This window comes from Pleurodeles waltl, chromosome 9, assembly GCF_031143425.1.
Source record: "Pleurodeles waltl isolate 20211129_DDA chromosome 9, aPleWal1.hap1.20221129, whole genome shotgun sequence".
Taxonomy (NCBI): domain Eukaryota; kingdom Metazoa; phylum Chordata; class Amphibia; order Caudata; family Salamandridae; genus Pleurodeles; species Pleurodeles waltl.
This window is the reverse complement of record NC_090448.1, coordinates 859119590-859191678: the sequence shown is the minus strand read 5'-3', so window position 1 is coordinate 859191678 and position 72089 is coordinate 859119590.

Below are 72089 nucleotides of genomic sequence, written 5' to 3'. Positions count from 1 at the left end.
CAGAACTGGCTCTCTGATATACTGATGCTGCCTTTTAGGGTGTTTAAGGTGATTTCTGAAAGGTCAGACACTAAGGGGGTCATTCTGACTTCGGCGGGTGGCAGAGGCCGCCCGCCAAAGTTCCCCGACAGAATACCGCAGCGCGGTCAAAAGATCGCCGCGGTAATTCTGAGTTTCCCGCTGGGCCGGCGGGCGACCGCCAGAAGGCCGCCCGCCCGCCCAGCGGGAAACCCCCTTCCACGAGGATGCCGGCTCCGAATGGAGCCCGCGGAGTGGAAAGGGTGCGACGGGTGCAGTTGCACTCGTCGCGATTTTCAGTGTCTGCTATGCAGACACTGAAAATCTTTGTGGGGCCCTGTTAGCGGGCCCCTGCAGTGCCCATGCCATTGGCATGGGCACTGCAGGGGCCCCCAGGGGCCCCAATACACCTGTTCCCGCCAGCAAGGTTCTGGCGATCAAAACCGCCAGAACCAGGCTGGCGGGAAGGGTGTCGGAATCCCCATGGTGGCGCTGCCTGCAGCGCCGCCATAGAGGATTCCTCAGGCCAGGGGAAAACCGGCGGGAAACTGCTGGTTTCCCTTTTCTGACCGCGGCTTTACCGCCGCGGTCAGAATTGGCCTGGATGCACCGCCAGCCTGTTGGCGGTGCATCCGCAGTCCCCGGACCTGGCGGTCTTTGACCGCCAAGGTCGGAATGACCCCCATAGTCTTCCAAAGCCGAACACAGGGTGGACTTTCTTTGTTGGGGGCCAGCGGTCATTAGTATTTTAAGAATCACTAAATTACGGTATACACGTGCAGACATGGTCAACACCTTATATTATAAGGTTTAGAAAGTAAATGTTACAAAAGTCTTGTTAACAATTTTTTTATAGGCTTGGGGGCTAGTTTCAGGTGTGAAAGCTATGGGGAGATCTGGTGGGAAAATATCAGCACGTAGTCTGTTGTCTTCTAAAGTCTTGGGTTTTAAGTTTTCCAGCAGGTACCCGTGAGGTTTAGTGGTAGTGTCCTTAAAGGCTTCTAATAAAAACTGAGGGGCATATTTATTCTCTGTTTACGCTGCATGTGCGTCAAAAATTGTGATGCACAATCAGCGCAAACCGTGCACCATATTTAACCTTTGACGCCCGAGCCCACGAATGCCAAAATCCAGCGGTGTGCGTCATTGTCATTGTCTGGATGCGGGAAACCGTCTTGCGTTAATGACATGCAAGGTAGGCGTTCCCGTCCAAAAAAAACCTTAAACACCCGTGCGCCCTATTTATGGTACTGCACAAAAATAACGCACGGCCGGGCGGTGGAGTTGGAAAATGACACACAACCCGATTTGCATCAAAAAATTACGCCTGGGTCAGGGCAGGCATTAAAATGGGGCAAACACACCACTACTTAAGGGAAACACACAGAAGCAACAGCAGAGCTCCAAAAGGAAGACATGGAGGTGCTTTTCATCCAGCATGCACGCAGACGCAGAGCACAGGACCAACAACAACAGCTTCCACAACACCAGAAGGGACCCCAAAGGCAACGCAGAAGGGAGGAGAGGATATTCCGCACCAGGACAATCCTTCTGGGACTCCGCCAACAAGACGTCATTCAGAGGTACAGGCTTAACTGGCAAGCCATTCAGCAGCTGCTGCGCAACATTGAGACACAGTTCGCACCCAGCTTGCAGACACCCCATTCCATTCCACCAGAAACCAAGATGCTAGCTGTACTACACATGTTGGCAAGCGGCTCCTTTCAAACCACTGGTGCCCTGGTTGCTGGTATCTCACAGCCATCATACTCTGCCTTCCTCCCCAAGGTACTGGATGCCATCATCTCCCTCACACCCCGCCACATCAGCTTCACCAACACACAGCAGAAGCAGCAGAAGACAAAACAGGGGTTTTATCAAATTAATGGCTTCCCGCACGTCCTTGGTGCCATTGACTGCACACATGTACGCATTGTGCCACCTGCTGCAAACGAACATCTATACTGCAACAGGAAACACACACACTCCATCAATGTGCAGGCCATTGTCGATCACTGGGGTTTGATCACCAACATTGTGCCAAAGTATCCTGGGAGTGTACATGATTCATTCGCCACTGCACCATCAATCAACACTTCCAGGATGGACGATATGGAAATGGCCTACTCGTTGGTAAGTACAGAAACCCAGTTATATACACACTGCACAGCAACCCTCTAGGACACACAACACATACACCACGACATCGACACGTGGACAGGAACACAGGTTGTGACACTGCTAGGCATGTTTGATATCCTCACCCAATGGGAGACACACCTAGGGACCAATGTCATTTCCAAATAACAACTGATGCCACTCCACAGACACAAGGGAAACATTTAAAACAACACAATGACAAACACATTGCCCCAACTGGCTGTACATCTGGGAAGATTAAACTTTCAATATCACATCAATAACACTCAATCCAACACCCTTCAAACCAATACGTATTGTGTAAGGGGTGTGTAATGTTTTTTGTCAAGGTCAAACACCATGACACAGATGACTACAATGAAGGTCACGTGCAATCATTGAGGATGTACCATTATCTCACATCACTCCTGCTCTCACATTGCCCACTACCAAGAAGCAAGTGGACTGTGCGAAGAACACATCTTGAAGGGACAATATTGAAAGTGCACATTCCTACACATATGCATTGCGACAAATTAACACAAACACAACAGATGTACTGCCATACGGACCTTCTGAAACTCTGAATGACAACCTCACAACCAAGTTAGCCATCGGAACTTGAACATGTTCAGTAATATACTGTAGGTACATGTTACTAACTGAGTCGACTTGGCAAGGGCAGAGAAATAGGTCTGCAGTGAACTTGTCACACATGTGAAAATAGTGCATAGTCAATTGTTAACACGTCAGTGCTCACAACATACTGAGATGGTTTGCACATTGTCACCTTGCAAAATATAAGGGTCTCACTGATGCTTAAATTAATCTATTGCATATCTCAAATTGTATGGGATGTCCAGGGTACATAGATGCAACTGTGTTGCCACCACTGTCGAATTGATTCTGTGTATGGAAGTATCATCTCACCCCCAGTTAAGACACAGGGACACCTGTTTCACATGTCACAATGCAAGGGAGTACACACTGTATTGCAACTCTACAAAAATACTGCTGATATTCTGTCTACAGCCAAACACCCGTTCAGATAAGGAAACAAACCAATGCTGATGGTACTTCCTAGAAGCCTAGGAATCCACAATATAGTAACACAAACACCAATGAGTCACAGAGAACACAAGAGAACTACTGCCATGCAAAGTGATATTTATGGGGCAAGCTACAGCAACATGTTCTCACTCATTTTCTCTTTCAGCTGATCAGGGGTATGGGATCCAGCCATGGATTATGACCCCATTTGCAAACCCACGCACTGCAGCAGAGCTTGCCTATAATGAGGCACATAGGAGGAGACACACCATATTCAAGAGGACCTTTGGCATCCTGAAGTCAAGATTCGGGTGCCTCAACATCACCGGAGGCAGCCTCCTATACTCGCCTGAAATGGTGTGCAAAATAATTTTGACCTGTGCGATCCTGCACAACGTATGTGTAAGAAGGAACATTCCCCTATGTGAACCCGACCCACAAATGCCTGAAGAGGAGGAAGAGGAGGATGCTGTCCATCAACATGAGGGGGCCATCCAAACACAGCTGCAGGATTGCGTCGGAGACAACATATTGCCCAAAATTTCTTTTAACTGTACTCACCCATCACCACTGTATTACCATATGTAAATAAACACCTATGCTAATCACCATATCATGGTCTGGATAATCATTTTTGCATAACATTATCTCTAACTATCAGAATCAGAGTGGAGCCTCATGGAGCATTGCTGAAATACCGATTAGGACACAGAACATTCCTAAACTAGTTAGATGCGTATGAATGTACAGCCACATTCACTTACACTGTAAATGACATATATCCTGTACATGTCACATTTGAAGGGCAATAGCAGAGGACCACACCTATTTCACACATACATGTTGGCAACATGGTTCATCGCAGCATATGGTTTACAACTAAGACACTATCAGTCAATAATGGAAAAAAATGCCTCCTACATGAGGCAGTGGATGTGCTATTGCATTAGTAACAGGAATGTATGACCAGACCCTTGACAACAGTAAGTGTTACATTACCTATCTTTGCAAGGACTATGTGTGACTAGATTTCCATATAAGCAGCAATGTCAAAGCACAAGTGCCCCAGGTATGACTAGCATTGCTCACATGACATCCCCTGCACATGGCAGCCCATGTCCTAAGTCCTCACACACACATGTTCCCGGTCTCACCCCACCCTTTGTCAGAGGTTCCTGGAATGGTAATATGTGTCTCCAGATAATCCCTCCTCTACACACTCACAGACTCACAATGTAAATCCAGTGTGCTACCCTCATTAGTATGGTATGCCATAGTCATTGTACTTCTGTTTGCATGGACGTCAGGTTAAATAATGCACTGGCTTGTAGTCTCTAAGCCCTGTTATCACCTGTACATTGCTTCCCACGTGAAAGGTACTGTTGGCCATTTGAACTTCAATCTCACCTACAGGACTTGTGAGAGACTGATGCCGCACACACCTGTGAGCACCTCCATGGACACCAGCCATTTGAACATGCACTGCCCTTGCAGCTGCTTGGAACAGCAATGAAGCTGCCATTTCATCCATATCACTTATGCCTTCCAGTATAAATCAACTGTGTAACACAGCCCTTGGGTTAATGTGTTCCTTTCCAAAAACACAGGACAAACACACTTTTCTGTTTCCACTGTGTTGTTCCTCATTTGACCACTCTCAGTCTGACCACTGTGTATTTACCTTGTGAAATGGTTGGAACCTGATTCACCCTGCATCCTGTGAGCCTGACTGGCTCCTGTCTTAGCGTTACCCAAAGGTTCCTTGGGCCTACATTTGTATCATAGTTGCTTTCCCAACCCTCATATTCCTCTTGGGGTATTGTTTCAGGTGGGTCTACAATGCATACTCAAATACATTGTATGGCATAATCAGTTTATTTATTGCAGCATGGGGGGAATTTGTCTCCAAATAGCCGAATCATGGCCTTTCCCTTGTCTGGGTCTCATGTATGCATGAGTGACAATTTGTGACTGTGTACCATGGCTGTATGCATGGATTGGGTATGGTACCTCCAGCACAACAAACAACGTCAGATAATGTGCATGAAATGTCTACACATGTTAGGACCCTGACAGTCCACACGCTGATTCACATTGCTCCCAACATATTGATGGGGCTTTTGTGGTCAATAGCTGTGAGCGTAATCAGCACAAAGGCACTGATGTTACCAGATGCTGTAGGAATTTTAAAGGCCAACCTGTGTACAAATGTTGTCAGGAAACCTGCCAGTATAAGATTCCTGAGACATTAACTTTGTCATCACACCAAGGTTGCCCTGTTGACAGTCTCATAACACGTCTGCAGTGACAGGGTTGGACCATCCCCATATGTGTTCTCAAATCAGCATTGGCTTTCCTTCTGTTGATCTGCGAAGGATACTTTGTAGATGCAGGATATAGCTCCACAGACTCATGACTAGACCTGCACATAACTGTGACAACATAGACCCCAATAAATATATAGGCTAAACATTGGCCCACACACATGAACCAGACACCTCTATGCATTTTACCACTGGAAATATGAGAACACGTGCTGCTTGGTCTGCTGGTCCTCCACTGCCACAGGAGAGACATGGCTCATTTATGTGACTCCAACTGTGGCGTAACATTACAATTGTGTATTATATTAGGGACTCTGTGTCACAAACACGGTACCCACATAGTATGATCCCATGCCTAACTCATGGTGGGTTAACAAACAAGTGCCTAGGAAGTAGTATCCAACATTCCAGGACATGTGATGGCTAAGTTTTGCAACATTGACATGAACAACCGTCTGCTATCTATCCAGTGCATGCTTTGTCATTGGTGGTGTTTATGTTCCAAAAAACCTAGGAAGTGCACACAACAGTTCTTGCTATGTGTATGACTTCCACATGTCCTCTCTCATTTCCACACAGACTTGCATCTGAGGGTTGGACACATTGACTCCACATGCATACCAGCAGATTAGCAAAAATGCATCTTGTGATGTTCACACATTGGGTCAACAACAATAGTAGTAGCCAAATCACACACATTGACCCATAGGCTTTGAGTTATTGTAGTGAGTTGTGTCGCCTTGCTATCCTCTCTTGACGCAAAACATGCCCAAGCTGGCTAATACATAATTGTATTCCACACGTTTGGCCATCTATTGCGTCAGTGATGCGCAAAAATCCGGTATACCAAGTAGAGGATCACGGCCTGCAGTAGTATTATCTGTCACATGTACCCATACACCGTAGTACCCAATGTGGGTGCAATCAGCCTATCTCTGTATTTCCACAACTGTCATGTCCCATTCAAAATGAGAAATTACCCAAACCCTGTTAATGACAGACAATTTGATGCACATGCGTCAAAAAAGATGCACATGTGTCTAAAAATGACGCATATGCGTCAAAATGTGACGCACAATTCCCTGAAACATCCATTGGCCCTGAGCGGTAATTCCCACACTGTCCCCCCGGAAATCTGTTAAGTATAACACATATTTAACAATATGGATGCGGGGTTATTTCTTATCATGTGTGTCAAAAATAAAATGACGCACAGACTGTAAGCGTCATTATATTTTGAGGCGTAACAAGAAAAACACACTGCATTTGAGGCAGGAAGTGATGTAATTGTATATCCTGTTTACAGAATTGGTACAGTGGGTGTACTTTCACTTTCACTTTCACTTTGCAGTCTGTGATATTTCCTGACTCTGTGGCTGTGTATAGACTTGTCTCTTTGTGCATTTTGTGATTTTGTCTCCAGTGTGGTCTTTAAATTGTCTTTTTGTGTATAATTACTGTCTGTGGTATTCTGTCTGAGTGTTTTTGTGGTCAGCTGTGTTGTCAACATTTGTCTTTGTTGTGTTGGGAGTCTGTTGTGGGTAGTGGTAGTTTGGTTATAGTTGGGCTGTGTTTGTAGTTTTTTTGCATTTTCCTGTCCTACTTTCCCTCTATTCTCCTTTGTTCCCCTTTAACCCCTCTTTATTTTTGGTACAATAATGTTGGGTAGGCCTCGTCTTGGCAGGATGGGTGAGGAGGAGCTGGGTGGGTGAATTTGGCTGGTGTGCTACTTCCTACCCTTGATGATAGAGGCAGGTGGTCGTTTGATCCAAGGCTATCACACAGAGACAAGGAGGCTCCGGTGGGCAAAGGTGTTGTACCATCTGCAGAGAATATAGAACACACCGCAAAATAACCACCAGCTGAAGCACCGCTGAGCTGACCTTGTTGCCAGGGAGCAAGATCTGCTGGACCACCTGGGGATTGTAATTGGTGGCCCTGTTGGTGAGTACAAATCAGAGTAATGTGCACGTTTAAATGCTCTGTAGTGACAGTAGCTGATTTGTTCATATTCTGCCAGCAATGTTTTTGAACATGTGGAATGCTAGTGAAACATAAAGGGCCATATTTCGACTTTGTTAGCACCGCAATTGCGACCTGTTTTGAAGCAAGAGCGGCGCAAACTTACAAAATACAATTGTATTTTGGAAGTTAGCGCCACCTTTGTGTCAAACAGCAACACAAATGCAGTGCAAAATATGTATAGAAATGAGCCACAGTTGCCTGTGAAGTATACAACTTTCCTACACATTACCGTCATTTGTTGACGCAACAGATAGACTAACTTTCTAAACACAACAGGAGCATGAAAATTTGTGCTGGCTTCACGTCAATTGATGATGGCAATGTGGCTCAAATATATGTTTCATGTGTGGTTGTTGAGTGTATCAGGAAACGTATTTTTGAAATCCAGAAATTTGTCTGAAATATTGTGTCCCTCAATTGTTTTCAGATACATGTCTGAACTGGATTCTGACACATACGTAACAAGTAATAACTTACCTCAGGTAACATCTTAGACTGATATTTTGAGTTTGTAGTGCCACATTTCAATTAGGGATGGCTGACAAAAGGTATGCACACGGGTTCATATCTCTATGGTTGGTGCAACTCACCATAGCTGTGGCACATCAAATGAAGAAAATGATACAAATTGAGGGCTAACGACTGTCCCTGGCCCTCTGTACATTGTACCTGTGTGTCTAAAATTGGTCTGAGTCACACTGTTTGGGTGATTGGTATGGCAGTCCTCATGGAAAGTGGCTTTGGATGTCTCTCATGGACACACATGATGAGAGGAATACACTCCATGATTTTGTCTGCTCACTAATGAAGGAGCATGTTTGCCACCACATGATAGTTAGGGCCTCTGCATGTGTGCGGATATGTGGGTATCACTCACTGGAGTCCCCGGGTCTGTACATGTTTGCAGTGGTATGTAGGATGCAGTATCATCATGTCTGAGAGGCTTTACTTTCGGAGTTAATATTACACATAGTATTTGTATTTTGAAGTGTTGTACGGTGCACAGACATTGAGCACATTTCTCCCTTCCATGCCTTACAGGTGGACCTGCACCCTACACTATTGGAGAGGTGGCTCGATTTGCGGACCCAGACATCTCCAGTAAGTGTTGATATTTCTGTTCTGTGTTGTGTTTGCTGATGATGTGTGATTGACTCCTGTGTGTTGGACACATAGCAAGGTGTGATGCGCTGTTCAATCATCTGTTTTGTTCCTTGAGTGGAGTATCATTTTATCACCATCTTTGAGTTGGCCAATCCTTTCCTATTGGCATTTTTTGGGATTCTAGGTCAGTCCTGTAGGCACGGCAATGTGAATAGGGATGAGTTATCTGGATAAAACTTGAAATCAGAAAATGTAGCAGTGGACCATATTAGTTAATTAGTCAGCAAGTCAGACCCTGATTTTCACAGAATAGAGATGCCAAAGTCTTACCCACAGACTTCAGCTTCCATATTCACTAATGAACATGTTGGACTGTATGTTTAACTTCCTAGCAGCATGTAGCTCCACATGTTGTGCTACAAGTATGAGGCACTTGAGTACAATGGCCTAGGTGTGCATGCAGCTCATGGCCAGAAGTGTGATTGCATCTATCTGTTTATTGTAAGTCATGGCTTACTGGTAGGAAATGATGTAGACAATGGTCTGCATTTCCAAAGATAAGTGTTGATGGGATTGTCCAAGGTTTGGGTGTATCCTATTTGGAGTTCCTCCTTACCTGTGGTGCGTTGGCCAAACACATGTACAGCTTTCCAAAGCTTCCTGGTTGTCCATGTTCTTAGAAATGATTAGTTACTTGTCCCCCCCCCCCAGACACAGGCTTAGGGTTGTGAATAGTGTACCTAGGACTGATGATCCAAGTTTGGTACACAGACATGTAAATCAGTAAATCACTTGTCCAAAGCTAGGATACCCACTCATGATTAGCACTTGCATTCTATACTGGGAAGTCCATTTAAAACTCCCAGATCTTGTGGCCCTAGATTGCCATCCAGAACATAGAAATGTGTTGGCCTGTCAGTGGTGGAGGATATGCAGCATGATTTTTACCTGACAACTGGCAGAACTATGATGCCAACGTCATTCCAGTTGTTACCCATCTTGTAGGGTTTGGATGTGCTATTTGATGATAGGACATTTGTAGGCTGGCTTGCCATGTACTTGCTCAGGGACTATCAGTAATCTGCATGATGATATGGGGTGTTACATGTACATTAGATGTATTGTATGATTTACTTCTTGAGCTATTTCACACAATTCAGTACCTAATGTTTGGTTTTCCATTTGTCTTAACAGCAGCCAATATGACTCCCATCCAGCTTCGAGAGTTTCAACGCAGGGCAATGCGTTACCGCCACATTCTGGATGTGGAGTCTGGGTACCACAACATGGCAAGACGATATCGCCATGAGAGAGCCTCCAGAGTGTGGAGGGCATTTGCACAAGGGGTCCCTTCCATGTCCACCACAGCCACCACCACCACCACCACCACCACTACCACCCAGGTGGCACCAACAGCAGCTGGGACCTTTGCTGAACCATCTATAGCAACAGCTCCAGGACCAGTCACAGCATCACCTGCACCTCAGCCTACAGACATGGCACCGACAAGGGCCCATACTTTATCGACTGGCACCCAGACCACCCCTGCTGCAGCCATAGACCCTGCAGCTTTTGCACAGATGCAAAGGAACTTGGACCGTGTCCTACGGAAAATGACCAGACTTCAGCAGGAGGTGGCACAAGTTAACCGGAGGGTGCGTGCCGTTAAAAAGACCCTGAAGAGGGCCAACTTGTAGGCTTCTACTCCGACATGATTTCCCTCGCCTCCCTCCTATTTCCTGGTTCTTTAACTTAGGGGGTTTAGGGGGCTTAGTATTAGGTTAGTATAGGCTGTTAGTTTAGTTAGTATTAGTTTTCGTATTTTTTTCAACTGTTTTTTATTATGTGTTTGGGCAATGTTGGGGTTTTGGGGCCAGATGTAGCAAATAAAATATTTGCGAGTTGCAAAGTGCGAGTCTATGCGACTCGCAATTTGCAACTCGCAAATTGGTATGCAGTACGGTGTCTCAGACACCGACTGCAACTCGCTATGGGGTCGCAATGACCCACCTCATCAATATTCATGAGGTGGGTCGTAAATTGCGGCCCCATAGCGAGTATAGGCACTCGCAAACATGGAGGCCTGCTGTCGTCAGCAGACCTCCATGTTCGTGACTGCTTTCAATAAAGCAGTTTTTTTTTTTTAAGTGTAGCCCGTTTTCCTTAAAGGAAAACCAGCTGCACTTAAAAAAAAAAATGAAACCTTTAGTTTCGGTTATTTTTCAGGGCAGGTAGTGGTCCCTTGGACCACTACCTACCCTGAAAAAATATTTTTGGGTCCATTCACAAAGTGGAAGGGGTCCCATGGGGACCCCTTCCAATTTGCGAGCGGGTTACCATCCACTTGAAGTGGATGGTAAGTGCGACACCATTTGCGACCGCGTACGCGGTCGCAAATGGTATTGCATACCACTCAGACTCGCAAATAGGAAGGGAACACCCCTTCCTATTTGCGATTCCGAAATGCATATTGCGAGTCGGTACCGACTCGCAATATGCATTTCTGCATTGGGAAACGCGTTTAGCGACTCGCAAGCGGCAATTTTTGCCGTTTGCGAGTCGCTAAACGTTCCCTACATCTGGCCCCCGGTGTTTTCAAAAATGAAAAAATATATATATTTTTAAAAATATACAAAAAAAAATGTCTTTGTTTAGTATAAGATAGTTTGTGTTTAGGTTAGTATCTGTTGTTCTCCATGTGTCCCGTCTTATGAGGGGGTTGATGTTTAGTTTGTTTAGTTAAGTGTGATAAGTAAGTTTAGCTTAGGTTAGTTAGGGACAGTTGTGGGTAATGTGTAGTTAGAGTAGAATAGGTTAGGTTAGGTGTTTCCCCTGGTTTTAGCTTCTGTTTTCACTGTTTAATAAATATCTAAGTAACCCTTTACAGTATGTGTCACATGCTTGTAGATCAGGTCCTTGCCATGAGTGAACAGTGTCTCTTTGGTAGTTGAGTTTGTGTCCAATGCTGCAACCATATCCCAACTGAGCTGTTACATTGGCAGCTACACCAAAGCTACTTAGCTAAGATTCTGCCATCCATTGCACCCACCACTCACAGTTACTATGGATCCCAAAGTGTGGTTATTTTGTGCTGTATGTTTTCAATGTCGCATACTTTGCTACCACATTTGGTATTGGGGACACTGTGTAAAGTCTGCCTGCAGCCTGATGTCCCAGCAAATCCTCACAAGGTGAGTGGTAGTATGCTCTCATGTAGTATGGTATACATAACTCACACCTATCATTTGTTACAATGTTCAGCCTGGTGAATTATTTGTATGGAAACTCATGCACATCCCTTCATGCTGGTTGGTGTGTGTTAGGTTAAATTTGGCAAATATGTCACATACGTAAGTTTTGACTTTCAGTAACATTAGAAGGGACTTTTTTCTGGCTTAGACATCCCTTGAGGAGGCGTTATTCTGTACAACACAGCATTTTGGTGCATAGTTTATATTTTGCTCTGAAATAACCCTCAGGGAGGGCAGATGATGGTACAATCCATGCCACTGTGCATAGTTATCAGCCAAGAATCGTTCAGGTCAGGTGTCTAGGCAATCAATGCTCATTCACCTCAGGTTAACATTACTGATGGACATCACGGTTGATGTGTCACATTACACAGAGACAAAGTTGTTGTGTAAGTGCTATTTATTTAAAAGTGCTGTAGTGCTATATGTACATTGTCCATGATTGTGAGTCCATTAGTGTGACATCTTTCATTGTGATGCTACACAAGTGCAAAAGGACATGTCATTGGACATGCTGGGGTGAAGTGTCAGACAGTGCAGCGGGACAGGATTTGCCAATCAGTTGGTGAGAGACATTCACAGGGCAGGCTGACAAGATAAACAGTGGGTTGAAGAACAGTGCTTGAGTACAGTTGTTGCAAGACTGGCATGTTACAAAGCACAGGACCTTGGTAATAGGTGGCCATGTGGCAGGAACTAGTGCTACCGGGTACTCTTATGGGTGAAGGTGGTCTGCTCCACGTCTTCATCTTCTGATGAGTGTGTTGTTTCCTCTGCCCTTGGTGGTGGTGTTTGTGAAGGGGCAACACACACCTCAGTGTTTGAAGACGTGGAGTCAGACATCCTGGTAGCTGCGAATTGTGGGGGTCTTAAGGGCAGTACTGCAGCAAGGAGGAGCTGCTGGTTCTTAAGAATAGCAGCCACATCACGGTGGTAGGCAGCCAGGTCGGCCCTGAGGGGTTCAATATTGCATTTGTGCACGCGTTGACAGGATTGTTGTTGTAGGTGTTGGGTCAACTCTATTACAGCTGTGCTGATTTCCTTCAACCATTTTTCAACTTCCTGCATGATTGTTGTTCGCCCTTACATAGCTGCTGCCTGTTCTTCAGTTGACATCATGCACAAACGCACCCCCTCTAGGCTGGCTACCATAGTTTGCATCCCCACCCGCACCTCCTTGGCCAGCTCCCGCTGTACTCCAACTACAGCTGCTCAAAGCTGGTGCCAGGGTCGTCAGAGTCCTCAGCTGTGTAGGAGCTGGCTGGTCGTACAATTGGGGTGGTGGGTGGGTCTTCTGTGATGGCTGCTGTATCTGTGCTCCTCCTTGTGACTGAAGGTGGGCTCTGGAGGGTTTCAAGGACATCTTGGAGGGTCTGCTGGCTGATGTTTGTCAGCTCGTCATCCATGTCATCAGGGAAGTCCAGGACAGGCATCTCTGCAGGTGAGCCATCGTCCTCTGCAATGAGGTACGGTAAAATTAGTGTGTCTGTGTTGTGGGCTTTGTAGTGTGACATGCCTGCCTTCTGATTATTTTAACATTGTGTTCTTGGTTCCTTTTCATTGTTCCTGTCTTTCATATTAGCATTCTCCCAGGCTTATGCCCCACCTGCATGTCACATGTATTGTGGTCAGTTTGTGGACTTGTCTGCATCACATCCTATAGGTGTTGGTTCTGGCCAGATTGTGAATTGCCACCTTCTTGTCCTACTCAACCCTTCGTCTACTTCCATTCTCTTGGTGAGGCCTTTCACTGGCTGTGGGTGCTCTGATGGCATAAGCACCACACTTATCAATCTGGACCTGCCCCAGTCTCTGATCATTCACATCCACCTATATGTTGTTGAGATGTAGCATATACTATGTCTAGCTTTGTTATGGCACAATATGGATGTCAGCATTGGTAAAGTGTACTGCTGATGTTGGGGAATGTGTGGTACATTGGATTGCACTGATAGTCGTAGCAGTGTTCTATTTCTGCCTCTGACTGTGCAGGTATATTTCTGTAACCAGTTACATGTGTCCTCCCCCTCAATGCTGTTGTCTGAGCAGTATGACATTTGGGATGTTGCATGGTGTCATTGGAACTATTGTGACCCAGGCACAGGGTGGACCATGATATATGCAGCATGGGTATAATATGAGTGCTGTGTACCTCCTAATGTTAATGACAATGGCTGATGTTTGTAGCAACTTTGGGCAATCACATTTGACAGGATTGGAATATTTGTCTAGATTTCAGTGGATTGATAAAGTTGTCATCCTGAACCCTCTAATTTGGGTGGGTTTGATCCCTGGGGACGTTACTGCCATTAGCTACTTGACCTGCACACACAGCAGAGGTGGTAGTGGCAACTGTTGTCAATGTTACATTCCACTTGCAGCTATGGCCAGAGGTTGTTAATTGGGCCCTAGTTACTGTAGGGAGAATACTGGCTGACGTGTGACGGGCTGCCAGTTTTACGTTGTACCCTGTCCTCCTGGCCTGGCTTTACCTTTGCAACATCCTTGGCATGGCAGCATACCCCCATGCAAAGGTTGTTGGTGTTGTGTAGTAGTGTGCCCCAGGTTTCCTCAGAATGGGTCATGCCCGGTGCTGTGCCCCTTTACCCATTCCACTCCCTGACTATCATGACTTACATGCATTTTTTAGTAGGTATGTTCACCCCCCCGCTTACAGCTAACATTTGTGCATTTTAATTCCCCATGCGACTTACCCTGCATGTGCGATGTCTCCTGGTAGTCTGCGCTGCCCTGTCCTTGAATCCCTGTGATGATCTCCCCAGGGATGAAGGCTGCGACCATCTCCTCCATGTGGTCCAGGGCCTCCTGGTGTGCTAGAATCCCACCTCCAGTCTGCAGTGCTGCCTTCCTGTTCCTGGCCATCTTTTCCTTGGTCCTGCACTTGCAGTCATGCCAGCGTTTCTTGCACTCGATGACTGTTCTGCGTAGTTCTACCACACTGTTGATCTTGTCAACAATTTGTTGCCATATTGCCTCTCTCCTACTGATTGGCAACTTTGAGGTGACAAACAGATGGTGCTGGTGTTCCGTCACCTCTTTAACCAGAATTTCCTGCTCCTCTGCACTGAAGCGACACTTTATTTTCTTCTTCTCCCTGTCCTGGGTCTTGTGGGGATCCTCCTGGCTGGTTCCTGGTCTGTTGTCATCTTCATGGGGTCTGTGCAAGCATCTGGGATCCATTTTGGCTCTCCTATGCACATTTTGCAGTGTTTGCGGCGATTTTTGATGCAATTGCATCAAAAAAGGGTGCGTATCCAGTTTGCGACATCGTAAACCGGCTCACAGTCATTTTCGCAGTCTTAACGTCGTTTTCCTTTATGACGTGACACAGTGGTTTGAGTTAAAAAAAATGACTCACACCTGTGGTTTGCGCCGCCGTGCGCAAAGTATAAATTTTACGCCCACATGGCGCAAATAAATGCCATTAGCTGGCGGTAATATGTTTGACGCAAAACTGCGTCGGCGCAGTCTTGCGTCAAAAAGTATAAATATGGGCCTGAGTGTTTCTGGGGTACATCTCCTTAGCAATTAAAGATATTTGTTGTTGGTCCCAGGGGGTTTTAAATAAAACAAGGTATGAGGTGTTCAGAGTTACAGAGCGACTGCTCTTACCCTTGTAAAACAAGTTCTGCACAATGTGGCATAGCTTAGATTACGGTGGTGTGAATATTGAGTAAAAGCTTTTTCTATCTGGGGATGATCCATGCCCGCGCGCATGAGATCATCTACACTCACCATGTTTAAAGGTGTGTAGGTAACAGTTCATCGTCATTGAGATTACTAGGTATGCCTTCTATAAATTTTATGGTTTTGCATAAAGATCTTGCCAGCATGAATAAAGCCATACAATTTTGTTTCGGGATAAAACATTGGGAGCATTTTTCAACAACTTCTTTATAAAATAATTTTTACCACAATTTGAGGGACCTGCTAGAATGAGGGAGAATGGATGTTGCAAGCAGGTGTCCATAGTCTTGGGGATTTGAGAGTCTAATGCACCTTTAATAACCATATGGTAGAGTTTTGTAGTCCTCAGTTAGGACCCTTTTATCAAACACTACACGTAAGGTTTTATGTGAAGGTTGGGTTGTGATTTCCCACCTCTTTTTGAACCGCACTATGCTAGGTTGCTGTACAACAAATGTTTTATTATTTTCATGTGTGTCAGACATAGCTTATACTTTTACCAGATTCTTAAGACTGTCAAAATTGATTTTGACTGTATTGTTCACATTTAAGGTGATACCTTTTAGTTTCATGCACACTGTATTGTTTGAGGTTTTTTACGAATAGGTTTTGGATCCGGATGAGGTGAACTCCACTATGTGCTCGCCCTTTTGAAGTTCCCTGGTCAAATCACCTAGATAATCACCCAATGGTGGGTCTTTATCACCTACTTTACTCACAAATATAACAGAGCATGTATTATGATATAGACACTGGTCCTGCAGTTTATCCAGCACTCTTTAAAGCTCTAAACGGGCGTGAGCGGTTGTGAAACCTGCTCTGAAAATGTTTATACTTTTGTACTCTTTAGTGTACTTCCAACACAGAGCTGTGGTCTCATCATCAATGAACTCAAAACTGAACACCTCATAACACGGGGCAAAAAGGTACTTAAACAACTAATCAGGATCTGTTATTATGGCCAATTTGACAAGTTTGTATGCTGTGCGAAAGTTCCCCATAAGGAGTTTAGACAGTTTGGCTAACTATGGACGGGCAGGGTTGACCTTGATGAATTCAGGTCTCAAGCGTATACCCTCGGGAGTGTAGTAGTCATCTATGTACTTTTGCTTAGAGGCCTCATTAACACACCACTTTGTAAACCCTGAAGCCTCCTGTTTGTCTCTAAGAAACAGGTTGATTTGTTAGAAAAGAGTTGTGTTGTCGTCCTTTCAAAGTGCCATATTTCCACTATTTTATCAAGGAGGTATCTTTTCTCTATGACCTTTTGTACCTCAATGCTACACCACGTACTTATCAGCATCCTTTGCTCTTCACTGTGTCTACACACGCTAGTCTCTTTACTTTCAGCGCACATACGCATGTCCACCGCATAGAACATTAGCTTACCGTTGATGGGAAGTAAATATGGCGAGGTGGGTAGATTTAGCACTTAATGAGCCCAAAGAATTCGCCAATTGGTTTAAAGTCACAGTAAATGATGGTGGGATGGCCTACAGGGTATAACTTTTGTTTCTTCACAAATGGATACAGACTTGTGAAATCATAAGATTGCATTTTCTCACCCTCACCCACAGCTATGTACAGCTGTATAGCGTTTGTACACCTCCAAAATAAGGTGTTGTGGGGCTTCATAGGCTTGGTTAACTGGAGACTCTTAATTAAAGACACAAGCTCAGCATTAGTTGTTAGCTTATCTAACCATTCATGCTCCTAAAGGGTTCTCATAACAAAGCTGCAGTTTTTATCATATTGTACCTTCATCAGAGTACAACGGTGTAAGTGCTCAAACTTGGTGCCCAGTAGCCTGTGAAACCTATGGGGTGTGTAACAGAGAGGACAACTGTGTTAAAAACACCCACGGTATTCAAAGGCCATTGGCACACCATTAATTATGGCATAACAGTCAAGATAATAAGGCCCCATGCGGTATTCGCAAAAACAACAAGTGATGGACGGAATGCTGAACATTGTCAAACATTCACCCCCAGTCACAGATCTGGGTTTAATCCATCGTTTTTTTGCTGCCCATGCCATTCCAGTTTGGACCCAGCCATATGCAAATCAGTCTTGACCCTGTTCCCCATGGGAACAGTCCAGCCCGAACTGATAGGCCAGGTCTTCCCTGGACTGGAAACAAGCATCCTGGGACCGGTTTCGGGGTTTCACCCCTCATCAGCCAGGCTAGCTTGAATCCAGTGGCATGGGAAGCACGGGACCCACGTCTGGGCATACCCTTCCCACTTAGGGCGACAAATGCAAAAACAACAAGTGATGGACGGAATGCTGAACATTGTCAAACATTCACCCCCAGTCACAGATCTGGGTTTAATCCATCGTTTTTTTGCTGCCCATGCCATTCCAGTTTGGACCCAGCCATATGCAAATCAGTCTTGACCCTGTTCCCCATGGGAACAGTCCAGCCCGAACTGCTAGGCCAGGTCTTCCCTGGACTGGAAACAAGCATCCTGGGACCGGTTTCGGGGTTTCACCCCTCATCAGCCAGGCTAGCTTGAATCCAGTGGCATGGGAAGCACGGTATTCACCACCCTGGATAGAGGGGGTTGAATAACGCTTCTGTTTACCATTACAGAGGTCTGGCGGTACTAGGGCGATGCTATACGGTTTCAAAAACATGTGCTTGTAGATAGACAAACACATTGAAGCCAGCATGATATTTTGTAAAGGGTCTATGTATTCTACAGTCTTTGTCATATGGAGTGTGTTGCACCTCAAAACCTTCACCTGTTTGGTCATTTCCACCACTACATCTTTGAAAAGGTTGTAGGCTTTTTGTAAGATCAGTATATCGGTCTGACATTACGCTTTCAAATCGGTTTGAAAATGAAAGTTATTTTCATGGTTGTCACTGTATAATTGTAGAAAGCTCTCTTTCTCAGCAGGCATCATATATTCGACACCATAGCTGGCGGGCGGAGGCATGGGAACCTCATAATTCTGGTTGGCCAAGGTGTTGAAAAAGTGGGGGCAATAACCTTTACAACCTAGGAAACTGAAGGCTTTGGAAATTTACTCAATTTCATGGGTAGAAGATTTAGGGTATCAATGAACCTTATTTGAAAAGGCTCCACCTTCTACAGCTTCAGTTTGGAGCCCTGGGTTATGAGTTCTACACCCATCTTTTCACCAAAAGTGGTGAGAAAGTCGTTCACAGTTGTCATCAGCAGTTAGATGATGAGCATAAATATAATTATGAAGCAGAAAACAATTGGCCCCAAGGGGGAAGTGTATGCCTTGACTCCTATGGCATTAATTCAAGCACTTATTGAAAAAAACCTTTTTGACTAAATGTGGTTTTCTTAAATTAATTCATATCATTTTTTATTCAGTAGTTTCGAAATAACCTGTCAATTAAAAACAGATTTAGGTACTCCTATAGTGACAGAAAAGTGAAAACGAGTAATGTGATATATATAGTGCTGAAGGTTTACATACAATATGTAAAAAAATGTGGTTAAAACAATCAGTGATCTTCCAGAAGACCCCTTCAATCCAGGTGTCTCAAAGTCACCATTTAGCTCCCCATTAATCCACATCAAACCATATCTGTCGACGTTTCAACCCAGCATATGAACACAAATCAAAGACCGGTCCTCATCAGGACTGCTATTCTTTATGACGGTGGCACCTAAAGTAAATAAAAAATCCTTCCTTTAATCGTTTTGTGGGAATGACTAACTGAGATTTAAAGATCCCATCTCACTTAATGACTGTTTACTTACCCACTAGCCAGTTAATTTTGAATGACCATTTCTTTAAACTGTTTCTTATTAGCAGCTATTCATGATCAAATACTGTTGTTACTCTTATTAAAAGAAACAAGCAACCATTATATAACTTCTGTTATCTGGGTATCAAATCCCTTCTTCCCTTATTCCTTAATAATGCCAACAGGTTTTTAATCTAACTATGGAATCCATACTGTGCAATCTGCATCTCTGCAATGTATTTTTACTATTTAATACTGCTCATTAACTTACCAATATTAATGTTTGTTCCTGAACAAGGTCAAATGAAACAATTCCTCTGTTCCTATATAGTCACTTCTTATTCAGTGCTGCTTCAAAATATCCTGAAAAATGGGGTAAACATTGTAAAACCCCTAATACATATATTACATTTACAAGGAGGATTCTGATGTATAACTAAAAGCCCCAGTACACAACTTAATTGTTTCAGTGAGACGGAGGATGCCAACTTGCATCTCTCCGATTCTGCCGAAACTGCCTCCCTAAGTAGATTCAGGCCGTACGTAACGTGCACGCCATGCCCTTGGAGTGCCCTTCAGTGTTCCAAAGAAGATTAAAAGGAACCTAATTCTCGAATGAAATCCACTCAGAGGACATGGAGCCCTCTCAGCATGGACAGCATGAATTGCTTGACTGAAAAGGTTTCCATGTTGAAAAACATTAATGAAATTGATTGAGTGTTAATAAACATAACAATCATATGGAAAAAAGTAAATAATAAATACAGTTATTTGGGAAAAGTAACAATTGTATGGATAAAAATAAATCATAATCGCAGTTATGTGGGAAAAATGTGAATACATCCATGTTGTAGTAGAACATGGTACATAATTTTGACACAAAAGTTTTTTCAAAAGCAATAGCATTTGGCCATACAGTATTAAAACTGTTGGATGAATGATGATCTTAATTGTTTCAGGAGAAATGCATTATCTCAGATAATTCCATGTTGAGCGAAAAGGTGGTGCATAGTTTCTTCATGTGAGTTATTTGAAAAAGCAATAGCAATGAGCCCACTTCCGACTGTTGAAGCCTGTCTCCAATCTTCCAATGTATGGAGTCCATTAGTTATTATTCTGCATTTCTCCATCCAGTAGGGTTCTCGTTTGGTGAGGAGATTATTCTTATCTCCTCCTCTCGGTCCAACTGTACATTGTCCAATAACTTGCCTATTCATATCTTCACTATTATGTTGATGTTCCTGAAAGTACTCTACCAAGGGTGCTCCCACAGTTTTGCATTTAATTCTCCTCTTATGATGTAGGATTCTGCACTTTATTTTCTGTGTGGTCTTGCCTATGTTCATTAAGTTACATAGACACCAAATTGCATGGATAACATCTTGTGTATTTCAATTACTGAAAGTAGTGAGATTAAACAAATTTATTGTAACGGAACACATTTGTGTTAAGACTAGATTTGCATGCTGAACATTGCCCGCATTTGTAATAGCCCACTACCACTGGGAGGCCCCATAGTGTGTTACTAGGTGTTTACTATGATTGGGGTAGAGCCTCCCTCACTAATGCCCCCTTCTCATTTTTTCCTTTTTTGAAAGAGAATAGAGGGATTTGCTTCTCAGTGAGATGTTCCTTAACAAGTTCCCATTGAAGTTTGATGACCTTTTTAATATCGTTGCTAGCCAGACTAAGGCCCTCATCATGACATTGGCAGTAAAAACTGCTATCCCCCACGCTGACCGGCACCATCATACCGCCGTGGTGGCAAATATCTGTTCAGCATATTACGACACACATACCAAACCGACAGAATACAGCCACATACACAAATCCGCCAGACCAAAGGTCAGTGGTAAACTCTCAGTCCCAGCACCCGTAACATTACACCAACAGAACAACGCCCACCACATCATGACCCACAAATCACCATGGCAGACAATCAAATGCGGTAAACCATTGGCGGTACACACCACTGCGCTCAGAATGAACACCCAAATACTAAACTACACAACGTTGGCCAATTCAAACAACACACACCTGGCACTCTAACACACACCACATCCACCCACTCACACCACTTAAAAAAAACACACACACACATTACCCACAACCATTTACAAATATAAATCATTGCCACCAGACAGACATCAAGACCACTGCGACAAATACACACACAGCCATATATCCCTCACACACTCCACTATGCACACCCAATCACACCACCCAACACCCACATACTTACATACATCACACAACACCCATGGACCCACACAGGCACCCCCGTTTCAAGGGGAGGAGTTGTGGGTCATGGTGGAGGAAATAGTCAGGGTAGAGCCACAGCTGTTTGGAGTACAGGTACAGCAGATATCCATTGCAAGGAAGATGGAGCTACGGAGGAGAATCGTGGACAGGGTGAATGCCGTGTGACAGCATCCAAGAACAAGGCATGACATCAGGAAGAGGTGGAACGACTTACAGGGGAAGGTGCATTCCGTGGCAGCAAGGCACCAGCTCGCCATACAGAGGACTAGCAGTGGACCCCACCTCCTCCCCCATAGCTCACAGCATGGGAGGAGCAAGTCTTTGCATTACTGCATCCTGAGGGACTCGCTGGAGTAGCCAGAGGACTGGACACTGGTAAGTCAACATTTACCACTTATCACCCCCAATACCTGCATGCCATCACACCCCCTCACTCTCACTCCCATCACTCCACTCTATCCCACACATTGCACCTCCACACGACTAGCTACAATGCCCAGCCCTGCATGCCATACCAATGCATGGACAGCCCTCCCAGCCCTGCATGGACACACATGACCAAACATGCACAGCATAGGGAAACTAACAATCCCACAATGCATCACCATACACAATCAAATGTGGCAGGGCAAAAGCAACCATAGAGGGGAAGATAGGGATGTACAACATGTCACAGGCATGAAGCATAACACATCACTTACATCCCCATAGGTGCCCCAGCCGATCTCAGTAGGGAGGAGGTACCACGACTATCCAGTCCCCCAACAGAAGATGGCCCCAGTGATGACAGTAACTCTGGACTCCAGGATCTGGATCAACAACGTGGCCCATCAGGGACCATTGTACAGTCGGTCACCCCAGCCCACTCACAGTCTACCACAGATCCTCCCCCATCAGTTACCAACACAACAGCACCCACCCAGCGTACCCACACCTCTGTCCCCAGGACAGGTCAATCAGTAGTGTGCCCACCTGTACAGGGACCGAAGTCCACACCTCATACCCAAGACAATCAGGGACCTGGGGTCAGTGGCAGTGGGCACACCGTTCAGGGGACAGGGGCACAGGACAACGGAGACACTGGGAGGACCGCCGTGCACCAGGGGAAGGACAGACCCAGGGAACCGAATCTCCAGGAGGCACTCACCAATGTCCTGGGTGCCTACCAACAATCCCAGGACACAATGGGCCAGATCCTGAACAACATGCAGGAGAACTGCAGGAGGAACACCACCAGGAGCTCAGGGAGGACTTGTGGGTCCTCAACACCACCTTGATCTCCATAGCAGGGGTGCTGGCAGATATGGCCAACATCATGAGGGAATGGACTGCACAGCAGAGGGCCCCTACCACTAGCCAGTCTATTGACCAGCCCTCCACTTCAGCTGCAGCTAGTGGACAGGAGGCCCTGCCACAGGAACCACAGGCCACCAGCACCCCTCCCCCTGCAGAAGGTGAACTACCCTGCAAACATTTCCTACAAACCAGACAGAAGCCAGAGACACTTGCCAAGACCAAGACCACCACCAGGAAATGAGACTCTCCTGAGTGTCCCCCTTGTGTTCCACCCTGTCACCTTGTCCACTTTGAACTGCCATTGCTCACCTTCCTATGCCCCATGGACACTGGACCTGTGCTACAAACTGACTGGAACAATCCCCTGGACTTTCCTCCACCATAACCCCATTCCATAGCACTTTACCCTCAATTTTATAGCACTACAATAAACACCCTTGGACACAATTTGAGTGTCACTGTTTTATGTGTCTTAAATGTGCCTTTGTGGGAACAGTCACAACGAGTGCAAATAACCTAGACACTGTGATAGCTAACAATGACGTGGAACTGTCTGTAGTGATCACATCAGGACAATGTTGTCATATCACCAACATCTGGAAAATGAGAAGCCATAGGTGACAGTAAGTTGAGATGCAAAGGAAGTGAATGCCATCATGCCACAGGCACACAGATAAATCAATAGTCAGAGTAATGTTCAGTTCCACTGTCTCACCTGTTTGTCATTGGAAGTATTGCTGTATAAATGATGTTCTGTTGGCCTCATCCTCTGCCTCCTCATCCTGACTGTCCTCAGGGTCCACTGCTGCCACAGGGTCATCTCCAATCCCCTCCTCCTTGAGAAAAGGCACATGTCGCCTGAGAGCTAGGTTGCGCAACATGCAGCATGCCACTACTATCTGGCAGACCTTTCCGGGTGAGTAGCACAGGGATCCACCTGTCAGATGGAGGCACCTGAACCTGGCCTTCAGGAGGCTGAAGGTCTGCTCGATTATTTCTCTGGTTCACCCATGTGCCTCATTATAATAGTCCTCAGCCCCTGTCCTGGCATTCCTCACAGGGGTCAGCAGTCACAACAGGTTTGGGTAGCCAGAGTCACCTGCAAGAATTGAGGGACAACATTTAGCCTTACACAATCCTATGGGGAGAACACCTGAAAGCATACACTGACATACGGTGAGTTGGGGATATGGCTCACCTATTAGCTACACCCTGTGCCTCTGCAGTTTGGCCATCACATTTGGGATGCTGATATTCCTGAGGGCGTAGGCATCATGCACTGACCAAGGATACTTGGCAGTGTCGTGGGAGTTTTACTGGTCCAGCAGGCAAACCATTTGCACATTCAGTGAGTGGAAACTCATATGATTCCGAAACACCTGTTCATTCTGGCGGGAGGGGGGACTAACGCAATATGTGTACCGTCAATCGCAACAATTTTATTGGGAATATGGCCCATTTCATAGAATCCTGCCTTTACAGTGGCCAAATCTTCCACCTGGGGTAAAGCAATGAAGCTGCATATGTGTTTCAGCAGGGCACACAAGACCCTTGCCAGCACAATAGAAAACACTGAATGTGACATTCCAGCTGCCAAGCCCACTGTCACTTCGAAAGAACCAGTTGCCAGGAAATGGAGCACTGATAGCACTTGCACAAGAAGGGGGATCCCAGTGGGATTACGGATAGCTGATATCAGGTCAGCTCCAATTGAGCAGACAGCTCTGTGATTGTAGCCCTGGCCAGTCTATAGGTGAGTATTATGTGCCTGTCCTCCAGTGTAGCCAAGTCCACAAGGGGTCTGTACATGGGGGTTCATCTTCTCCTCCCATTCATCCGCAGTGGTAGGTACCTAAGGGACACAAGAGTGAGTAGGCTGTCGCAATTTGAACAGTGGAACCACAACCTCAGTGTACATGTTGCATTTATGTGATGGGACAGTAGGAATGACAGGTATGTTCAAATCTAGGCAGTGACACCTTAAAGGTTAATATGAGGGTTGTCCATCACCATGACATGGCGACCGCCTGTCCTGTATGTAGGGACAGGTTGAAGTGAGGTAACTTCGCTGACGCTGGGTATCGTGGTGGAAGGCAGTCTTGCACCACCGTGCAATTCCTTATTGGATAATATGGGGCTCTATGGAGTACTGTGGCCAATGGGGAACTGCGCTAGCAGTGACGGTATACACTGCGGCGGGCATGACCACCATTTTCTATCTGATTCCTCACTTGTTTCCTGACCTTCAACAGGAGAACACCTACACTGCGTGTGCTGCTGTGACCTGTGTCTGGAACCTACCATGGCCCGTGCGACCGGGGAAAGGGCCCCTGACTTCACTTCAGAGTAATTGAAGTGATTGGTGGATGGGGTCCTACCCCAGTACGGGCTGCGCTATGGGCCTCCAGACCAACAGGTGAGTACACCCTGGGCACGATGCATGTGGAAACGGTGCATGGAGATGTGTGTGTAAGCATCGTGTCATGGGGTGATGTCATGTGGTGGTGTACATGGTGTGCGCCGACCGATGTGTGTGCAAATGGTGAAGGAAACAGGATTGGTGGGCCACATCTGTGACAGGCTGGAATGTATGTGTAATGATGTCCTCCCATCTGTATCGCTTCTGCAGGTCAGCACCCATGAAAAGAAGGGATTATGGCATGCCATCGCCAAGGACGTGCAGACCCAGGTGGTCTATGGCAGGCAGAGCACCCACTGTCGGAAAAGGTGGAAGGACCTGAGATGCTGGGCACGGAAGACCGCGGAGGCCCAGCTGGGGATGGCCTCCCAACCAGGAAGGGGTGCCCATTGGAACCTGAACCCACAGATGGTCTGCATACTGCTGGTGGCCTACCCAGAGCTGGATAGGCGCTTGAGGGCAACTCAGCAGCCACAAGGGGGTGAGTACAGTGGGCATTACTACAATAATTGGTAGGAGGCATGGGATCCGGGAGGTTGGTGTCAGTTAGTGGGTGCCCCTTAATGCCAGGCCAGACATTGCAGTGTGATCCAGCTCCAGGATAATGGTTGAAAGGGAAAACAAGGTAACCTAGTTAGGTTGCATTCCATTTCAGACAGGGCTTGGTAGGTCCCAGGAGGAGTGCAGTTGGCAGTTTTTGGCCCTCAACGTGCTGTGGCATCTAGCCAAGTCAATGGCAGTGCAACGCATAGTGCTCAATCCTTATCCCTGTGTGTGACGGTGCTGTGTATGCCAACAGTAGTGTTGGTGCAGTTATTGACTCAGTGTTCTCCTTCTCTGTCCCCCCTTATCTTCTGTCATCCTGTCCATGTGTGCATTAGCATTATCTGGCGGAGGAGCAGGGGCACCGGCGAGAGAGGGAGCTACATCCCACTGGACCCAGGAGGCAGAGTCCACTGACGCAGAGGGAACCAGTGGGACGGTGGGCGAGGGGAGAACTATGGTGGAGACAGGAGGTGACATCACAGACTCAGATACCGCCTCCGATAGGAGCTACCTGATGGTGGCGGACACATCTGTGACCACCCCAGCTACAGGTACAGCCGCCATTCACTGTACCTACACCACCCTCCTGGCAGCCCCTCAGTGAGTTTCCTGTGCCCGCTCACCCAGGAGGGCGGGCATCTCCTTCACCCCAGGCACCTGAGGCCCTGCCCCAGTCAGCCCTGCTGCCCTCATTGAAGAGGCTATTGAACTCCGGAGATACATCTCTGTAGGGCAGTCAACCATTGTGAATGCCATCCAGGGGCTGGCATCCCAGATTCAGCAATGCAATGCATTCCTGGAGGGCATCCACAGTGGATTGGCAGCCCAACAGAGATCGGTTCAGGCTCTGGCCTCCTCTCTGATGGCAGCCATTGTCCCTTTCCCTAACGTCCCCTCTCCAACTACCACTTCCCAGTCCCAGTCTCCTCAACCCCAACCCATCCCATGCACACATACAGACAAACATGCACACAAGGTAACACACAAGAGTATCACAGTCAAACACAGGCACCACACTTCAACACACAAGCACTCACGCAAACACTAGACAGTTGCAGACACAACCACATCCACTGCCTCCACTGTTTTCCCCTCCTCATCCTGCTCCGCCTCCCTCACAGTCATGTCCACACTCACACCTGCATGCATTGCTTCAACATCCACCACCAGCATCACCACACCAAGCAGCACACACACCTCACTAGCAGATACCTCCACAACATCCATCCATGCGTCCCCTGTGTCCTCTCCAACCCTATCTGTCCCCCCTTCTCCTAAAGGTCACAAACACAAGCAATGAGACACCCAACAGCCATCCACCTCACCTCAGCACACTCCCCATGCACCTGCACCCAGGTCCAGCAGGCGTACTCCTCCAACAACCACTCCCTCAACCTCCACTCCCATCCCTCCTTCCTCTTCCTGCCCCACCGTCCCTAAAAAGCTTTTCCTTGCCCAAGTTGACCTCTTCCTCCCCTCCTGTCCTGCCTGTAAGAGCAGGGTCCCAATGACCCAGCCCAGCACCTCAGACAGACAGTCCACACGGACAGTGGAGGTACCTCCTAGTTGTGGAGACAAGACAGTGATGGTTCCCACTTCACCAGCAGGGAAGGGTAAGGATTGCACAACCACTGCCATGAAGGGGAACAAGCCCTTGACTCCTGCCATGAAGGGGAAGGAGGCCTCACCTCCTGCCATGAAGGGGAAGGAGGCCACACCTTCTGCCATGAAGGGGAAGAAGCCCTCGACTTCTGCCATGAAGGGAAAGAAGCTCTCTACTCCTGCCATGAAGGGGAAGAAGCTCTCGACTACAGCAGAGGCTGGCAGGATGACACCACCACCAGTGGTCACGGAACCCTCACCTCCAGCTGAGGCAGTGCAGCCCACTCCTCCTGCAGATGCTGTCCAGGAGGCACCTTCACCTGCTGACACAGCGCAGCCCTCACCTCCAGGAGAGGCTGGCAGGATGACACCACCACCTCCAGTGGTCACGTAGCCCTCATCTCCAGCAGAGGCTGCCCAGGAGGCACCTTCATCTGATGACATAGTGCAGCCCTCACCTCTAGATGAGACAGTGAAGCCCTCTCTTCCAGCAGAGGGCATGTAGGCTACCCTTCTGGGACTACTGTACAAGGAGCTCCCTCCAGAACCAGTGGGCAAGTCACCCACATGAGAGATTGTGGCCTTGCACTCCCCAGCACAGAGAAATGGGCATGGAGCCCCCTCCAGAACCAGTGGGAAAGTTCCCGATTTCAGCTGAGGTGCCCCCATCCTCCTGCCCACTTACAAAATGATGCCCCTGCAGAGTTCTGTGCAGTTGATGTCAAGAGACAAGTTGGGCCTTGGACTGTGCCCTGTGGCCATGTGGGCCCTTTGCACTTTGGACTGGGCAGTGGCCCTTTACGGACAATTGTACATATCAGGTTCATGTGGTGGCTTTTCCCTTGCTAATACATTTTCAGTATTCCTGAAATCTGGTCAATGTTTTATTGTGTCGTGTGTGATTGGTTTACGTCTGCAGCTGGTTGTGTGTATGGTGTGTATGTGTCTGGTGTGTGTTGTGCATGTGTGCGTCACTCTCGTTTTCCTCCCTCCCTCGCCTTGTGTGTTAGGCGACTGTACTCACTGTCATCGTCTTCGTCGGCATTGGTGTTCCAGGTGTAGCATGGCATAGATGAGCATCAGGAAGACTTGAAGTTCCGGTTCCATGGCGGTGGCAGAGTCCTCTGTGTACTTGTTGGTGAGTCTTTTGTTTTCTGTGTTCTGTTTCCACCAGGCTTTTGATGGCGTTGGCACCACCCCGGAAATCCTGGTGGTGTCCTTTGTCATAATATGGTGGGCGGTACTTTGTCTTCCGCCTGGCTGTTAATAGCGACCGCCGTGGTGCATGGTGTTAACGCTCTGGCGGATGGTGTGGTACATTGGCTGTCCATGGGAGTTCTCACCGACATGGTCATAATTTGGCGGTAACCACCGGCCTGTTGGCAGTATTTCTGCACTTAACACTTACCGCCAATGTCATAATGAGAGCCTTAATGTGGTAACACAAGTCAGCCTATTAAGGTTATCCTTCCTTCGTTTGGGCTCCAACAGACACTCTGTGGTTAAAGCACTCTCTCTTCTTTGCTCTTTTGACAATTCTCTGAGGGTAACCCCTTCTTTCAATCAGTTTCTCAATGAGTGTATCAGATTCCCTGAAAAAATCCATCTTTTTTGTGAAATTTCTGTGAATATGCAAAAATTGTCCAAAAGGTAGGTTGTCTTTCAAACTCCTTGGATGATTGCTAGTATAGTGTAACAGTATATTCCTCTCAGTTGGTTTACTAAACAAGGATACAAATAACTTGCCTTCATCAACTCCTCTCCTGAGATCTATGAATGGAACACTATCTCTCCTATACTCTATAGTGAATTGTATATCTGTTGTCCTTGTAGTGAGCCATGTGTGGAATGCGCACAGTTCCATGATGGAACCTCTCAGATGGAAAAAACATCATCAATATATCTTGATCATTTTCTGATCTGTTCTAAAAATGGATTCAACTGATTAAAAATATTATGAGTCTCATAATCAGCCAGAACAGGTTTGGTAGGTCCTGTGCCAAGCTTTCTCCTATTGCTGCACCTTTCACTTGATAGTAAAAACAATTATCAAATTGGAAATAATTTCTCCCCATGGCTATTTCCATTAAAGTAACTAGAAAGCAAGTTGGTGCCTGCACTGGTTGGGGATGGGAATCTAGTATGTTTGTTATTACCTGTAAGGCCTCCTGTTGGACAATACTCATGTACAGAGACTGTCGCCCTCATTACGACTTTGGCAGTAATTACCATCAACCGTGGTGCAGTCTGGCATTAAAAGACAGGTGTGGACGAGGGAAACTTACTGCCGAAATACATCCCCAAAGGCAAAATCTTCCAGAAAAGAGCGAGGTATCTAACCACGCCAGGCCAAACAACAGCGGGAAACAGGCTGCTCAGAATCCGCCACCGCCGTGGCAAAAACAAACCTCCCTCCCAGTTACGAATCATAGGTCAGCACAGCGGGCGTGCAGTGTCAGTACACCATTGGTGGTACAGACTGCCATGCAATGGACTCACCAACAGCAATACCCCAAATTGGTCATTTTGAAAACCCCACAGCTAAGACACATACATAAACTTCACACTTCCACACACAGCACATTTAAAACCCACAACCACAAAACCCACAATCCCTAGCTATGCCTACCTGCTGCCACACAACTCCCAGCCAACTGGAAAGGGACACCAAGAACTCAAGTCACGTTTTTGTACACTCCACATGCCACATCTAACTCACAAACAAACAACAATGTACCCCACAACTGCACCTTCATATATCACCACACCCGTCACCAACTTACTCACACACTTCACTACCCCAAACAGCACCACCACATCACAGCACACATCTCCACAAACAACCCACTATGGCACCCCCTAAGAACCCCCATTTCACTGACAGGTAGTTGCAGACCATGGTGGACGAAATAATCAGGGTGGAGCCACAGCTGTTCGTCGCACATGTCCAGCAGATGTCCATTGCCAGGAAGATGGATCTATGGCAGAGTATTGTCAATAGGGTGAATGCAGTGAGAAACCATCCACGCACAAGGGCTGACATCAGGAAGAGGTGGAGCGACCTGCTGGGGAAGGTCTGGTCCATGGCATCACAACACCAGACTGCCATCCAAACTACTGGTGGTGATCCCCCACCAGCTACCCAGAGTTGAACGAGTGGGAGGAGAAGGTCATGGCTATCCTGCATCCAGAGGGCCTCACTGGACTCACTGGAGGACTGGACTCTGGTAAGTCAATGACACACCCCTCCCACCAACTGCACCTGACAGGCATGTTACCCCCTCCCCTGTACCAAACCCAAGACCCTATCCCATATCCATCCCATCAACCACCCACACCCATCCCCTGCATGCCCACGAAGCCCACTACACCTACCCAATCAATGTGCATACAACCACCAGTACCTATATGTAATGCTTGAAATACAACAAGTCCCACAATGCATCACCCATCCCACTAATTCTATGCACTGCACCAATCCCAATGGGAGTCCTGCATGCAGATGTATGGAGATGTAAGCACAAGAACCTGGTGGCAGATGCTGACAGGGATATGGCAATGACAGGACAGAGGAGAGAAACAAAAGGAAACACATGTCACTGCTAATGTGTTCAAGCAGTGCAAATGTGCAATGTCCACCACTGACTATAAATGCATATAACCTGAAGCTGTTGAACACTACTGCCACCCAGCTAAGGCACAGGCATACACTCTGCAGGACACGCAATCAATTTGTTTTTTTAACACCACAGGTACTACTGCTCATGGCAGCTGCCAGGAGGAGTCAGGAAGTGCCAGTCCCACAGCAGAAGGCCCCAGTGATGACAGTACAATGGGATGTCTGGATCTGGATGACCACCCAGTCCCATCGGGAACCACTGGTCAGTCACTCTCCAGAAGCCCCACCCAGCCCACCAGAGAGGCCCTCAATACTCAGTCACCACCAACATCTGTGGCCCAATGCCCCCAAATCAGTGTCCCTGGGTCAGCCACTGTGTGCCCACCTGTTCAGGGACTGGAGTCATCACCTGTCACCAGGTAAGACGATGAAGGTTCTGGTGCAAGTGGGAGTGGGTACACTGTGACGGGGTTGCAGGCACAGGGGGTTGGGCTAGTGGGAGGGCATCTGTGGGACAAGGGAAGAGCCAAACCAGGGTAGCGACGAACCAGGAGCCCATTTCCTAAATCCTGCCATCATACCAGCACTCCCAGGACATGATGGGCCAGATCCTGCCCACTTTGGAAGAGATTCAGAGGCTGCAGAGTGAACACCATCACAAGGCCATGGAGCAATGACAGGACACAATGCCACCATGGCGTCCATCGAAGGGATGCTGCAGGACATGACTGCAGTCCTGTGTGAGATCTCAACCTGCATGTAGGCCCCGTCTACAAGACATGAGACACCTCAGCCCTCCACATCTGCTGCTGGTAGTGGACTGGTGGCCCAGCCAGGAGATTCACAGGACACCAGCACCCCTTTCTCTGATGCCCAAGAAACCCCTCGCAAACGTGAGCTGCCAACTAGACGTATCTCAGACACAGTAGCCATGACCGAACCCACCACCAGGTAGTGATCCTTTCTTGAGCTGTCTCCCTTGTGTGCCACTGACACCTTGTTCACTATCTACTGTACATGCTTCATTTCCCAATGGCCACATGGACTCTGGACCTGTGCTACCAACAGCTTTGAACACCAAATTGACTATTTCATCCACCATCTGCCCACTCCCTCGTATTTCCCCATCCCTTATTTTGCTGCACTTACTAAACACTGTACATTCACTCCCAATGTATTTGTGCTTTATTCATAATGCATGCATGTGATGAATTACTTTCTCAATGTAAAATGTTGAAACAGTACCAGAAATTGGATAGGGCAAATGTCTACAGGCAAGCAACATTACAAATTTGAGAAATGGTTTCCTGACACTTATACCAGGAATGCCCTAATCCTCCATGTACGCTGCATGGCAAAGGGTATCCCACCATAGGAAGACCTGTGAGGAACAGATATGTAGCATACATTTAGGTACAGTTTGTTCAATGACACATGTCCCTGCTATGTGTCCAAAGTAGGATTTCATTGCCAGAGTACTGTCACTTCTTGACTGACCAGTATTACCATTTGTCAGTTGCACTACACACCAGTTATGAACTCAAATATGCAACTTTGCTAATTAATTCAACTGTAGAGCCATCTGCTTCAGCTGAGGTAGCCTCCACCCACATTGTGAGGGACACTAGGTTGGTGTGCAAGTACTGAGGAGATGTGGTATCACAAGTACTGTCAGCAAAACTGTCCCACACCTGTATTCACGCAGCATGTCCAAACAGTCCAAACATGTGAAGGCAGGAAACACATCCAGGAACACAAAACATCAGTGTGTGAACTACCTTTGGGAGTCATAAAACACATGAAGCAGTCAGGGGTACATGATAGTACACACATTGCACCGCACACACACACTGCTGTGTCTCTAGCACTGGTTGTACATTCTTACAACTACACACAAATCTATGTAGGCAATGTTGTGGGAAACATTATGCAAAATGTTCCTTCAACTCATTGGAAGTATCGCTGAATGAGCTTAGTTCTTGAGTCCACATCATTCTCCCATTCTTCATGGCTGTATTCTGTCCCTTCACCTGCCACCGGTGGATCAGGTCGTTCCTCCTCTTCCAATGGGGGGTACATGTCTCCTATGTGCCAAGTTGTCACCCGCTGACCTGGGATACCTCACTGGTGTCAACAGCCAGGACAGGTTTGGATAGCCAGAATCATCTGGGAAGAGTGGGAATACATAACACGTCACCATTATGTAGAGGGTAAAAAGTAAGAAAGGCAGGTTGTTTGCTACTGCACTCTTACTTCTCACTCACCCACAAGCCAGACTCTCTCTCTTTGCAGCTGTGCCATCAGGTGTGGGACACTGCTGTTCCTTAAAAAGTAAGTCATGCACAGATCCAGGGAATTTGGCAATCACTGCAGAGATGTACTGATCTGCAAGACACACCACCTGTACATTAATCAAGTGATACATTTTCCTTTTTCTGTTCATTTAACCTGGGAGGAATCAAGGGAATATGGGTGCCATCTATGGCCCCAATCACATGTGGAATGCGTGCAATGGCATAGAAATCAGATTCCACAGTGGGCAAGTCACCAGTTTGTGGAAATTTGATGTAGCTGTAGAGGTGTTTCAGCAAGGCAGTGAGGACACCCCTTAAGATGTAATTGACCATTGGCTGTGACACACCTGCTGACAAGGCGACTGTCACCTGAAATGACCTACTGGCCCAAAAATGTAGCACAGATACAACCTGCACAGTAGGGAGAATAGCATAGGGACTACATACAGCTGTCAGTAGATCTGGCTCCAATTGGGCACACAGTTCACGTATGGTCATCCGGTTCAGACGGTAGATCAGTATGATGTGTCGTTCTCCCATGGTTGCCAGTTCAACTAGGGGCCGATACACCGGTGCATTCCACAGTCTCTGCATTGGTCGGTACCTAGGGAGGGCCAAGACACATATGTCACCACACCAACACATTATGGATGATGTCAATGCACACACAACTGCACAACTGTAGCCTTCACATAATGGAAGACTTGTATACAGCTAACATTGTGACAATCAACATGTGATTACGGGGCTATGCAACCTAAAAATGCAGCTACCTGATGCCACACATCACATAAGGCATGTACTGCTTTGTAACTGATGTGGCTAACATGAACAAGATATGACAGCATGGAGGGCGTATAGATATTGCACTCCATTACATTTTACATTTCAAATGGTGGTTGCCTGTCCTACATACTGAGGACAGATGGAAGTTACATGACTCCGCTGGTGTAAGTTGTCATGGCATTAAGCGGTGTGTACCGCCATGCAATTACTCATTTGTTAACATTGGTGTCTATGGGGAACAGGGGCCAATCATGATCGCAGCCGTAGGTGACGGTGCGTACTGCCGCAGTCATCACCGCCATTTTGATTTCCCTTTGCCACTTCACTCCTGCACTCACCACAACCACAGTTCCACTGCATGTGCTGCTGTGTCTGCATCTGGTCACAAAGATGGCACGTGCTACAGGGGAGAGGGCCCCAGCCTTCACACAGGAAGAGACGACCAGGCTTGTGGACGGGGTCCTACCCCAGTATGCCAAGTTATATGGGTGACCAGAGGAGCAGGTGAGTGGATTAACAGTGTCCTAGCAGTGAATGTGATTGCTTGGGTTCATGTGTGTGTGAATGTAGGATTTCCAAGCGTATAGGAGTAGGCCATCAATGTGTACCTGTAGGAAGATGATGGAATGTATGGTGGCCTACTGTCAGTACAGCTGTACCCTTTGTCAGCATGCATGTGGTAAGTCTACATTAATGTGTATTCCTATATGTCTCCCATGCAGGTCAGCGCCCATCAGAAGAAGGAGTTATGGTGAGCCATCGTCAAGGACTTGCGGATCCTGGGGGTCTATAGCTGGTGGAGCACCCACTACAGGAAACAGTGGGACGACCTGAGAAGTTGGGCCCAGATGACCATGGAGTCCCACCTAGGGGTGGCCTCCCAATGAGGGAGGTGTGCCTGTTGGATCCTGACCCCCCTAATGGCCTGCATACTGGCTGTGGCCTACCCAGCCTTGGATGGACACTTGAAGGCATCACAGCAGCCACAAGGGGTGATTTCTCACACTGTCCTGTATGCCAATTGTATTGGGGACATAGTAAGCAAAGTGGGGAAAGGATGCTGTTACAGTGACTCATAGGTGTCAGGGTATGCAGTTGTTTAGCTTCTTGACCAGGTTATGTTACCTTGTTGTATAGGAGGCATGTGTAACCAGTGAAGGTGGAAATTGGGTAGTACAGTCAGTCAGGTAGTGTTCCTGTTGACTTGCTAAGTGACGTAGTGGTACTAAAAACATCTGAGCATTAAATGGATACCTCAGTTGGAGGTGCAGGACATGTACAATGAATCTGTAGGGCACCACTGTCAGTGTAGTGTATTCCAAAGAGGCAGATGTAATCCCTATCAGTTGTATATTCCTGTAGTGCAAAGGCTATGGTAAGGTGAGGTCTGAGACTGAAGTGTACTGCATGTGTGCCTACCTGCATCATAGTTGAGTTGCTCACAGCCTGCATCCCTTTCTTTGTCTCCCCTCTGTTTTTTTGTGTTCTTGTGTGTGTCAGCATCATCAGGACAAGGAGAAGAGGCACTGGTGAGTGGGGATGCTGCAGCCCACTGTACCCAGGAGGCACAGTCCACTGACGCAGAGGGAACCAGTGTGTTGGAGGGTGAGGGGAGCACCATGTGGGATCCTACTACCACTGCAACATCAGACTCTGATTCCTCCCCCAATGGCAGACCCCTGGTGGTGACAGACCCCTCTGGGATCACCCGAATGACATCTTCGTCTATGACACCCCCTATCAGCACTGCCCTCCCAGTAGCTCCCCACCGAGTTGCCAGGCCCGCTCACCCAGGTGGGTGGGCGTCTCCTTTGCTGCAGGCACCACAGACCCCGCCCCAGTCAGCCCTGCTGCCCTCAATGAGGAAGCTATTGACCTCCAGAGAACCATCTCTGTGGGACAGACAACCATCATGAATGCCATCCAGTGGCTGGCATCCCAGATGCAACAAACCAGTGCCTACCTGGAAGGCATTCACGGTGCCTTGTCTGGCCTCCAGAGATAGTTTCAGGCTCTAGCCTCCTCTTTGACAGCAACCAGTGTCCGTGGTACCGTCATCCCCCTCCAAACTTTTCCTTTCCAGCAATGACCTGTTTGAACATCCTGGCCCACCCCGTCTTGCACCTGCGCATTCCTGTGGCATCCCCAAACCCAGAACCTCTGCTTCAGAATCCTCCTTAGACCTTCCTTCTAGTTCCCATGTCCCTTCCCCCTCCAAGAAAACACTTATCAAGTGGCCTGATCCCGCTCCCACCCACCGATCTAAACCCACACCCCCTCCATCAAAAGCTAATGCCAAGCCCCCCCCTTCCAAGCAGAAGCCCTAGCCCCCCTCCCAAGCCGAAGCCCAACACCCCCTCCCATGCAGGAGCCCAAGCCCAACCCAACCAGATCCCAACCATCAACCCCTCTCCCTGCACCCTGAGGTGCCTGCCCCCATTGATGCCCCTGCCCTGTGGAGACTATGGTCATGTCAGGAGTCAAGTTGGGGCCTTGTTGGGACTGTTTGGCCCATCAGAACTGCCCAATGGGTCCATTTGTAAATAGTTCCCGTTTCCCCTTTTGTTTTGTACAATAATATATCTGGCCAACCTGCTCAGTTTGTGCACTTTGATCAAGTTGTCCTGCTTTTGACTATGGCTGCCTCGTGTACACAAGTATGTGCATTGTTGCCCCATCTGTTCATGTGTACCGTGCTTGTGTGGGGACATCACTTCTATTTTTCACTTTTGCCCCTGTCTGTATTTGTGTGTGCAATGGTGTTTTTGTGGTGAAGGGTTTGGAAGATGGTGTGGATGGTGTGTGTGTGGGCAATTGATTGTGACATGTGTTCAGTTGTTGTGCATGTTGTGAGTGGAGTGAGGGGTATGGACTTTGGCGTCATGGTGTGGTACCCGTGTATTTGCGGATGGCACTTGTGGGTGTTGCTGTGGGTGTGTTGATGTGTGAGCATGGCAGTCAGGTGCGTGTGGCATGTGGTCGTGTAGATGTCCCCTTCCCTCCCTTGCATGGTGACCGGGGTACTCATCGTTGTCACCTGTGTTGGCGCTGTAAGTCCTGGAGGTGGATTGCAAGTACCAGCATTGAGAAGATCTCCAGTCCCTACAGTGAGAGTTTAACTGTATTTTTAAAAGACAGGTCTAAAGGCAATGATTGTAGCTCAGAGGGCACCTGCTTCTTCTTGTGGTTTTTTTAAGGAAAGCCAACTTATTTTAGGTTTGTTGCACTGGTTAGGGTCCCAACCATTGGCTCTACATGGTACAGGGCATTGTGAGTATGAGCGTGTAAGCACTTCGCTGTCAGTGTCTCCAAACCTTTGCACATGTGGAGTTGCTGTAGAAGTGTTTACGATACTGGGAATAGCCTTTATTATTGCAGGACTGGTGTAGTTAATGGCTGTACCTGGTCTATGACAGCTGTCTGCAGAGCTGGTGTGAAGAACCCCCTGAGTTGCAATGCTCCTGTGAAGAGTGGGAGAAGAGCAAAATATTTGCAATTCAAAAGTTATCCAAAGTGGCAGAGGCAGCGTCAGGTTGTGCCGGCACAAGTTACAGTTCTAGTGTTTCTCTTCCACAATTGAGTTGTTAATAGGCGCGCGCTGTTTGAGCACCGTGCACTTCAACTGAGTTCTGACTGGAGTATGGAGGTGAAATAGGAGAGCGCTTATCCTTAAGTAAAAGTTGTCGGCAAAGGCACCATAGTTCACAGGAATCCTGAGGTAAAAGTTATCAGCGAAGGCAACGTAGTCCATAAACATTAACGAACAATTCAAGTGAGTCTCAGATAATTTTTGACAATGTAAAGTCGACAAAGGCTTCAAGGCGATTTGCAGAGTCCTGAGAATTCCACTTGGATTCTATGTAAACACTTGATATGAACAATTCCAAAATATGACAGAGCCTAATTATAACTGTATTTTGACGTTACAGACTTCGAAGTAGTCGGCAGGGCTCTAGAGAGTTGTAGGCTGAGTTTCAAGAAACGAACATTACAAAAACATATCAAAGACATCGTGGAAGGTGTTGTTAACTGTTTAATGTTGATATGGTACAGAGATATTCAAAGGTCCTGGTGATAACGTATTCTAAGGAGAATCTCAAACAAAAAGCATTGTTACCTACAAAGGAACATTTAAAAGACAGTCAATAAGAATTCCAGCTTCATAAGTCATATGATAGTATTTAATTCTCTCTCTATATATAGCAACCACTATTTACAAAAGGAAATTAAGGCAAGAATGAACAAATACTACATGCCTACAGAGACAATGATATTCAACAAGAAAACATCAAATTAACCATTATCTCAATCGAATATCAGATAGTCCTCCATGTAATCTATTCATTATAAATACTAATATATACCAGTTGAGAGAAAGAGAGAGGCAAATTCTTCAGAAATTGCAGGTAAATATGTGAAGTATAATAGAAGAAAAAAAAACGAATTAATTGTTGGTAATGTTATAGGTGTTAAAGAAAACAATGTGTCCCTAGTAATTGTGATTGTAATTTTTCAGATGTCGCTTCAAGATAAATATAGAAGAGTCTAGTAGACTGAACAAAAGGCGAAGTGGACCTCTGAGGCAGTTTCTCTTATCCATTCCCCTTTCTCCTTCCCAGGTGCTCAAAACAAGGAACTATTCATTGGGAGTAGCTTGGGTTGGGAACTGAGGATTAATCTTCTGCTCCTGAGGGAATCAAATCAAGGTACTCTGACAGCTGGCGTATGGTTTCTCCTGGTGTCCTGCACTGATGATGGTTGATGCTGAAGTCTTTATGTTTTGAAGGGCCGCTGTGTTGTCCTATAAAGGCATTGACATCCGCTTAGCCTTACGGCTGACTCCTCCAGAGCTCATGCGTGACGTCTCTATGATAATAAGATAACAAAATACATATTAGGTATTGCTAAAACTGCTATATCCTAGAGGAGAAAGAGGATAGAGAGACAATAAGTTTAGGATTCATTTGACTCTACAGTTTCTAAAATTCACCTGCTGTGTTCCGTTGTGAGGGCTCTTTCTTTATAGCGGGTTCTTCCTTAGGAGCTGTAGACTTCCATTTGTAGACCATCTTTTTAGCGCTCCCTACCACCTTCTGTATAGCTGGCATGCGGACCGTTTGTGATGCCAGAAGGTCTGGAAAAAATAAGAATAAATGTCACATTTACAATATAATACACTGACCATGCAGGCTCTCTGAGGGTACCATCTACAGGGATTTTATGGGGCTTTTTGATGTTTCCACAGCGTTTACACAAGGACTCATTTTATTTACCCGCAAAAGCTGTATCCTGAGACAGTATTCCTGGGCCTTCTGGAGCCTGGATGATTTGTTGTAGAGCACCCACCGCCAACTGTAGTTCAGCATCATAGCCTGTAAAAGCACACAGACATAGGAAAACGTTAATGGAAAAATAAAAAAATAACAATCAAGACAACGTTGTTTTTGATGGATGTTGATAAGGTCCTCTGAACTATAAATCTCCAGATACATATACCTTGTTGCAAGGCATCTATTTGCCATGGGGACAGCGTTAGCTCTTGGGGACCTGTGTAAGTAAGCGACAAAAAAGATGTTTAACCCTAATGCTTTTTACACTACATTCATAATTACCTGACAGCCACTCATTTTAAATTATATACTAGTCCTGCATAATATACTGATGAAACCATACTTCAACAACCTATAAAAGCATCCAATCCTAGAGGCACCGATGGTGAGTAAAACACATAAAATATAAACGTAAAGGTCAAATTACAGATGCCTTTTTACACTATTTGTTCAGAACCACACACATATAGTTTGAAGACATGTTCCACATACTTTCAGAGGTATTTACTAATACATATGTTGTATAATTAAATTAATTGTAGGCAAGCTCTCTCATGATTCTAGCTGGAAAGTACCCTATCAACCCTTATAAAACTACATTACAACGTTTTGAAAGTACAATACACAAAAACTCTTGTTTATATTTCACAAACACCCAGAGCCGTTTATCAAACGTCCTCCGGGTGATGCTAATGCACAACATAATATCTAGGAATCTGTCAATATGGCATTATGTATATGGCTCCAGAACCTTCACAACATTATTTAGACATATTACTGTGTCATTTACAGTCCATGTAATGCCCCTATAATTACAATAAATATGAAAGTATAACACACAGCATATAACAATTTGAAAACAATACAGCAAATTCTATATATATGTACAATGAAATGGCTGCCTGATCCTAGTATGAATTCCAGGTTTTTGTCCTCACTCCCCAGTGCTCTCAGCCATGTGGGGGTGGAGCTATGGGCCTGCCTTGCCTGGAAGGCTGTGAGCATGCTGTGGTTGAGTCTCACACTCCTCAGACCACGTGTACTTCATACAGGCCTCCCCAACCATGGAGATAACTAGGGGCCCTACGTTCATCACACATCACCGCTGCAGCCCAGGTATGTAAAGCAGCCCCCCTGAGGGAGGTCACCATGGTGCACAATATTAAACCCCATTCTCTGGGGTAAAACAAAACCCACACAACAGGCGCTGCTCCGGCAGAGCCCCTTAAACCCTGACTGGGGCATACATGTTTATTTAGCACCATAATCTGGGGCGTCTGAGGGTCTGTGGTGCTCCTTTGGGCTGGGGTCCAGGACCCTGCATGTAATCGGGGATCAAAGGACTGCGCTGACTGGGGACCCACACCATTACATGTGGGTTTAAGGACGGGGCCTGGGGACTCCGGCCTTGTCCTAACATTGTGTATATATCGGTTGGACAAGGTCTTGAGCCCCTCGCGACTCAGGACCTTGCCCCGCCATTACATACCAGCCGTAAAGCTGGGTGCTAAAGTCCCCCTCCTCCCTCACAAAACGCTTGTAATGGAGGGGCAGGGTTCTGAGTCTCGAGTGGCTCAGGACCCTGCCCTGCCATTACATGGGGGCTTAAATACGGGTCTGTGGACTCCGGCACTCATCCTTAAAATGTGAATATAATGGCAGGGCAAGGTCCCGAGCTGCTCGTGATTCTGGACCCTGCCCCGCCATCACAAACAAGGCGTAAGGACGGATGCCGGAGTCCCCTGCCCCGTCCTAACAACATGCTTGTAATGGTGGGCCCTGGTCCAGAGTCACAAGCGGCTCGGGTCCATGCACCAACATTACCTGGGGGCTGAAGAACAGGGCCGGGGGCTCTGGCACCTATTCTCACAATATGATTATAATGGCGGGGCAGAGTCCCGAGTCTCTGTTGGCTCAGGAACTGGCCCGCCATTACAATCATGTTGTGAGGATGGGTCCCGGGACTCTGGCTCATCCAACAATGTGTATATAATGGTGGATAGGATCCTGAGCCGCTTGCGACTCAGGGTCCTGTCAACCATTATAAAGGGGCAGTCAGGTCAGGTCTGAGTGCCCAAGCCTGTCCTAACATCATGTATATAGTGGTGGATGGGGCACCGATCTGCTTGTGGCACGGGCTCCTTCCTTCATTACAAATGTACAGTAAGGACAGGTCTGACTACCGAGGCCTGTCCTAACAACATGTATATAGCGGTGGACAGGGCCCTGAACCTCTCGTGACTCAGGGCCCTGTCCTCCATCACAAATGTGCATTAAAGACATGTCTGGGCACATCTCAACCTTTTAAAATACTGTTCACCATTTGCCACTCATCACCCCTTTTATCAAATTACACAATATTTGCACATAACATAATAGAAAGGTCCTAGATAATAATGCTCAAAGTATATTGCATACATGTTATGCTCGGGGTGACATGGGACGAGGGGTTGGAAACATTGGTAGGTTGAAACTACAATACACCCTGGACAAACAGGCCATAGTTACTTACCTTAAGCAATAGTTGGTTAGCATCACCATTCTGCTCTCTGCCCTTCATATTTTCCTCCGTAATGATCCTGTAGACACCTGTTCTCTGCAAACTTCAAATATGTAGTTCAGAAAAAGAGGTCTGTGAATGTGCGGGCTTTTATACCAGCCTCATTGTGCTAATTATGCATAGGCTTTGTGGAGGGTGGGGCCCAGAAATAGACATCTGGTTTAGGTGTGCATTGCATATTATCTGTTTGTGTTGAAACTTTTTTAATTGCACGGTCACTTTATACTTTGACATCTGTTGATCACCTTTGAACCCTGACCTGGGAAGTCTTGGGGTTTAACATCTGTTTTAGGTTTGCATTGCAAGTCATCTATTTGTTTCAAACCTTGATTGTTTGGTCAGTTTACACTTTGACATCTGCTGACCACCCTTGAGCCAGGTCCTGGGAACTCTTGGTGGGGCTGGCATCTGTTTTAGGTTTGCATTGCATGGCACCTGTTTGTTTCAAACATTTTTTATTGCATAGCCTGTTTATACTTTGACCTCCGCTGACCACTTTTGAGTACTTGTAGAAAAATACCCTCCTTTTGGCCTAATTTCTGCCTGATGTCAGTGTGTTTGACTGTGTTCACTGGGATCCTGCTAACCAGGACCCCTGTGATTATGCTCTCTCTCCTCTAAATTTTGTCACTGCATACTGGTAACCCAGTATTTCACCCAAAATTGGCATATTGGTCCCCCTTATAAGTCCTAGTACATGGTACCTCGGTTCCCAGGCATTGGGGTACCAGGGGATCCCTAAGGGCTGCAGCATTTCTTTTGCCACCCATAGAGAGCACATGCAAAGGCTTCTACAGTACTGCCATTGCAGCCTGTGTGAAATGGTGCCTGCACCATTTCATTTCCATTTCCATTGCACCAGGTCACTTATAAGTCACCCATATTGTAGGCCTTTCAACCCTGAAGGTTGGGTGCACAGTATCTGTGTGTGAGGGCACCCCTGCACTACCAGAGGTGCCCCCACGACCTCCAGGACCATTTTCCTGGACTTCGTGAGTGAAGGGATGCCATGTTACGCAAGCAATGGACATAGGTCTACACCTATGTACAGCTTCACAATGGTAACTCCGAATATGGCCATGTTTGGTATCAAACATGTTGGAATCATACCCCAAGGCTTTCGCAAACATTGGTTTTATGACTCCATGCACTCTGGGGGCTCCTTAGAGGACCCCCCCTGTACTGCCATTATAGCCTTCTCAGGTTTTCCAGGCAGCCCCAGCTGTTGCCACCTCACAGACAGGTTTCTGCCCTCCTGTTGCTTGTGCTGTTCAAGCCCACAAAGGCAGCTCAAAGGATTTCCTTTGGGAGAGGGATGTTACACCTTCTCCCCTTGGAAATAGGTGTTACAGGCATGGGAGGGGTATCCTCCCAGAGCCTCTGGAAATTCTTTGAAGTGCACAGATGGTGCCCCCTGGCATAATCAAGTCTACACCGGTTCAGGGATCCCCAGTCCCTACTCTGGTGCGAAACTGGACAAAGGAAAGGGGAGTAACCATTCCCCTGGCCTTCACCCCCCCAGGGTGTGGTGCTCAGAGCTTCTCCAGAGGGTCCCTGGGTTTTGCCTTCTTGGATTCCAAGATGGCAGGGAACTCTGAGAGCATCTGAGTGGCCAATGCCAGCAGGTGACGACAGAGCCCTCTCCTGGTAGGTGCTTACCTGTGTAGGTGACCAATCCTCCTTTCAGGGCTATTTTATTGTCTCTCTCTCGAATTGCAAGACTCCAGCAGGAATCCTCTGCATCTTTTACTTCACCTTCTTACCTAAGAAACTGCATCTGGACCCTTCAGGAACTCTACAACTGAAACAAAGAAGCAAAGATGACTTCTGCAACATTGTATCTTCAGTTCCTGCCAGCAACTACAACTGTTTCCTGATTGTGCATCCTCAGAGGACAGCCAGTCTTCAGCCTCCACCAGAAGAATGAAGGAATCTCCCTTGAAGTGAAGGAGTCACTTCCCTGCTTCAGCAGGCACCCCTCTGCAGCGACGACCAGTGGCTTGGGTCCCCTCTCCTGACAAAGTGCATGGATCCAGCATCACAGGTAGTGGACTGAAGTGGTCCTAATGGTCCTGACGTCCAACTGTCCAACTTTGGTGGAGGTAAGATCTTGCCTCCCCACGCAAGACAGTAATCCCATGCAGTTGCCAAGGCTTGTTGACATCCTTCCACAAAGTTCTTCATGCACTGTGCAGCACCGGCCCCCAGCACTCCTTCCAGTGAATCACACCACCTGCATGGTCTCCAGTGGTGTGGGATCCCTTTGTGTAGGGCTGCATTGGCCTCCTTTTGCACCTTCTTTGTCCCCGTGCTGTGGGAGTCCTGTGCATGCTGCCTGGTCTTCTGAGGGCTCACTGAGTTGCTGAGAGCCCCCTCTGACTCCGACTCCTGGGGAGAGTCCACCAGGTCCCTCCTCATCCCTGGAAGTGCCATTTTCCGCAAACCTGTGATCTTTGCATGTGCCAAGACTTGTTGGCGGACTCCAGCAACGCAAACCAGACTGCAATCATCCATCCGGCATGGGACATTTTCTGCACCAACCAGGAACCCACATCTGTCTTCTTGGGTGCAGTACTGACTGTTGTTTCCCACTGGTGACTCTTCTTTTGCACCTTTATCCGGGTTAGCAGGGGCTCCTGTTCTCCCTGGACTCTTCAGTGCTTCTTGGACTAAGTCCCCTTCTTCCACAGGTCTTCAGGTCCAGGAATCCATTGTTGGTGCCTTGCAGTTTCTTCTGGTTCTAGCATAATCTTGTTTCTTGTGTTCTTGTGTGTTCTAGGAAAGCTGCTGTGATTTACGCTTGCTTTCCTGGGCTCTGGGGTGGCTTCTATTACTTACCTTTGGTGTTTTCTTATACTGCCAGCACCCCTCTATACACTACACTTGCCTAGGGGGGAACTGACTTTCGCATTCCACTTTCTTAGTATATGGTTTGTGTTCCCCCAGGCCCATTTCTAACTATTGTGATTTTCACTATTAGCACTGTTTTCTAACTGCTGCTCATCCACACTACCCCTAGAGAGCCTGGCTTCTAGACACCGTCTACATTTGACTAATAAGGGATAACTGGACCTGGTATAAGGTGTAAGTAGCTTAGGTACCCACTACATACCAGGCCGGCCTCCTACAGTCCTGTACTGGGAACCCTTGGGGGGCAGACATCTGTTTTAGCTTCCCATTTCTAAATTTAATATTTGGCTCTAACAAAAGCCACATTTGACTAGCCCCCTTTTTGTATTAGCCAAGGGTGTGGAGGTTTGGCCTTACATTTCCACTGCTCCTCCCTGTGAGGAGACACCCAGCAGCCACAAGGTCCTAACTGTCTGATCTGTCCAGACTTGTCCTCTTAGGCACGGAAACATGGCGCACACCAACAGGGACCCATTTTACACAGTCCTTATCCCAAGACACTGTGGCTAGGACCCTGGCACGTGATTAACACGTGATCACAAGATGTCACAATCCAAGAGACTCACCTACAACTACGTCAATTCCGGGGCGGGCTCTCAGGGGCACCAGAAGTCACGGAAATGGATGTGACATCATTTCTGGGGGGCAGGACAACTGTCACTTTCCAGTTTGATGAGAAAAGGTATCCCTTTATTCTGTTGGCCTCCTTACTGAACTCTGTGAGGCTTTGTCACAGTTCTACACGTGAGAAGTTTCAGATATGCTGAGTCTGAGACAAGGATGCTATTTCATAGAGGAGAAGGGCAAAAAAAGACATTACTGAAGAGGGTGACTAAATTTTTGCCCCAAAAATAATTTCTACTGAATTGGAAAGACAAATGTAGGTCTTTATTACATAAATGGATGGTGACCCTTGCTCATCTGCAGGCACGCTTACAACCGAACGGTATACATCACTATTACAAAAGACACAGCACTGAGCGCTCTTATTTCTTCTGTTAGTTTTCTTCCAACAGGTGACCTGGTTCTGTTTAGCAAGCTGCATAGATAAACAGAAACACATATAAAGGGAATAGTGACTGAGACTGCCACATAAAAATCTGTTTTTATCTCCTTCCACTGCAAGCTTAGATTACTAATATGGAATTACACGGAAGGCAGTGGAAGTGTGCACAATGCCCAGATGGGTTGTACGTGATTGTGGAGAAAACCGATTTGAGTAAACCTGTTCTGGAGAATCTTTCTGCATAAACGCATTTCTGAGATAATTTTCAAATGAATGGCATTCCCAAGATGTCAAATGTATTCTCTGAAAGACCTTTGTGTAGATAACTTTTCCACAGTTCTTGTTTTGAAGATCACATAGTTCCCTTGTTTCTCTTTTATAGGGGAATATTCCCATATGTTGTCATCTTTCTCTTCTCTGACTCTGTCCTAGGGTTTGTTCTTAGGAAGACCATCCCCATGCGTACAACCATTCTCTCCTCCTGTGCCAAAGTCAGCTCCTTCCCCTTCTTCTTTAACTATATTTGCCCTTTACCACAGTCTTTTAGTACTGTCTAAGCCCCAGCTCTTCTACTCCTACCTGTACCATAGTACCCCTACCTGCCTCGTGGAACCTACACACCAACTATACCCTAATATCATTTGTCCTAACTATACTTCATTGCATCAACCTAGCTCATTGTATATCTAACTTTACCTATGTCCTAGTACTTCTATCCATGTTAACATCCTTCTATCTCTAAATGTACCCTTTTACTAGTACCACTCTCTGTATTCTAATATCACTACCTTCTACGTCCGCCTAGCACCTTTACTGCCATTCATACCATAATAATTCTACACCATTTATATCTGAATACCTAAAAGCTGTCTTTACCTTAATGCCTTTCCACTGCCAATACCCTTGGGCCTCTACTTGCACTATAATACCTCTATCCATACCTACATTCTATTAATTCCACCACTAACTATACGTTAGTACCTCTCCTTTGGTTTCACTAGTACTTCATCCACTAGCTATAGTCCAGTAGATCTGCTCCCAAATATACACTAGGACCTTAAACCCCTACCTAGACTCTACTATCTCTAACCCTGCAGTTATCCTATTAACTCTATCCCACCTATATCTTGGTACCACTGACAATACCTATACCTAGTATCTCTAGCCCTCTCCTTTCTCTATTTATTCTTCCACCTGATCTACTAACCTATTCTCTTGTGTTCTTATTGTATCCTCTTCTCTTCGATGGTCATCAGGTTTCCTACTTTTCTTTCTAGGAGAAGTAGTTTGCTCATTTTGGATATACTACAAAACAGAGTTTTACTGGCATGGAGTCATCAGGGTGGATTTCTTCATTTGATTTTCCTCCAAAGTGAGGCACTAGTTTTCCAGTTTTTGACTTAAACCCCCTCGGTGGGAGGAAACAAGGCAAATAGTGAAATCCAAGCAAGCAAAATTAAAAAGTCCAGAAAAAGACTAAAGGACTGTATTAGAGTTTTGAAGACAGAATACTCCATCACAAATATGATGAAGTACCTTCTCCACCAATCTCTCCATAAGCCCTCTCTATTTAGAGTTGGGTGTACCATCAGCTTTCCATTGGAGGTATGTCCACTGGGTCTATAAATGGAAAGCTTAACTCCTACAGAATGTTGAATTACTAGCCACTGGAGTAAGGGCCTCTTACAATCCGCCCTCTTTAGGGCTGACAGTCTGATGTCCTACTTTTCTGCCTATCAATGGGAGGGAAAACCTGGTAGTAATGATATTACAATATTTGTTTTTCAAAACCTTCTTTCTTTTGAAAAACAAAAATGGACCAGCTTTAAGAAAAGTGGTGATCCACCCAGTGCAGCGTCACTTTTCTTTTGCCCCTTAGCCCCGCTAATGGCACCATGTGTGTGCTGTATCTAAGATGGCGGTAGTCAGTGAACCAGCATCAAAAATGTTGAGGCTAGTCTGGAGCTTTGCAGGATTAGCCTAAAAAACCCTAATCCTGAAAAGCCCATTGAGGCACATTGTAAACAATGGTGTGCCTCCTTCTAACCCCTGCTCTGAGCAGGGGTAAAAAGTGCCCAAAAAAATGAGGAAAAGAAATCTCTTAGATTTCTTTGCGCCATTTTTTCGGCTACCCCTTTGCAAACATTATGCCTGGCACAGGCATAATGTAGCGCAAGGGGTTACAAAGTGGCACAATGCATGCATTGTGCCACTTTGCAAACTTGGCGCGCCGATTTTGGCATCATTGGGCCACATTGGCGTGAAAAAAAATAGACTAGTGTGACGCAAGGAGGTGCATGGGGTTTCTAAATCAGCCCCAAAGTTTGTTGGACAGACACCAAACCAGCAGAAGCTTTCTGTTGGACTTGGCCCTTTCTGCATGGTCATCCCCAAACTTTCTGCCTTTACCCTCCTTATTTCGTAACTCATTTTTGTTGTCTTTTAGGGCTTAACACAATTCAGCACTATCTATTCAGTGCTAACTTGTGCTCTCTCCTCTAAACATGGTGAAAATGGCTTACACCAAATTGGCACATTTAGGCCCACATTTATACTTTTTTAGCGCCTCATTTGCGCCGCTTTTTGGCGCAAAAGTGGGTCAAACTTACAAAATAACATTTTATTTTTTAAGTTTGCACCGCTTTTGCATCAAAAAGCAGCGCAAATGTGGCACTAAAAAAGTATAAATATCGGCCTTAATTTACATGTAAGTCCTTAGTAAAGTGTTACAACATGTACCATGGACCTGTAAATTAAATGCCACAAGTGGGTCTAGTATGTCTCAGGCTTGCCATTGCAGCCTCTGTGTGCAGTTTTCAACTGCCATTTCAACCATTTCGACCTGGCAAAATAAACCTTTTGACAGGTCTAACCCTTCCTCTGTAATACATATAGGTTACCCCTAAAGGTTGACCCTAAACAGCCCATAGGACAGGGTGCAGTGTACCTCCTTGTAGTAAAGAACTCTTCAATTTGTTTTTCACTACCGCAGGGCCTGTTCCTCCCACAAGATAAAAACAGGTTCCCTTACAACATTTAGGAAGTGACAACTTTCAATTGGGATCAGGCAGGAATGTTGAGTCTGGCCTATAAGAATTGTTATTGTAAAACCCACTTAAACGGATAAAGTTGGATTTTAAGCCACAATTCTGAAAATGCCACATTTAGAAAGTTACCATTTTCTTGCCTCAACCATTTAGTGTCTGCAGCCTGAATTCTGAATCAAATGACGAGATGTAGTTGACTGTTGGTCTTTGTGTACTACTTTCAGACAGTGAGACAAAGGGGGAATGTGTTTTTGCGGGATGGGCAATTTCTGACTTGATGGTTGGAGGAGCTGGTAACTACCAAACTTGCGTAACACAAGCTTCTACTTCAGCACACTCATAAAGAGTTTTACAATAGCCCATTGTGCCACAGAAAATCTGGGGCCAGGACAGAGAGGCAGAAACTTTCAAACACTTTTGGGCATAGAACCCTCTTGAAACCTCTCCTCCAATGGAGCCAAGATGGTTGACTGAAAAGAAGTCTCTGCTCGGAGCTTTGATTGATCGCCGCCAATGGGAGCCCGCTCAACCCCATTCGCTGCAATCAGAGTCACCAAAGTGCTTGAGAATATGGCCCCCTCCCGGTGAAGTCTATTATGGGGGTCGTGGACCAACTTTCCTCATATGACAGGTGCCACTGCAGCTGTGTGCGGCATACCGAGACCATGTGGGAGTGGAGACGAAGCCGACATTGGGACCGCATGTTGATCACCTGTTGATTGAACGCATGTTGGGATACAAAGATAAAATGGGTATATTGGCAGTGGCATGCCAACAGGGTGATGCTGAATTTAATTGGATCAGAATTTCCTTCTACCCAGACTATAGTGTGGCTACCCAAAAGAGGCATAGATCATTCATGGAAATGAATTGGAAGCTTAAAAGACCCTGGGTGGGCCCATGCTCTGCTGCCTCCGGCACACCTATGAGTGGACTTACAAGGGAAAAATAATTTCTTTGACCAATGTGAAGAAGCCACACAATTCCTTGAGAGTTATTGAAAACTTTGCAGTGGAGGGTGACGCACAAATTAATACAGAATTATAGTTACTGGGGGGTGGAAGCGCAGATGCTATCCTATGTAACAGAGGGGGGTACACTGCAGTTGATTGAGCATGTTATGAAAGTCGTATGGGTGAGGACAAGGTTTAAGTATGTTACTGATTCAGTGTGTGTGTGGCTGATGGTGATGCTGTTCCTGGGCATCCTTCACCAGGGAACCTAGGGAGCCACATGCTGTAACAGGTAAGTTTGTTTGTTCTTTCCAGGATGGGGGAATGACACCATGTGCGTTATTTGTGGAGGCTAGGTTGAGGGTGGGCCAAATGGCAGAGGGACGTGTGGTGTTATAGTTTTTGACTTTGAAGAGAAGAAGCAAAAGTTTTTGGCAACACCACTACTTATTGGCAAGACAGTACATGACCACAGAGAATTACATACTCCATGTGCATGGGAATAACAGTACTGGTCTGAAACACGCTGCAGAAAAACACACCTCCTACCAAATGAAACTGAGAAAAATACAAATGAAATGGGGAGGCAGGTTGTGGAATGCCAGCTTCACCTCCTGGGTGTGCAGTGTATTACTAGGGGTGGACGGAAGCATCCTCCTACAAGTTGATACTGAATTAAAAGCAACTAATGGCCACTATATAGAGGTAGTAGAGGGGATTGGAGGCACACCTACGGTATTACTAAGTGCAGGGCATTGTTGGATGGTATGGATACTTTAAACCTACTGGAACTATGGGGTGTGACAAATGGTTAGACTAGAAGCTACACTTTTTACTCACCCCCCATGGCACATTCTCTAGAATTGATTATCTACTGGTGCACCCAGAACAAGCTGCAAAATTTGGTGTGGTCCAATATATAGACCACACACTATCGGATCACGCCCCACTGGTAGCAGAGCCAAGAAGACATGCCTATCTGGCCCGATATTGCAATGGTGCTTCCAGTCACGAGTGATACATGACCAGGTGTACAGGGAAGAAATCAGGGGAGCGTGTGGGAGCTCTTTACTGTTAACACTGGGTTGGTCAAATCTTCTGGGATACTATGGGAGGCCTTTAAGATGACTATGAGGGGGAGAATGCATGGCTACCACCTATGGGGTACGTAAATCGGTGATACACACAGTGATGACACCTAAGCACCAGATAGGAGGCATAGATAGGCAAACTCTACACATGGAGGCAATATGGGAGGACAGACACAGCCTGTGGGGAGAATTGGATGAGGCTGAGGAAACGCTAGGTAAATGTGACAGTAAAACATACACAGAGGTCCATCATGAACAGGGTGAAATACCTGACATACTGCTTGCGTGGCTGGTTAATAGAGCGAGGGGATGGAATGTTGTTTTGACTCTTAAAGACACACATGGATGCAACCCTTACAGCTCAGGAGGATATCGCACACTATTTTGCTGAGTTCTACTCCACATTATTTATGAAACACGGCAGGGGCAATATGGCGAGCACAAACTCAATTCCAGACGAAGGGCAACTGTCTAAGATGGATGTCTCTGTTAAGGCAGCCTTGAATGCACCAATTGCTGAATCACACAAAAGATGGGACATGGAACAGATGAAGACAGGGAAGGAACCCAGGAATAATGGAGTGTCAGCAGAATTTTACAAAACGTATATGGATCTACTGTGCGCACCACTTTTGGCTATATATAGGGAGACATTTGACTCTGCTGTCTTGATGGAGGCCTATATAGTGGTCCTTCCTAAGCCAGGGAGAGACCCTTCTGATTGCGAATCATACCAACACTTGTCGGTGATTAATGCTGATGCTAAAATCTTGGAGAAGATACTAGTTCACTGTTTAGCTAAGGTTGTCGGGGAGCTTACACACCCAGACCAAGCAGGGTTTGTGGATGGTTGTACCACCACCACCAATATTAGGCAGGGGTTCCTAATAATGGAACAGATTTTGAAAGTGCTAGTCTGGATGGCCATAAGGCTTGTGGCACTTTTAACTAGGTGTTCATGGACCAAACATTATGATGCTACGACCTAGGCGCTGACTACTTGAAATTGGTACAAGTAGGTAATAGAGTGTCAGACAGCTGGCATGTGGAGAGGGGAAACCAACAGGTGTGCCCTTTGTAGCTGTTGATGTTTACCGTGGTTATCAAATCACTAGCATGAGTTAGATGCACCAGAAATGAGGGTGACAGTGTAAAGGTGGGGAACAGGAGGGAGGTCATTTCCTTATATGCTGATGACATTCTATTGACCCTACAGAATCCAGAGATGCCATGGTGTGCAGTTAATGACAGGATTGTTGAGGTCGGGGCACAGTCTGGGTTTAGGTTGAACATGAACAAGTCAGTACTTTACCCTATGCGGACAGATTGGATCATGGGTAGGACTCTTCCTAACATATGGGTCCAAACTAGGGCTGGGTGAAGTGACCAAAAACCACTGCCGCGCTACGTGGAGTTCTGCAAGGGCAGAGTACGTTGGTCACACCGTTTGTGCTGATTTTTAGTGTTGGGGCTTTATCCCACACGGTAAAATCAGCACAAACTGCACCATGCGCAGAGGAAGAGGGTGCAGCTTCTTTTTGGTTGTTCAAATAGATTTTGTACTCGAGTGGTAGTTTCCTCAATGCAAACGGAAGGTCTCTCAACGCAAGCGATAGCGAACGTCCATGACCACCAGCATTGAGAAATCTCGCCGGAAGGTGGTCTGGAGTAATGTTTTCCTTGCTCACAGTCACCAACTTAACGCTGGTGAGCCTGAACGGGGAAAAACTCTGCCATGCAGAGTTTTTCACAACTCCGTGCTCTCAGCTGGGGCGCGGAGTGGGAAAAACTGCCGAAACTCCATTAGCTGAGCATAGTTCACCACCCACCCCTAGTTCAAACAACCCCTGTTAAATACTTGGGGGTATATTTTAGCTTGAATATAGTTGAAATTTATGACTCCAATGTGGGTGTCCTCCTCAATAACATTGAGTTGAGTGTGCGTAAGTGGCTACTTTTCCCAATTTCCCTCATGGGACGCAGAGCGATAAGCAAAATAATTATATTATTCAGATTCCAGAGTCCTATATGTGCTGCAGCATGTGCCAATGTGTGTGGCAGATGCATGTTTCTGTCAACTAGATTAACTACTTGCTTGCTTTACTGGGGAAATGGAAGAGCACACATTAGCCTGAAGGTCCTGAAATTACAGTGGGATAGAAGAGGGTTACTGGCATCAGACTTCTGTATCTATTACTGGGCATCCCATCTCCAACATGTGGTACCGTGGTTCGTGAAAGGGGACACCTATCCAATGATTGGTGTCTAAACTAGGTATGGGATTGCAGGATCATAAATTGATCTCTATACTGGGCAACTGCAGAAGGGCAACACGCAATGAGAAGCTGAAGCTGATACATCACAAATGTGTATACAGGAATTAAGTTACACCATGCTGACTACATATGATTGACTTCACTAAGTCTGAGCACTGTCTCAAATGCAAGACAACAGTAGAAAACTACACACCCATGGCAGGCAGGGAGATTCTGGGAAGCAGTGGTCAAAACATTGGGGGATCTGACTGAATTACCACTGCAGCTGAAAATCCAACCCTGATTGCTAGATTTGGTGACCTAGGCCAAACACATTAAATATACAGAAAAAGTTCTGGAGTTGGGGTTGACAGTTGCAAAGAAATGTATAGCTGAACAAAGGGTTACAAATCAACAACCCACTCGTAAACAATTGCTGTGGAAATATTTGAAAAGTGTGCGGGTTGAATGTGGGGTGCAACACAAATTAGTGTACACTGGAACAGGACAAGGGAAAAGAACGGAATGGGATTTGACAAAAGTTCAACTGCAGCAGGAAATGGAGAATCAAATGGAGGAGCAAGTTGAGGAGCCTCCAGAAGGGTAATCAAGTATTGTTGAAGTGGATTAATCGGAATGGTGATCATATGCCCACTGAACTCATGAATATGCTTTCAATATATAGATGCCATGTATCACGTGACACACATGTGTGATTCTGTGGCACGCTCCTTCTCATGACTGGAGTGAGGTGTGAGAGACAGTTGGGAAATTGTTTATTGTTGTATGTATAACAAATACATAAAAGAAACATGACAAAATAAAAAAGGAAACCTCTCCAACTTTAAAGCTGTCACCTAGTATAAATATTGGACCCTCAGACCCAACTCTTCAGTACATCTCTATATTTGCGGAAGACTTAGAAGGGCTACTATGCTGCTCAGCTGCAAAAGGGCTTCTGCCTTGCTACTCTGCTGTCCTACTATACTACTGCCTGAGTGAGAAGGACTGGACCTGCATTGTGAACCCAGGACCAGCGGAGTAACTCCAAGGGCTAGTTAGCTGGCCTCCTGATGAGAGCGTTGGGAACAGAAAAGGCTCCAACCACCTTGAACCCTGAACCTGGACTGTGCCTGCTGTGAGTCCTGCCACATTAAGTGGTGCCACCCCAGTCTCGGACCCTTGGAAGGTGGCCATGGCATCAGGAATGTCCCAGCCAATGTTCTCTAGCGTGTTGTCCAGAGTGTTGGCTGCCCTGCTGAAACACATGCGCAGCTACATCTTTTTCCCCCAGGTGGAGGATTTGTCCACAATGAAAGGTGACTTCTATGCCCTGGGACATATCCCCAACATCATTGGTGCCATTGATGGCACATATGTGGCATTTGTCCCCCCCGCAGGGATGAACAGGTGTACAGAAACCGCAAAAGATACCATTTGATGAATGTGCAGATGGTGTGTTTGGCAGATCAGTACATCTCCCATGTAAATGCCAAGTATCCTGGCTCAGTGCATGACGCTTACATTCTGAGGTATAGCAGCAACACTTATGTGATGGGGCAACTCCAGAGGCACTGTGTGTGGCTAAAAGGTGAGCCCAAGGTCCCAACACAGATTACATAGGTGTCTGGGTATGGTAGAGTCCCTAAAGGTTGGTGTATGTCTCACAGTGGTCCCTCGATATTTGCAGGTGACTCTGGTTACCCCAACCTGTCATGGCTACTGACCCCAGTGAGGAATCCCAGGACAAGGACAGAGGAACACTACAAACAGGCACATGGGTGAACTAGGAGGATAACTGAGCGTACTTTCAGCCGCCTGAAGGCCAGGTTCCAGTGCCTCCATCTGACAGGTGGTTCCCTATACTAATCACCAAAGAAGGAGTGCCAGATAATCGTGGCATGCTGTATGTTGCACAACCTGGCTTTGGGACACCAGGTGCCTTTGCTGCAGGAGGATGGGCCTGATGTTGGTCTTGTGGCAGCTGTGGAGCCTGTGGACAGTGAAGAAGAGGGGGCAGAAGAAGAAGATATAGACAACCGAAACAACATCATCATGCAATACTTCCAGTGAGACACAGGTAAGAGACTGGCACTGCTCCTCTCGTATCAGACTACTGTAGGACATTGCATGATTCTACCTTTTTGCCTCTGTGTATGGACCTTGACAGTTCACTTTGGCTTTCCATTTTACAGATCTTTCTGCCTTCTGCTAAGTTTATTGCTACTCAACAACTGTCTAACATTGGTATGTGAAAATTAACATTGACGTTGCTATTTTTCTGAGAGGTTGCAATAACAAATTTGTGAAAGTACAGACTGACTCCAGATTGTTTTGTGATTCAAGGGCGTTATTTCTGTGCTAATAAGTGGAGTGGGCTGTGCAATGGGTGTGATGGTGGAGGAATATCCATGGTGGAGTCCAGTCTATTGGAATCACAGGTGCATTGTCCAAGGGGGCATAGGAAGTGGAGTAATGGAAGTTGAAGGTGGACAGGGTAACACAGTGGGACAGAAGGGTGAGAATCAGGAGAAGCTTATTTCCTGGTGGGGTCTTGGCAATGTTCTCTGTCTTGTTTCTGGATCTCAGGGACCGTTTGAGGGGTGGTTCTCCTTCTGCAGGGGGTGGGGTGCTGGTGGCCTGTTGTTCCTGTGGCGGGACCTCCTGTCCACTAGCACCGGCGGAGGTGGAGGGCTGTTTATCGTTAAGGCTAGTGTCAGGGGCCCGTTGGTGTGCCACTGTGTCCCTCTTGGTGTTGACCATGTCTGCCAGCACCCCTTCAATGGTTACCAGGGTGTTGTTAATGGACTCCAACTCCTCCCTGATCCCCAGGTAGTGCTCCTCCTGCAGCCACTGGGTCTCCTGAAACTTGGCCAGTACCGTGACCATGGTCTCCTGGGAATGATGGTATGCTCCCATGATGTTGGAGAGTGCCTCATGGAGAGAGGGTTCCCTGGCCCTGTCCTCCCCCTGTCGCACAGCACTCCTCCTAGCTTCCCTGTTATCCTGTGCCTCTGTCCCCTGAACCATGTGTCCACTGCCACTGACGCCAGGTCCCTGATTGTCTTGGGTTAGTGGGTTTGCCTGGGGTCCCTGTAGTGGTGGACACACTGCTGATTGACGTGTCCTGGGGACAGAGGGATGGGCCCGCTGGGTGGGTGCTGTGCTGGTGTTTCCTGAGGGAGGAGGTTCTGTGGTTGTTTGTGACAGTGGCAGGGGAACCGACTGTCCCGAGGTCCCAGATGGGCCGGGCTGGTCATCTTGATCCAGGCGTGCAGAGCTGCTATCGTCACTGTGAGCCTCTTCTATGGGGGGACTGGATATGCCTGGCACCTCCTGTCCGGCGACGTTGGGTAGGGGTCCTGTTGGGGGGTAAATGCATAGTTATTGTATCTGTGTGTGCCATCTTGTCCAATGTGTGAGTTACCCTCTACTCCTGTGGTTGGCTTATTGTCTTTGGCCTTGTATGATTGTTAATTTTGGGGCCTGGGTGACTGTACTGGACATGCTTTGGTGATGGGTGTTCATGCATTGGTGTGATATGCAGGGCTTGGTTTAGGGATGTGTGGATTGTGCTAGTGGGGTATCTGTGGGGTGTTGGGGTGATGGGTGTGAGGGTTGGGTTAGGAGTTTGTGATGGCATGCAGGTAGGGTGGGGGGATATAGTAGTAAAGATATGACTTACCAGAGTCCAGTCCTCCTGCTACTCCTGCGAGGCCCTCAGGATGCATGATCGCCAAGACTTGCTCCTCCCATGTTGTTAGTTGTGGGGGAGGAGGTGGGGGTCTACCGCCAGTCCTTTGTACTGCTACTTGGTGTCTGGATACCATGGAACGCACTGTCCCCCAATAGATCATTCCAACTCATCCTGATGTCATCCTGTGTTCTTGGATGCTGTCCCACTGCATTGACCCTGTTGACAATTCTCCGCCATAGCTCCATCTTCCTTGCAATTGATGTCTGCTGCACCTGTGATCCGAATAGCTGTGGCTCTACCCTGATGATTTCCTCCACCATGACCCTGTGCTCCTCCTCAGAAAACCTGGGGTGTCTATGAGGTGCCATGATATGGTGTGGGTGATGTGGGAGTTGCTGTTTGTTGTGATGTGTTGTGTTGGGGTGTGTTGTTTGAGGTGCGTGGATGTTGTATGAGTGATGGTGTTTTGTGCCTGTGGATACTGGTGTTGTGTTTGCTATTCTCTCTCTCTGTGCTTCTTCCAAAAATGTCATTGTAAGGGGTTGTGGGTAATGTGGATGTAAGTTTTATATTGGATTGGGTGTGGTGTGTGTATGTGTATCAGGAATGTGTATTTCGAATTGTCCAATGTGGTTGTGTTTTGTAAGTGTGTGTGTATTTTGAGGCTGTGTGTACCGCCAATGGTTTACCGCAGTTGAATGACCACCACGTTGATTCGTGGGTCGTGATAGTGTGGGCATCTGCAATGTGAGAAATCACAATCTTTTTAGGCGCATTCAAAGTATGTTTAGTTTTAGATTTACATTTCTCATGAGTGAACTTAGAATTTCCCTCCTTAGAAGGAGGCCTGGGAGGAGACTCGTCCTCAATCTGGGGTGAAGAAGCTTCACCAGTCAAAGAGGAGCCATCAGGTGTGACTTTAGGAAGGGCTTTCTGAGATGACAAATCCTTAAGTTTACGTTTTCTGCTATCACCCGCAGAGTGGGCCATTAAAGATTTGAAAACCATGCTCTGAACAGAGGATTCAATGTTCTTGGTCATCTTGTTCATTGTTGCTGAAACAGCTTTGGACATAGCATCATTGATAAAAGCCCCAATGTCCTCATCATTGTTAATATGATCAGATGAGCTATGTCGTTCCATTGCAGCCTAAATTAAAAGGGAGCCACAAGAAAAAACCACAATAGCAAAGAAAGGGTTAACTCCTGACAGTAAAATCAAGAGAAGGAAAGTACACGCCCAACGGGGCATGACTGGAACCAAAAGGCAGAGACTCAAGTGTTTCCATAGGGAATTTTGAACTGAGAGGCCAAAACCGAAGCAGAGTACTTGCTTCGAAGAAACGGAGCAGGCAAATGAGGCACAAGACGAAAAACGGGTTGACTTTGCTCCGACAGGAACGGCCGTTGACTGTTAGAAGGAATAAGGAAGTGCGCAAGTGCTTGAGAGAAGCGCGAGGACTGTAGCGTGCTGGAAAAACAAGTAAGCAAACAAAGCGGGCGTCGAAGCGAAATACCAACAGTAAATATAAGCGTTTACATATAATATAGAAAGAAGGAATAAATAATCATTTATCTTGACTGCGAGCAGCAAGAAAGAGGACTGGTCACATTCAAGTGTAGTAATTATACTATTCCTTGCGTAGTAATTATACTATTCCTTGCATTCCAATTGGTGTACGTTCCGATATGTTTTTCATTCCCATTGGATTTCTGTTCTCTAAGCCTCATTGGAATTGTAGTTTCTTGACTGCTGCTATCCAAATAAAGCAAGTTAACAGAAGCATAATACTCGCCTCCGTGTCTTTAACAAAACTAAGACTTTCCTTCATAAATTACTAGGAAAATCTACATTGCAAGACAACGTCTTCGATTGCTTTGGATTTCAGAGACAAGCACGCTTGATAATTATTTTACTGGGCTGTTTGTGCTTATGAGAATTCAGTGACAAGCACTCTAAGTAACTGCTTAATGTGTCATTTTGAGTACAATAAGCACTAATACGCCCTTAGTAATTATATTGCCTTTGCCTGTGGATGTTCAGCGACAAGCACACCTTTGATTCCTGTAACCTGCTGTAATTATTCAGAGATTTCAAGTTATCCAGTGCAAATGATATGTGTGGACCAATAACTGTAAGAAGGACATTTTGTTTTTTAATGGTCCCGCCAACAATTTTTACTTTTCTTTAGTGGTTTCCATTACAATTTTGTGTGTGGCAAGCAAAGGGTTTTTGCTTAGCGACCGTCACGTCTACACAGATTTACAACATTAGTCCTCCCCAAGCCTTTTGGTCATCTGGATCTGAGCCTCCCTTAAAGTTGCAAGAATGTGAGCCGTACTTCAGAAACGATATTGATGCAGTAGATGTCAGGAAAAATGGCTTCGGAACAAAAGAAAATATTTTTATTACATTCCTTAAGACAAGCTGGTTTAAAAGTATATAACCAAATGACTAAAGTACAAACGGCTGGTGACATATATGTGTATGACTTAGGCGGTCATTCCGACCGTGGCGGTCAGCGGTGAAGCGGCGGTAAGACCGCCAACAGGCTGGCGGTCTTTTTTCTGACATTCTGACCATGGCGGTTACCGCCATGGCCAGCCGCCGCTTCACCGTTCCGACCGCCACGGCGGTAACGACCTCCGGGCTGGAGACCTGGGTCTCCAGCCCGGCGGTCGTCACATACCGCCAGCGGTATTCCGACCCGCCTGACCTCGGCTTACCGCCATGGAATTCATGCGGTTTGGGACCGCCATGAAATCCATGGCGGTAAGCACTATCAGTGCCAGGGAATCCCTTCCCTGGCACTGATAGGGGTCTCCCCCACCCCCACCCAACTCCCTCCCCTACCCCCCCACCACCCCTGCCACCCCCAAAAGGTTGCAGGCCCCCCCTCCCCACCCTGATCCCCAACATGTACACAGACATACAAACATACACGCACGCATACATGCACGCATTCATGCACATACACACGCCCCCGCATTCATGCACGCACTCTCAACATACACACACACCCCCGCATTCATGCACGCACTCTCAACATACACACACACCCCCCGCATTCATGCACACACTCTCAACATACACACATACACGCACTCCCCCATGCACGCACACATCTCACAACACCCCCCACCGCTTTCCCTAACGGACGATCACCTTACCTGTTCCGGTGATCCTCCGGGAGGGAACGGGACCCATGGGGGCAGCTCCGCCGACACCGCCACGCCAACAGAACACCGCCACAGCGAATCACAAGTCGTCTGGAAACGGGCGGAGCGCTGCCAACGGTCGTAATGGCCCGTAATGGCCCGTGCGGAAGACCGCCAGCACTGGCGGTCTTCCGTACGGCGGTCCCTCGGCGGTCTACAAAAAAGACCGCCGAGGTCAGAATGACCACCTTAGTGTATTAGATCTTGATAACTGTTTCACACCAAAGGTCTGTATGGGTATTTCTCAATTCAAATTCTTTCAAAGAAAACAAGGTAAATCTGAATCAGGAAATGATTATGGCCCTCATTATGACATTGGCGGTAAATCCCACTTACCGCCACGCTGACGGCTGTCAACTTACCGCTGCGGCGGCAGATATCCGTTCACCATATTATGACACACACACACCAATCCATCAGTATTCAGCCACATGCACAAATCCTCCACACCAAAGGTCAGTGATAAACTGGCGGTATAGAAACCCACACTGTTACGCCAACAGAATTACACCCACCACATTATGACCCATGAATCACCATGGCGGACATTCAATGGCGGTAAGCCATTGGCGGTACATACCGCCTCGTTCACAATGGACACCCACATGCAAAACAACACCACATTGGACAATTCAAATAACACACACCTGACACCCATACACACTCCACACCCACAAACCCACAACACTATAAAACACACACCCACAGTACCTACAACCCTTTACGACTACAAACCATTGCCACCAGAGAGACACCAAGACCACTGTCACAACTAGAGCCACACAGTATTCACACCTATACTCCACTCACGCACTACACATCACACACCCCAACACATAACCCAACACACCTCACAGAACACCCTTGGCACCACAAAGACACCCCCATTTCACAAAGGAGGAGCTGAGATTTATGGTGGAGGAAATTGTCAGGGTAGAGCCACAGCTGTTTGGAGCACAGGTGCAGCAGATATCTATAGCTAGGAAGATGGAGCTATGGCGGAGAATCGTGGACAGGGTCAACGCCATGGGACAACACCCAAGAACTAGGGATGACATCAGGAAGAGGTATAACAACCTACGGGGGAAGGTACGTTCCATTGCAGCAAGACACCAGCTCACGATCCAGAGGACTGGCGGTTGACACCCACCTCCTCCCCCATAACTCACAGCATGGAAAGAGCAAGTCTTAGCAATACTGCATCCTGAGGACCTGGCCAGAGTTGGAGGAGGACTGGGCTCTGGTAAGTGAACTCTCTACTATTATCACCGCCCTACCTGCATGTCATCATATACCCTCACTCCCATCACTACACTACTTCCCACACACTCCACCATCACATCTCACTCATCCCAATGCCAAGCCCTGCATGCTTTACCAATGCATGGACACCACTCACAGCCCTGCATGGACACTCACCACTAAAGCATGCACACTAAAGAGAATTAACTATCCCTCCAAACACTAACATGCACAAGTGTAAGCTGCCAGAGTAAATCCAACGAAAGAGGGGAAGCCACAGATGTACAACATGTCAGACGCAGAAACCATAACACATCATTTACATCCCACAGGTACCCCAGCCAATGTCAGTAGAGAGGAGGTGCCAGCACTATCAAGTCCCTCAACTGAAGAGGCCCACAATGATGACAGCAACTCTGGTCTTCAGGATCTGGATGACCTACCTGGCCCATCAAGGACCACTGGACAGCTGGTTACCCAGGCCCAGTCACACACCACACAGCACCCACCCAGTGTACCCATACCTCTGTCCCCAGGAAACATCAATCAGCAGTGTGTCCGACCTCTACAGGGATCCCAGGGCACACCTCGCCCCGAAGACAATCAGGGACCTGGGATCAGTGGCAGTGGCCACACGGTTCAGGGAACAGAAGCACAGACCAACAGGGACACTGGGAGGACTGCTGTGTGCCAGGGGGAGGACAAGACCAGGGAACTGACTCTCCAGGAGGCACTCGCAGAGATCCTGGGAGCCTATCAACATTCCCAGGACACGATGGGCCAGATCCTGGACAACGTGCAGGAGAACAGGCGGGTCTGCTTGAGGGACAGTACCAGGGGAATCAGGGAGGACTTGCAGGCCATTAACAACACCCTGATCTCCATTGCAGGGGTGCTGGCAGACATGGTCAACATTATGAGGGAGGCAGTCTCACACCAGCAGGCCCCTGCCACTAGCCAGTCATCTGAACAGCCCTCTACTGCTGCTAGTGGCTAGGAGGTCCCACCACAGGACTTACAGGCCACCTGCACCCCTCCCCCTGCAGAAGATGAACCACCCTGCAAATGTTCACTGCGATCCAGACAGAAGCCATAGACACTTTCCAAGACCCCCGCCAGGAAATGAGACTCTCCTGATTGTCACCCTTGTGTCCCACTCAGTCACCCTGTCCACCTTGAACTGCCATTGCTCCACTTCCTATGTCCCCATGAACAATGCACCTGTGCTACAAACAGACTAGAGCAATGCCCTGGAATTTCCATCACCCATCCCATTGCACTTGCCCCTCCATATATTAGCACTTCAATAAACACCCTTTGAAAAATAACAATTTCTGAGTATGTCATGTATATCAAATAAGTATTCGTTGTAACAGGTACAAAAATTGCAATTCAACTGTGCAGAGAATGAGCATACATTAATGACCTGTAGCTGGCTGTAGTGAGCACACCAGGAGTATATGTCAGGTCACCAACATCTGCAAAATGAATTGCCAGAGGGAACAGTAAGTGGGCATAGAAGTTGAAAATATCAGCATGCCATTGCCAAACAAATTAAAACAAAAGTCACTGAAATATAAAGTAACTCTGTCTCACCTGTGTGTCATTAGAAGTAATGTCAGATCACATATGTTCTGTTGTCCTCATCCTCTGCCTCCTCATCCTCACTGTCCACAGAGTCTACTTCTGCCACATGGGCATCTCCAGACTCGTCCTCCTGCAGGAATGGGACATGGCGTCTGAGGGCCAGGTTATGTAACATGCAGCATGCCACCACTATCTGGCAGACCTTCTTTGGTGAGAAGCACAGGGATCCACCTGTTAGATAGAGGCACCAGAACCTGGCCTTCAGGAGGCCAAAGGTCCTTTCAATTATCCTTCTGTTTCACCCATGCGCCTCATTATAATCTTCTTCTGAACCTTGTCCTGGCATTCCTCACAGGGGTCAGCAGCCATGATAGATTTGGGTAACCAGAGACACCTGCAAATATTGAGGGACAATATTTAGCCACACACTATCCTATATGGCCCACACTATACCCATACACCAACATGTACTGTGTGGGAACCAGGGCTCACCTATTAGCCACACCTTGTGCCTCTGTAGTTGGGCCATCACATTTGGGATGTTGCTATTATTTAGGACAAATGCATCGTGCACCGACCCAGGATACTTAGCATTGACGTGGGAGGTGTACTGGTCTGCAAGGCACACCATCTGCACATTCATAGAGTTGAAACTCTTACGATTCCTGAACACCTGTTCATTCTGCCGGGGGGACAAATGCAATATGTGTTCTATCAATTGCCCTAATTATGTTGGGGATAGGTCAGATTGCATACAACTCGGCCTTCACTGTGGCCAAATCTTCAATCTGGTGGAAAACAATGGAGCTGCACATGTGTTTTATCAGGGCAGACAACACTCTTGTCAGCACTATTTGGAACATTGCCTGTGACATTCCTGCTGCCAAGCCCACTGTCACTTGGAAAAAAACAGTTGCCAGGAAATGGAGTACAGATAGCACTTGCACAAGAGGGGGGTTTCCAGTGAGGTGACGGATAGCAGATATCAGGTCAGGCTCCAATTGGGCACACAGCTCTGTGATTGTGGCGCTGTCAAGTCTATAGGTGAGGATAAAGTGCCTGTCCTCCAGTGTTGCCAAGTCCACCAGGGGTCTGTACACGGGGGGTATGTCTCCATCTCCTATCCATCCGCAGCGGTAGGAATCTAAGGGACAAAAGACTGAGGATCCGGTCACAAACTGAACAATGGAGCTGCAACAGTACTTTTCATCCTGTAAACATGTAATGGGTCATTGTGATTTGTCCAGTATGTGCTAATATTACCTGTGACGCAGCATTATTCCAGGGCCTGCCCCCCACCCCCCTGAAATGGTGTCCGCTTGTCCTGTGTGGAGGGACAGGTGGAAGTGAGGTAATTCCGTTGACGTTGTGCGCCTTGGTGGGAGGCGGTCGGAACCGCCGTGCAACTCCTCATTGGCTAACATTGGGCCCTATGGGTTACAGTGGCCAATGGTGATCTACGCCGGTGGTGACGGTATGCATAGCCGCGGAACTGACCCCCATTTTCTACCTGATTCCTCACTAGTTACCTGACCTTCCATAGGAGAGGACCTACACTGCATGTGCTGCTTTGAACTGTGTATGCAACCTACCATGGCCCGTGTGACCAGGGAAAGGGCCCCAGCCTTCACTTCAGAGAAGTTGTAGAGACTGGTGAATTGGGTCCGATCCCAGTACAGACTGCTGTATGGGCCTCCAGACCAACAGGTGAGTACACTGTGAGCACGATGCATGTGGCATGAATTCATGGAGTTGTGTGTGTGAAGGCCTCGTGAAAGGGGGTGGGTGGATGTCCTCTTGGAGGCATACAGGTTGTGTTCTGGGCCATGTGTGTGTAAATGGTGATGGGAAGGAATATGGTGGGCCATATGTGTAACAGGCAGGACTGTTTGTCTAATGGTATTTTCCTGTGTGTATTGCCTCTGCAGGTCAGCGCCCATCAAAAGAAGGGTAAATGGCGTACCATCATCAAGGAGGTGCAGACCCTGGAGGTCTATGACAGGCGAAGCACTCACTGTCGCAAACGGTGGGAGGACCTGAGAAGCTGGGCACAGAAGACGGCGGAGGCCTAGCTGGGGATGGCCTCCCAACAAGTAAGGGGTGCCCGTCGAACCCTGACCCCTCTGATGGCCCACATACTGGCGGTGGCCTATCCTGAGCTGGTGGGCGCTTGAGAGCATCACAGCAGCCACAAGGGGGTGAGTACAGTGCCCATCATTACATCTTACGCATGGTAGGGTGGGATCCGGGTGGGGGATGTGTGCCAGTGGGTGCCCCTAGGCCAAGCCTGACATTGCAGCGTAGGTCCCCTGGTGGCTAGGGTTCAGAAGGGAACATCTTGCTACCTAGCTCATTGGCATCCACTACCGGTCAGGGCTGTGTGGGTCCCAGGTGTGCTGCATTTGGTGGTATGTGCCCCTCCACGTGCCTTGGTGGCTAACTATTTCTCTGGTAGTGCAATGCATTTTGCGTAGGCCTGTTCCCTGTGTGTGAGGGTGCTGTGTACGCCAACGGTGGTATTGGTGTAGCCTTTGACCCAGTGTATCCTTTGTCTCTTCCCCCCCTTTTTTTTGTCATCCTTTCCTTATGTGCATTTGCAACATCTGGCGGAGGAGCACAGGCACCTGCGACAGAGGGAGCTGCATCCCACAGAATCCAGGAGGCAGAGTCCACTGATGCTGAGGGCACCAGTGGGACAGAGGGCGAGGGGAGCACCACAGCAGAGACTGGAGGGGAAAATACAGACTCAGATACCTCTTCCGATGGGAGCTCCCTGGTGGTGGCGGACACCTCTGTGGCCACCCCAGCTACAGGTACAGCCACCACCCCTGTACCAGCACCGCCCTCCCAGCAGCCCCTTATCGAGTTGCCCGTGCCCGCTCACCCAGGGAGGTGGGCATCTCCTTCGCCCCAGGCACCTCAGGCCCTGCCCCAGTTAGCCCTGCCGCACTGAGTGAGGAGGCTATTGACCTTCTGAGATGCATCTCTGTAGGGCAGTCAACCATTGTGAATGCCATCCAGGGGCTGGCAGCCCAGAGGCAACAATCTAATGCATTCCTGGAGGGCATTCACACTGGATTGGCAGGCCAACAGAGATTGATTCAGACTTTGGCCTCCTCTCTGATGGCAGCCATTGTCCCTGTTTCAACTGTCCCCCCTCTAACTTCCTCTGCCCAGTCCCATTACCCTCAACCCCAGTCTATCCCAAGCTCACATACAGACGAGCATGCACACAAGACAACACCCAAAAGTATCACAGGCAAACACAAGCACCACACTTCATCCCACAGGCATTCACACAAACACCATCCAGTTGTAGACACAACAATATCCATAGTTTCCACTGTCTCCCCCTCCTAACCCTCCACCACCTCCCTCCCAGCCACATCTACACTCATCTGCATGCACTATATCAATATCCACTACCAGTATCATCATCACACCAAGCAGGACACACACCTCACTGGCAGACACCTCCACAACAGCCATGCACATGTCCCCTGTGTCCTCTCCCACTGTTTCTGTACCTCCCTCCTAAAGTACACAAACACAAGCACTCAGACACAGACACCCAACAGGCATCCACCTCACAACAGCATAGAGCCCACGCACCTGCACCCAAATCCAGCAGACAGACACCTCCAACAACCACTCCCTCATCCTCCACTCCCATTCCTTCTCCCTCTTCCCACTCAAATGTCCTTAAAAACTGTTCCTAACCACTATTGACCTCTTCCCTACTCCTCCCCCCATACTGCAGGTATGGCCAGGGTATCAAAAACCCAGCCAAGCACCTCAGCCACACAGTCCACCGGCCCAGTCGTAACCGCACCCGCTCATGGTGGAAAGGGATCCAGGCCACATGTACTGAAGGGGAAGGAGCCTACACGGGCCAGCCTAAAGGGGAAGGAGACTGCCCCAGCAGGCAAGAAGTGCAAGGAGCCTGCACTTGCCACCCAAAAGGCAAAGGAGCCTGCACCAGCAGGCAGGAGGAGCAAGGAGTCTGCCCCAGCAGACAGGAAGAGCAAGGAGTCAGCACCAGCAGGCAGGCAGGGCAAGGAGCCTTTACCAGGAACTGTGGTGGAGCCCCCAACACCAACCATGGTTGTGCATCCATCCGAGGGTGCACAGGATGGGCAGGAGCCTCCCCCCACCAGCAGCACCACCACTGCGCATCCGTCCCAGGGTGCAGGGGATGGGCAGAAGCCTTCCCCCACCAGGAGCACCACCAGAGTGCAGCCGTCACCGCTGGTGGATGGTATGTAATACTGCCTCCATGGGGGAAGATACCCACTCGAGAGACTGTGACCTTGCACTCCCCAGGACCAAGCACGGGGCATGTTGCCCCCTCCAGAACCAGTGGGTAAGACACCCACATGAGAGACGGTGGCCCATCACTCCCCAGGATTAAGCACAGGGCATGTTGCCCCCTCCAGAACCAGTGGGTAAGACACCCACCTGAGAGACTGTGGCCCATCACTCCCATGATCAAGCACAGGGCATGTTGCCCCATCCAGAACCAGTGGGTAAGACACCCACCTGAGAGACTGTGGCCCATCACTCCCCAGGATCAAGCACAGAGCATGTTGCCCCATCCAGAACCAGTGGGTAGGACACCCACATGAGAGATCGTGGCCCAACACTACCCAGGATCAAGCACAGGACATGTTGCCCCATCCAGAACCAGTGGTCTTGTTACATCTCCCGGCTGAGGTGCCCTCGTGCCCCTGAGGTGCCTCCCTCTTTACCAACTGATGCCCCTGCAGTGTTCTCTCCATGTCGAAGCAGGTAACATGTGTGGCATTGGACTTTGGCCTGTGGCCATGTGGCCCACGCAACTTGAGGACTGGGCTGTGTCCCTTTGTCGGTAAATATGTATATATCTATTAACTTCCCTAACTGATCAATTCTACTGTGTTGATCTTATTACAAACACTTTGGCAAAATCATTTTGTCCTTGCATTATTCAGCCGAGTTACGGGGTAAAATTGTTTTTGTAATGTATATGGTTTTGTGTATGGTGTGTTTGTGTGTGTGTTTGGGGTGTGTATTGTGTGTGTGTGTTTACTCTCTTTATCCTCCCCCCTCCCTTGTCAGCTAGGCTTACTAGCACACGGCTGTACTTACCGGCATCATCTTCGCCGGCGTTGGTGTTCGTGGTGGATCAGAACGTAGAATATCATTGGAAAAACATGCAGTTCGGGTTCCATGGCGGCGTGGTTCTTCCCTGTGTCTCCAATGGTGAGTCCTTTCACTTGTAAGGTCTGTTTCCACCAGGCTTTCGATGTTGTTGGTACCACCCCAGAAAAGGTGGTGGTTTACTGTGTCTTAATATGGTGGGTGGAACACTGTCTTCCGCCTGGCTGTTGTTGGCTACCGCCGTGGTGGCCATTGTTTCCGCCCTTGGCTGTCTTTCGGAGATCTTTCCGTCATAGTCATAATTTGGCCGAAGTTACCGCCAGCCTGTTGGCGGTAATACCACCACTTTATCACTGACCTCCAGGGTCGTAATGAGGGCCTATGTGTCAGAGTTAAAAAGTTGGCACAAGATTGTAATTTTGGAGGGTTTCATGCTGAATTGATAAGGGATCAGGTTGTTATGCATACATGTAACCCATAATACAAGAGAGAATTTGGATGAATGGTGATGCTTCATTAGAAAAAATTCTCTCAATTGTATGTAAGGCAGAGATCTCAAGTATATGTGCTATGGCTCTCATACAAGATAGTATTGAAACAGAGGTAGTAAGCAAGGTAAATGTGAGGATAGAGGAGAAAGGATATTCAAAATCTAACAGGGATAGAAGAAGAATATATAAACAAGACAAACAAACAAAAGGACAAACAAGATGTTACTGATGCAACAATAAAGATCATTTAGCTTATAGTAAAAATTGTCCTGCAGCCAAGCAAAAGTGCAGTAACTGTGGGATAATTGGCCACTTTGCAAAAGTATGTCGGAAGAGGAAAACAAAAGTTAAATATGTGAATGACATAAAGGGTGAGGGTACTGAATTAAGAAGTGAAGAAGAGGAAGATGTAAATAACTTGGTCATGAATGTAAAAAGTAACATGGTGTTAAATATTAATGAAAATGTATGTAGATACAAACCTGAATGCTGGACGGAGATTGGCGGAGTATGTGTCAAGATTTATGTGGATTCTGGGTCGCCTTGCACCAGCATTAATGAAGAGTTATGGAAGTTATCATTTGTGCAAAAAGTTGGTGACCACTTATTGAATCCAAATATACATCCTGAGGGTTATAGTGGTGGGAAGATTGACATGTTGGTGGTACAGATGGTTTACATTCAAATTAAAAGACACAGGTGGTCATTCTAACCCTGGCGGTAAAAACCGCCAGGGCGAATGACCGCGGTAGCACCGCCAACAGGCTGGCGGTGCACCGCTGGGCATTCTGACCGCGGTGGTTCAGCCGCGGCCAGAAACGGAAAGTCAGAGGTGTACCGCCGACTTCCCGCTGCCCATGAGAATCCTCCATGGCGGCGGAGCGCGCTCCGCCGCCATGGGGATTCTGACACCCCCTACCGCCATCCTGTTCCTGGCGGGTCTCCCGCCAGGAACAGGATGGCGGTAGGGGGTGCTGTGGGGCCCCGGGGGGCCCCTGCAGTGCCCATGCCAATGGCATGGGCACTGCAGGGGCCCCCGTAAGAGGGCCCCAAAAAGAATTTCAGTGTCTGACTAGCAGACACTGAAATTCGCGACAGGTGCTACTGCACCCGTCGCACTCCAGCAACTCCGCCGGCTCCATTCGGAGCCGGCTTCATCGTTGCTGGGTCTTTCCCGCTGTGCTGGCGGGCGGCCTTTTGGCGGTCGCCCGCCAGCACAGCGGGAAAGCCAGAATGGCCACCGCGGTCTTGTGACCGCGGTGCGGTCATTTGGCGGTAACCGCATGGCAGGCGGCGACCACCGCCCGCCGCGGTTAGAATCACCGCCACAGTCTAATTTTAGACCCGAATAGTAAGGAACAAGTTTTAATCATGTATGAGAGCACTATGGTGAACAAAAAGATACTAAAACACTTTCCCACAGTGTTCAGTGAGGATGTGGTCAATCTGAAAGGCTTTGAACTCAAAATAATTCTTAATGGTAATGCTGTACACAAGGTACATAAGAGTCATAACACACCTATACTTGTGAGAGATGAAGCCTCTAAGGAGTTAGAAAGGTTGGTGGCATCTGTAATAATTGAACCTATTGAGGCAGAAGATTGGAATTCTCCCTTGGTGATAGTCATACACAGTAATGGGTAGATGAGGTTTTGTGTGGATTTGCGCAATTTAAATAATAATAGAATTATTGACAAGTTTCCCCTTCCCAGAATTAATTTAAGGGTCACATGTTTAAAAGGTCCAAAATAGTTTTCTACCATGGACCTATCTTCTACTCATCATCAAATTTCACTGTCCCCAGAATTTGAGAAATTGACATTGTTTATCACCCTGTTTGGTTGCTTCCAGTTTAGGGGGATGCCATTTGGGGTCATCATCGGGTACTGCTGTATTTCAGAGGCTCGTGTTCCAATTGTTCAACAAGGTTCAAGGTGTTACTTAATTCCAGGACAATATCATGATGTTTGGTTCTAGTAAAGAAGAACATGAGGCTAGGCTTTTCAAAGTTCTGGGAATTCTAGAAGAAAAGGACTCATAGTAGATATAGGAAAGTAAGCTCTTTCTAGCTTGGTTACCCTCACTTTTGTCCTGTTTGTCAGTGTGTTTGACTGTGTCTACTAGGATCCTGCTAATCAGGACCCCAGTGGTTATGTTCTCTCCCTTAAATTATGGGTGTTGCATACTGATAACCCAGTATTTCACCCACAATTGGCATACTGGTGCCCCCTTATAAGTCCCTAGTATATGGTACTTAAATACCCAGGGCTTTGGGGCTCCAGGGGATCCCTATGGGCTACAGCATATCATTTGCCACCCATAGGGAGCCCATGCACAGGCTTCCGCAGGACTGCTATTGTACCTGTGTGTCAGGGCACCCCTGCACTAGCAGAGGTGCCCCTGTGACCTCCAGGACCATTTTCCCGGACTTTGTAAGTGCAGGGAAGCCATTATACGAATGGACTGGACATAGGTTACTACCTATGTCCAGCTACATAATGGTAACTCCGAACATAGGCATGTTTGCTGTCAAACATGTTGGAATCATACCCCAATGCTTTTGCAAGTATTGGTTGTATGATTCCATGCACTCTGTGGGCTCCTTAGAGAACCCCCAGTATTGCCATTCCAGCCTTCTGAGGCTTTCCAGGCAGCCTCAGCTGCTGCCACCTCTCATACAAGTTTCTGCCCTCCTGTTGCTTGAGCAGCTGAAGCCCAGGAAGGCAGAACAAAGGATTTCCTTTGGGAGTAGGGTGTTACCCTCTCTGCCTTTGGAAATAGGTGTTACAGGCTTGGAGACGTCGCCTCCACAAGCCACTGAAAATGCATTTGCTACCCTCCTTGCATAATCAAGTCTACACCGGTTCAGGGACCCCCAGTCCCTGCTCTGGTGCAAAACTGGACAAAGGATAGGAGAGTGACCACTCCCCTGTCCATCACCACCCCAGGGGTGGTGCCCAGGGCTCCTCCAGAGGAGGGTCCCTGGGTTTTTCCATCCTGGAGTCTAAGTTGGCAGGGAACTCTGGGAGCATCTGAGTGACCAGTGCCAGCAGGTGATGTCAGAGCCCTCCCCTGATAGGCGCTTACCTGTTTAGCTGACCAATCCCCCTTTCAGGGCTATTTAGGGTCTCTCTCTTGGGTGGTTCTTCAGATTCGTATTGCAAGACTCCAGCAAGAATCCTCTGTATCCTCTATTTCACCTTCTCACCGAAGGAACTACATCTGGACCCTCCAGAAACTCTACAAACTGCAACAAAGAAGCAAAGATGACTTCTGCAACATTGTATTTTCATCTCCTGCCAGCAAATGCAACTGTTTCCTGGTCATGCATCCTAAGAGGACAGCCTGTCTTCAGGCTGCACCAGGAGAGAGAAGGAATCTCCCATGGAG